At 34.7% G+C, this 72,089-nt stretch overlaps 1 protein-coding gene across 4 annotated transcripts; it reads right to left on the reverse strand.

Annotated features, from left to right (window-relative positions):
• Positions 1–12,262: 12,262 nt before the first annotated feature.
• LOC114302730 (uncharacterized) lies at positions 12,263–35,988 on the reverse strand. 4 transcript variants are annotated; one of them, XM_082899163.1, is made up of 20 exons: positions 35,689–35,988; positions 33,881–34,461; positions 32,908–33,550; positions 31,812–31,896; positions 30,646–30,788; positions 27,439–27,632; positions 27,112–27,242; positions 26,668–26,955; positions 25,683–25,820; positions 22,587–22,841; positions 22,208–22,348; positions 21,823–22,134; positions 21,177–21,350; positions 18,751–19,666; positions 18,321–18,568; positions 17,204–17,308; positions 15,375–16,520; positions 14,050–14,784; positions 13,721–13,946; positions 12,263–13,184 (listed from the first exon to the last, which is right to left on the reverse strand). In XM_082899163.1, the coding sequence occupies exons 2-20, from the start codon at positions 34,422–34,424 to the stop codon at positions 12,508–12,510; spliced, it is 7,101 nt and encodes a 2,366-aa protein (XP_082755289.1). In that variant the 5' UTR covers positions 34,425–34,461; positions 35,689–35,988; the 3' UTR covers positions 12,263–12,507. The 4 variants fall into 4 exon arrangements, with proteins under 4 accessions (XP_082755289.1, XP_028103598.2, XP_028103599.2 ...); XM_028247797.2 differs by having other exon boundaries at positions 18,727–19,666; XM_028247798.2 differs by having other exon boundaries at positions 27,106–27,242.
• Positions 35,989–72,089: the final 36,101 nt, after the last annotated feature.

A 72,089-nucleotide genomic window follows, 5' to 3' on the forward strand; every position in this document is an offset into this window, starting at 1 on the left:
GGTACAGCCAATCATCCAATTTGGCTCGTTTCCTCCAGTATCAGTGAATATGATTTATATACTACCACAAGAATTCCAAGCCGAAGATGAGAACCAAGAAGGTCAAGAAATTGACCCAATTCCAGTTTCCAATGACGACTCACAAGTGAGTATAGTGCAAGATAAATCAGAAGTGGCCATACCAATGGAAACTGGAGATGAGAGTGAGGAAGAGGTGAGTATTAACCTCTCATACCCTTTTGAGTATCCCACAACATCCATAACACAGCATGTCAAACCCTCGTCTATCAAGGCCTTCTTCGATGGGATACAGATGAACCGAGTGTTGGTGGATAATAGGGCAGTAGTAAACCTGCTTCCAAAATCTTCTTTGAAGAAACTAAGAAAGAGGAACCCAAGACTAATCCCAACCAGTACAACCATTGCTGGTTTCGCTGGAGACAAACAGATGGCTCAAGGCATTTGCCCATCAACCTGAATGTGGGAACCAGGGTTGTATGACTACATTCTTCGTTATCGACAGCAATGCTAAATACAATGCTCTACTTGATAGGGATTAGATTCACACCAACAAGTGTGTGCCTTCCTTTCTACATCAGAAAATAATGATGGCCTTGGGCAGTAAAGAGACAGAGGAGATCAATGCAGATCCTCAACCATTCATAGTTTGTGCAGATTTTGCAGAGGCCAAATTATATATTGAAGAAGTGGCACCACTCAGTGTACTGAGAGAACCTGATGGATCAGCCGAAGTGACAGCTGATGAGGAATTAGCACACCTGAAGCACTTAGTCCAAGAAAGTGTTGATGAGGAGTTTGTCATCAAATATGACAATGATGCCTGGTTGTAGGCAAAAAAATGAAACTCAGGAGACTAGATCTTTGGCTTTAATTAAGTTCTCAGTATTGGACATAAAATCAATAGTCCAGAAGATGCAAGAGCAAGAGGAAGAAGCCAGGGCCATTGGCTGTAAGAAGGAGCAGCAACAGGTCAGCATTTTGGCCTTAGGAAAATACTGTGCATTGGACATTGAAACAAAAATCCAGGAAATACAAGAAGAGGATGCCTTGTGGACAGACTTTGTCTATAAGGAGGAGGCCAAAGATGTTGAATCAAAGAAACTAGGAGCAGGACAAAACAAGGAGATTGCTTCGAAGATAAAAGAAATCAAAAAAGAAGCATCAGTGAGTTATCAGATGCAAGACCCTTTGGAAGAAGTGAACTTAGGGGAAGGTTCAATACAGCAGCCCACATATATAAGTGCTTGGTTGAATGCATCTAACCGGGACCAGTTGTTGGTGGTCTTGAAGAGATATAAAGATTGTGTTGCATGGTCTTATAATGAACTACCAGGATTGGATAGGTCATTAGTAGAACATAGGCTCCCTGTGAGGCCTAATTTCAAGCCATACAAGCAAAAACCAAGAAGAATGAGCCCTGAGGTGATTCAGAAGGTCAAGGAGGAAATTCTTAGGCTTCTTAAGGCAGGCTTTATTAGGACAGCCAGGTACGTTGAATGGCTATCCAATATTGTGCCTATAGTTAAGAAGAATGGTAAAATGAGGGTATGTATTGATTTCAGAAACCTAAATTTAGCAATCCCAAAAGATGAGTATCCTATGTTCATAGTAGATTTGTTAGTAGACAGTTCAATAGGGTATCAAATTTTATCAATGATGGATGGGCACTCTAGTTATAACCAAATCTGCATTGCAGAGGAGAATATCTACAAGACAGCATTCAAATGTCCTGGGAATATTGGCACTTTCGAATGGGGTAAAATACCATTTGGCTTGAAGAATGCTGGGGTTACATATCAAAGAGCTATGAACACTATCTTTCATGATCTCATTGGAGGATATTTAAAGTGTTACATTGATGATATTTTAGTAAAGTCCCAATCCATGGAGGAACATTTGTTTCACTTGGAAGCAGCTTTTGAAAGAATGAGAAAGTTCAAGTTGAAACTTAATCCTCTTAAGTGTGCTGTTGGTGTATCAGCTGGAAACCTTTTGGGCTATGTAGTACACAAGAAGGGAACACAGATTGATCAGAATAAAGCCAAAGCTATCATTGAAGCCAGACCTCCATCAAGTAAGAAAGAATTACAAAAATTCCCTAGATAGGTTAATTTCCTTCGAAGATTTATTTCTAACACTGTAGGGAAAACTAAAGTATTTTCTTCCTTATTGAGGCTCAAAGATGAAGAGGAGTTTATGTGGACAACAGAGTATCAAACTGCTTTTGAAGGAATCAAAGCCTACTTGGCCAAACCTCCAGTGTTGATGCCACCAAGGGGTGATAAGCCCTTGAAGTTGTGCATAGCTGCAGCAGAAGATTCACTGGGAGTTTTCTTAGTTCAGGACAATGAAGAAGGCAAAGAGCAAGCAGTTTATTACCTTAATAGGTTTCTAAATTCTTGTAAATGTAAATACTCAACTATAGAAAAGTTGTGCCTTGCATTGTATTTTGCTGCAATGAAATTAAGATATTATCTTTTGCCTACAACTGTCTTAGTAATTGCAACCACAGATTTGGTTAAATATATGTTATCTAGACTTATGTTGAGGGGGAAGAATTGACAAATGGATACTAGCTTTATCAGAATTTTATCTAGAATATGCCCCCCAAAAGGTAGTAAATGGATAAATTTTAGTTAATTTTTTGGCAGACCATCCATGTCAAACAGAAAGCCAAGAGATAATGGAACTTGGTGTGACTAGTGTTGAACCATGGCAAATGTGGTTCGATGGATCAAAAGTCAATGGTCTAACTAGAATTAGTGTAGTAATTAAGTCACCAAAAGGAGTAGAAACCACATATGGTTTCAGAGTGGATGAAATTACTTGTTCCAATAATCAAGCTGAATATGAAGCCTTAATAATGGGACTGGAAATATTTATTGGATTACAAGCTCATGTAGTTGACATATTTAGAGATTCTCAATTGGTAGTTAACCAGGTGAAAGGGATTTTCAAATGTCAAAGTGTAAGTATGTTTCCATACTATGTTGTTGCATTACATCTGCTTTCTCAATTTCAGATAGCAAATGTAACTTATGTCCCAAGATTCTTGAATAACAAAGCTAATGATATGGCTCAGAAAGTTTCGAATTTCAAGAGAATGGATAATACTCAAAGGGACATAAGCCAAACAACATATCAGAAAGTAATACCACTCTTAAATAAAAGGAATGTGGTCCTGGAAGTCAATCATAATGACTTACAAGAACAAGATTGGAGGCATCCAATAATGTAGTCTTTGGCTGGCCCATCTTCGAAAGCCAGCAGAAAAATTAAATTACAATCTATGCAATACATAATGTATGGTAATGCTCTCTACAAAAGGAGGGGGGATGGGTTGTTGTTGGAATGTTTAGGTCCAAAGGAAGCATTGATAGCTATGGCTGAGGTTCATGAAGGCATTAGTGGTGCTCATCAGCCTGGTGTGAAGATGAGATGGCTACTTCGAAGACATTCCTACTATTAGCCAACTATCCTTAAAGACTACATAGAATATGCTAGAGGTTGCCAAGCATGCCAAAAGCATGGCACAATAAGGCACGTGCCCATAACTGACCTGCATGCCATTGTGAAGCCTTGGCCATTTAGAGGATGGGCTATGGATATGATGGGAAAAATACATCCACCCTCTTCGAAGCATCATTGTTTCATCTTGGTGGCTACAGATTACTTCTCTAAGTGGGTCGAAGCTAAGCCATATAAGGCTGTAGACCATATCGAAGTGATTGGATTCATTAAAGAACTAATCCACAGATTTGGCATCCCACAGACTATGATTACTGATAATGGGATTGTATTTGATGGGAAACTGATAAAGTCTTTTGTGGTAAAGTTTGGAATTAGCCTTGTTAATTCTACCCCCTATTATGTACAAGCCAATGGTCAAGCTGAATCATCTAATAAGTCTTTGAAAAAAGGAATACAGAAAGTTGTGGAAGACAATCCTAGGGATTGACATAACTTGTTGTTGGATGTATTGTGGGCTTATAGGACTTCTCTAAGGTCAAGTACAGGAATCACTCCTTATGCCTTAGTATATGGGCATGATGCGGTGTTACCTATGGAAATTAATGTTAAGTCCTTGAGGGTGAGATGCCAGGATCAGTTTGATTTTGAGCAATACCATCAGAGTATGTGCTTAGAATTAGAAAGTATAGATGAAACTAGAATTCTGGCATTAAATAACATTCTTTTCCAAAAGAAGAAAGCAGCCAAAACTATAATAAGAAAGTCAAACACATTAGCTTTGATGAAGGTGATTTGGTATGGAAGACAATACTCCCAATAGGGATTAAAAGCCACAAGTTTGGCAAATGGTCACCTATCTAGGAAAGACCATATCAAGTTCATAGAATCTTGTCTTTAGGAGCATATCATTTGAAGAATTTGAATGGGTATGTACTTCCCAAAAAGATTAATGGCAGATATTTGAAGCCTTATTATTTAACCGTGTGGGAAACACAAGAAATAAAATAAGTGCTAAATGAGAAGAACATGAGGACACTCAAATGATAAATAAGAACTTTATTTCATAAAGAGTTGAGTACATGTAGCCATAGATTGGCCCAAAAGTCAGTACAGTGTTTCAATTGTTCTTTTACAATAGATGCTCTATTCTTGAGAGATGAGAACAACTAAATGGCTGTGGTCATCTCCTGCTTTCGATCAGCTAGCTCTTGATTGGTAATTTGCAGCTTGGTGGCAGTTCGATCTAAAGCTTGGTTGACTGCTGATAACTCTTCCTCAAGTTGAGCTTTCTTCTCCAATAGTTGAGCTCGAAATTGGGAAACAGAGGAATGTTGTTCTTTCAGCTCTGACACTTCAGTATGTACTTTGAAAACAAAGCTCTGGTCCCTCAGTAATTTTTCCTCTGCAGCTTTGGCAACATGACAGATGTTGATATAAAAATCAATTGTGGCTGCCGCCTGGGATAAATGACTTGAGACAGTCATGCCAGATTGCTCAACAATCTTGCAACACTGGAGGATGCCATTTTTTATTATAGGCCTTTGTAAGGCTTCGAAAGGAATTCTTGAGAAGGATGTCAGTAGCTCCAGACAGTTGTCTAAGTCTATTGAAGGCAAGAAAGTCTTACTACTGGAGGAAGAGCTCTAAAAAATTTCTAGCAGAGAATCAACTAGAACTAATGGCTCGGTCTCATTGCTAGTCATTGGAGAGGTGGAAGGTATGTCAAAGAGACTAACTGACCTAGCTTCGAAGATGTCCACCTCATCCATGGACATGGAAGGTGCAGAAAGAGCTCTAGTAGAAGGAAGAAATGATTGCATAAGAATAGGAGAAGAAGGTGGAGTATCCTCAGCAGTCTCTATAGTTTTGGCTACCAGTAGGTTGAGGGAAGAGGGACTGGAGCTAGGCAAAGTTAATGGACAATGAGTTGGAGAGTTACCAGTACCTTCTCTATAGGAATCAGCTATCATTAAAGGTGAAGTAACAGCTGGAATGTCCTTAAGAGGGGAAGGAGAAGCAAGGCTTGAAGGGAAATCAAATTGAGTAGAATTGAAAGACAAATATGGAGTTAAGCCAAAAGAAAGAGATGCAGGGATACTTAGCCTCAAGAAGGGTATAGAAAATATGGGACCAAAATGTGGAAGTATTGCTTGAATTGGCTTTACAACTTGAGGTCTTTCAACTTCAACTGAGATTGAAAAAGTCCTTGTTGAAGAAGGCAGAATAGTTGTTGCTGCAAAAGAAGAAATACAAAGTAATGTCAAGTCTCAGTACCAAGAATTTGAGAAAAGAAAATAGAGGCACAAAGGGAATTACTAATTTCAGAAGTGATGGCTATGATTGGGGCATTGCGAAGAGTATAATGTCCAACAACTTGTTGCTTTCTTGCAACTTCTCTTTGGAATGCATCAACGGCAGCAGCTTCATCTCTAAACATTTGTTGTTGCCTCATCTTCTCAGCTCTTTGAAATACAATAAGCTCTTTGGAATGCTCTGCTTGCACTGCTTTAGCAGATGCTTCATGGATGGGATCTCCAGTGAAATCAATAAGAGAGACAGTCATCTTCTTCTTTTTTTTTTAAGGGTGTCTCTTGCTCTTGTTCTGTCTCTTCTTTTTCTGCTTCTTCTTCTTCTGCTGCGTGAACCCCAGGTGCCTCCTCTTCAAGATCAAGTAAAAGCTTTCTTTTCTTTTGTTGTTGTTATTTGCTCCTGAGAAGGTTTAAAGCTTGGACCTTTTGGAGAGAATCTCCCTGTGAGGCACCCGCACCACCTACACCAAAGAAAGAACTAAAAGTAAGGCTAAGAGCATTATAAAGGAGAAGAAAAGAAAATAAACAAGGGTAAATACCTTTCTTCAAGGCAGCTCCAGTAACTCTAGGAGGAGTTGAGGCAGCAAGAATAGGCTTTGTGATGACAAGTGCAAGAACTGTAGTAGCAGGAGCAGTGCAAGAACTGTAGTAGCAGGAGCAGTGAAAGAAGTAATAATTCTAGCCCCTTTTGATTTAGGTTGAGGTACGTCCAGTACCATTAATAGGTCTTGGGGAGGAATGGCCAAGTGTACCTCCATATTGGTCACCCACCAGTTCTGGCACCTTTTCAATATGTTACTTTGAGGAATGAAAGGGAAATACTCAAAGTCAATAAAGTCCTGGATGAATTTAGAAGTTACTTCTTCTAATCTGGATCTTCGAACCTTTAAGTCCCTGCTGGTAAGACTTAAATTGGTCTGGTTGCAGAGAGGTATTGGGACCCCTTGTGAGAAGCCAAAGTACCTAGCAAATTAGGCAGGATAATAGGGCCCAACAATGCATTTGTAAGCTCTGGGGTTCTTAGTCCCAATGAATAACTCTCTAGGGATCAGAATAGAGGCCTATATGTTCTTGTGTTGGGGTGAAGAGCAGAACCTATCACTCAAAAAGGTCCTCAACCAGGATGGGCCAATGTTGGTAGGTTCGAAGGGACGGAAGCTATGGGAAGAAAAGGAAGCTGGGAGTTAGTGGAAGAAGGAAAAGTAAATGGCGAAGGTGGAAGGATAGAGTGAAACATTGGCTAACCTCATGCCATGAGTAGTAGGGTTTGGCTCCAAAAACTTTACGCATTTAGATTGTAGCTCAGTAAAATATGCAAAAAGCCAAAGTTAAAGCATCCAAAATACACCTCCTTGATTGGCATCCAAGGGTTTCTCACAAAAAAAGGGGAACAAGCTCTATATACATGACCTAAGACATATGGAGCTAAGGCCACTTTTCTTTATAAGACAAGGGCTTTGGCAAAATGGGCGAATTCAGGCATGATCCTCTGAGAAGAGGTGCAGAAAAGGAACTTGCAAAGCCAATATAACATAAAAGAAAAGAATTCCCTGTCAGTCATAGGGCCCTCTCTTTTATTCTCGGCCTTGACAAAGTCGCTATAGGATGAGTTAAGAGAGGGGAGGGAAAAAGGGATTTTGAGGTCAGGATAATCTGGACCAATAGGGGTTCTAGTAGGAGACAATCCTAATAGATGACAGATATCAAGAACAGTAGGGGTCATCATCCCACGTCTGAATTGAAAGAAATTAAAAGCAGAATTCCAAAAGTAAAGGGCAACAGGTATTAAGAAAGGGTCCTCCGAAATGGTGAACCTGGATAATTGGAGGGCGTTGAAAAGGCAGAGCTCTTGAAGATCCAGAGTCTTATCAGGGACAACCCAATCATACCATTCTTGCCACTCTGGTCTCATCGTGGGCCAGCAGCTATGGGGGCGGTTCATCCTCCAGCTTCCCCAGTTAAGACCACTTTCATAAAGGAGACAATGGTCCTCTAGATATAGATATAGAGCTGGAAGCTCAGTAGGAATCTCCCTGAAGATGGGCCCAAACACGTACTCTTACTGCTCATGACGACGAGGAATGAAGATGCGTCCGTCAATGACGCTTTTCTTACCGGCCTTGTACTTTTCACACTCTGCGTCAATAATCCTTTTCAAGGTCACAGACGGACTGGCACGCTTCACGACGGTATTTTCAAAGAAGAAAAAGCTATTGATAGAGAGTTTTCTCAGAAGACGAAGTCGGGAAAAAGAGTAGAGAAAAAGGAAGGTCAGTAAAGATGAAGGGTTTATATGATAGGCAAATAGGTGAATTCAAAGCACGAAATAAAAGGGTTTTAAAAAAATTTTGTCTAAAAAATATACCCAGTCATGTTGCACGGACGGAATGCACAAAGAAGTACTAAAGTTATGGATGCAAAAAGTTTCTTTCTATATTGATAATTATGGAGGGAAACACATCTCAAATACTGATGTCAGTTTCGAAATAAAATATTTGGCTTCAAAGCCAAATTTTGGCACCAAAATGAAATGACAAACGGCTTCGAAAGAAGGAAGCCGACTTCGAAGCACATTCCACGCCTCACGGTGAAAGAGTGCTTGGGTATTTATTTACTTCAAAAGGATTAAGGACATGTTTGTAGGTTTCTAAATGAGAGTAAAATCCTTCGAAGCAAAACTTAAAATACTTTTCGGTTAGAAATTGTTGTTCTAAGTTTCAAATCAATAGTTGGTTTGATAGTATACAGAAGAAATCACTTTTTTCAAATAAAACAGTGTAAGAGAGGATTCCATATTTAGTCTGTTTGTTTGAAAGAAAATTAGTTGATTCGAAATTATTTGATTGTATTAACCATATGTTGGGAAATTGAATATGATCGAATCAAGTTTCGAAGGGTAAAGTTGGTTAATTCGAAGTTGATGGATGAAGAATTATGTTAGCCCTATGGTCGGTATGAAAGGCAAAAATTGCTTTCTCAAAAGAAAAGACTTCACACTTTAGAAGAGTTTGAGTCGAGATGGAGTTAAAGCACATCAACCATACAGTTCATAATTTGAGTGCTAAATCAAAATTTAACAAATGAAATTCGGAAAGCCCAGTTTTATTGATAAATGCTGTTGATACTAGAGTTCATTTGATTACATTCACGATTTCATAGAAATACGGAATGGACAGAGTTACAAGGTCATGAAATTTACTCCAACAAAATTCAATAAACGAAAATTCTTTTCCTACTCTATCTTCTATCTTGTCCAAGTTTGGCTTGTCTAATTGGTAAGCCCTTAATTGAGAAGTGAGTTATTGGGCTTTCACTTCGAATTCTATTTGTTTTAAGGCTTTATCTGTGGCGTCCATTTCCTCTTCTTCATGCACTCCACTCATTGTAACATCCTCGCCATGCTCAGAATCCTGGCTCTTGAAGGCCTCATAGTCATCAAGAAGGTTTTCTGCCTCATATTGAACCTGAATTCGAGCAAAGAGGGCTTCATCCAGAACTTCACTGGTAATGGAAACTTGGAAATGCCAGTTAAGTAGGAGAGGAAGTTGGTCTAAAAAAGTATAAAGTTCGATTTGGGCCATAGGGTTGAGAACATGACTTCAAGACATAATGTCACAAGCCCATAGAAAGTTTTTGTGGGGAATGTCATCTCGAAGGACTTCAAAGGATACATGAGAGAAAGCAGTAAGTAAGGTCTGAGCCCTAAACTGTTGATAAGGAGTTAGAGGCACTGGGGTCTGGTAGGGGGTGAAGTGTTGGCCCTCAGAGATAGTGAGTTTTAACTCATCAATCCAATTTGGATTGAAAGGCAGAAGAAGAGCAGTTAGAGTTTCCCTGATCGAATCTAGGAATTCAAGACGTTGGACACTTCGAACTATCCGAGATGGCAAGGTAGAAGTATACCATGATGAAAGCAGATTGTCCTCAAGAATGCGTATACGGTCAATAGGAACATATGGGTATACTACAGGACTGCGTTTAGAGGGAGGGATTTCAAGAGGGTCATCGAATTCTGGGAATCGGCGATGAATGCGTTCTCTCATCTGAGGTTGAGTAGGGGTAAGCCAAGTTCCCCAGCCAGAAGTCGTAGAAGAAGAAGAAGCAGCAGCTTCATCCCATGCGAAAAGCTTTGTTGCAGAAGAAAAGCTTCCGATATCCATGATTGCAAATTTGTGTTCTAAAGAGTCGTAAGCAGTAGGTTCTTGGTTCGAAGGTCGATGATTTGCGAAAGCTTCCATAACTTATATAAATAGAGGTGGATAAAGGTGACTAATCAATGCATGAAGGTTCTTTCGAGGACGAACAGCGTCATCAAATAACTCTTCGTATGCTTTATCAATGTAAGAAAAGATTGGCTTGGCATAAAAGATGTATCAGTCTTTTCAAATACTGAGATAGTGAGAGTGTTTAACGGTTAGAAGAGAATTTAATGCAAATGATGAATGACAGTTGCATTTTTGGGAAATGCAAAAGCTTATGCACATTCTAAGACGTGGGTAAAATACCTTGTTCCACTAATATCACCAAGTATTGGGTATATTAGTGTGGGAGGTAATGTTGGCTACATATTTTGTACAAGTCAATCACAGTTCAGCACGTGGCAGAATGAGGGCAGTATGGGAAGACAATTCAAATCTTCAATCATAATCACACACGTGGCAGTCAACATTGGTTTATTATAGATCTGCGTAGCACTGAATCAGTAAAGAGATGCAAGATGACGTGGCCTTAACGGTTACTCATATATTTAAATTCAAAAATCAGGAGGGATGCCTAACTGCATGTGGCATAGTGGAGCTAACGCAAGAAAGCATGATCAGTGATCATGGATGGATGGTTCGACGATTCGAAGTCTCTTTTGACCTTTGTCATTAAGAAGTATAAATAGCAGAGAAGGCCTCAGAAAACGCCCTAGACTCAGATCCAAAAAATCAGTTTTATCTACTTTATTTTTCCTTTCAGTTTTTACATTTCTTATTCTTTACATTTCTGACTTCAAATTCCTACACTGCATTTCGTTCATAAAAGTAGTTTTCAAGTAGTTTGTTGATGTAAACCTCTACGAGGCTGATTTAAATCTTTGTAAGTCTTTCATTTTGCTTAATAAAATACTACAATTGTTCTTCATTTAATCATTGTTTACTTGATTCTCCTAAACAAAACCACCAGTAAAAGTCCTCTTCATTGAGACTGCAAGAACTAAAATACAATCATCTGATAATTGGTTGACAATTAATATTCTGTAAGAACCGATTGATTCTTACTGACATGCTCACAATTATAAAAATAACTTTCGAAAACTAAAAAGTTAACAATATCCCTTAATTTATTTGTTTTAGAAATTGTCATTAAATTTTTTCTTTCCATTTGTTGTCCTTTTATTGATTACTACGTAATGAGATTTTGACATTTCAATATTAATATTTATTGTCCGTCACTCTCCAACATTGCCCGATATATGCTCAAATACTGACACCTGTAATGAGATTTTGACATTTCAATATTAATATTTATTGTCCGTCACTCTCAAATATTGCCCCATATATGCTCAAATTACTGACACCCATATCTATGCCGATACAGTTATTTAAAAGAGAAAGGTTAGGGATTATGAAAATTTTTTCATGAAAATGATCATGAAAAATTTGTGACCCTTAGATTATCTTGATTACTGTGTGGTGTTTTATTGTAAGTGTAATCCAAAGGTCACAAATCTTTCATGATCATTTTCATGAAAGACTTTTCATGATACCTACCATTGCTGCAAGTAAAACTGCACAAACACAACGGCACAAGCACCTTCAGCTTTGCACAAACCCAACAGCACAAGCACCTTAAGCTTGGCACGGTGGTACTGTAACCACACCTTAGAATGTGCGAGAGAAAGATCAAAGATTCAAGCTAATAGAATAACAACCCCTTTAGCTGTAATATAATTTTACTAACAAATTAATATCTTGATCCAAAAAAAAAAAAACAAAAACACACCTAAAATAATAAAAATAAAAATAAAAATAAAAATGGACAATTTATTTTACCCCTTTCTAACTATATTTGAACCATAAAGGGATAAAATGCTCCAATCTCAAACCATGAGGAACTAAAACATAATTTGCCCATGAAAAAAACAAAAAACCCTCACAAACTCATTTCTGCCAAGGAGATTAGGTTGCAGGGCATGAAGGGAGGAGTGTGATAATCTGAATATATTCCAGGGGGATTAAACTTTAACAATTTTCTTCTCAATAACTTTCCCTATAGCACACAATCCAAGTGCAATCCAAATATTCAATATAGACCTTTCACTTTAAACACTCGTAAATAGATAATTTTCCAGTATAAAAAATATCTACTTCAATCCACCTCCAAGACCCTGCAAAGAGTCTAATGCACTGAAACCGGCCGTCATTTATTTTGTATGTGCAAGTGTGTAAATGAAAAACCACCTGTAAGACTCCAAATATCCACAATGAGGCAAAGTAATTTATTTAAAAAAGACGATAAAGGGAGAAAAAAAAATAAATTTGTACAACATATGTTAGAACAAAAAAAGAAGCATTGACCATATACAGCAGCAATTTTTTTAGGGCAAAGTTTGGCACACTTGGCCTCTTCCCAGATATCCACTTCAAAAGCCCTTTCTCCTGAGCAAACCCCCACAACCTGAGCCAGGCTATATTGGAAACTTTACAACATTCCTAACAAGTTAGTCATCATCATCCGATACACAAACAACGTCAGTCACTACACCTGAAGTGGCAGCCAAGTTAACCCTCTCACTAACTCCTTCGCTACCTGGTGCTCCGAATTGTGATAGGTCAAGCAAACCAAATTTCAAACCCAAATTTGGTAGAGGCGGCAAAACGTTTGGTGGATGTTCACAAGGTTGGCTATCAATGTCAACAACCATCCCTGCCACAGGTGGAGATGAGTTCTGAAGACTTGGCAACCTTCCGCTGATTTCATGCTGGGGTGGTGGTGGTGGTGGTGGTGGTCGAGGTAAAACTGGGAGAACTAAGGGGGAAATTGTAGGAAGATTTCTTTGCGCATGTTGACTTGGCAACCCCCGTGGGAGTGAGGGAATACTTGTTGCGGACATGGACGACGAAGGTCTAAATGGTAGAAGGTGTGGAGCTGGGGCACGTATTTCACCGACAACTTGGGAGTTTCCAGTAGGAGGGGTAATGGGGACAATATGAGGGGGCCTAGTTGGCATGCTCGAGAAAAGTGCCGATGAATGATGGACAACCTGTGGCAGTGGTGCTGTAGTCTGCTGGCTGGCGGCAGCTGGTACAGTAGAAGCCGAACCAGTAACAGGGGAAGGTCTTGGTGCAGTCTGTGATGCTAGAAGTTGGAGATGCTGCAAGAAACTGGAAGGCACAACTGCAAGGGCATGAAAGTTTAGGTGCTCAATAACAAGAAATGCAGAGTCACTATGGAAAACAATAAATCAATATACGTGTGTTTGCACGCTTACATATGCATGCACAAATAAATAGATATTAGAAAAGAGAAGGTAGTGGATACTGGTTCAGCTATTACAGACTAATAAACTGAATGTTCCCATAGAAATTTTCTTGTGTACCAATCTAGGTGATGTTCGATAACATTACTATTCATGAAGCTAGCATAGCGTGACTTTGTGCCTTGATGAGTATAAGCAATCAGCATGACTTTTCATAAAGCTGATTGGGGAAGACTGATCCATGTAGCCAACCACAAACAATAGGGATCAAAGCTAAATGGGTTCAGTGGTTGAATGAGTACATCTCTCACGTAACCAATGGCATAAACAAATCAATCTTGGGCATAAAAATTAAGCCTCATGGCCTATTTTGAGAGAGAGAGAGAGAGACTTATTAACAAAATTTCTACATTCAGAAGAGATGACCCAACTAAGACCTCAAGAAATTACGTACCTTGCTGTATTCCCAAGGCCCCAGAAGGCCTAAGATCTAGGCACTTGGACCGGAAAGCCTCAGCCAATATCTTATTCATGAGAACTTTTCCGTGATTTGCATCAAGTTCCTTCTTTTTCAGCAAAAACGATGCCTCAGCATCCTGAAGTTTAGCCTCAAACTTCCTACGAATTTCAGCTACAATTTCCTCTATCTCCTTGTCGCAATCAGATTTCAGCCGCAACTTCTGCTCAGAGAAAGACAGTAGTCAGTGATAAAGCCAAAATCTAAACCCTACTTCAAAAAAAAAAAAAATAAAGTGACCAAGAATAAGCAAACCAGACACTAACCGTATCTTCATGGGCCTTGATTGCTTGATCCGTTTCTTTTCGTAACCTTTCCAATTCATTTTGAAGTGGATCAGCATGTAAAGGCTGATTTTGTATCCGAGAGGCCATTTGGTGAGCATTACGTAATGGCAGATGTGTTCCAAATCCTCCGAGAGGAGTGTCAATTGGAGGGTGCATTCCCAACTGTGTACCAGGAATAACTTGATTTGGAACCCCTGCTGTATCCTCAAGCAGTTGTGATGAAGCCCCCGCATTTTGGAAAGAGGTACACCATTCACTGCTTGGTTGATAATCATTTCCAACAGCTAAATGCAAATCAGGCTGATTCTGGTGTGGAGGTACATCTATAGCATGCAGCGGAAGAAGTGGTGCCAGATTTGCCCCAGGTTGCATAACTGCTCGATTTGAAGGTACTGCTGGGCCTTCAAATTGTTGTGCAGCCTCCACACTTTGGGAAGTGTTGTGGCCTTCTACAGGTAGTTGAACTCCAGAAGCTGTATGTGATTCAGGTTGATTGTGATCAACAGGTGAATCAGTTGATGCAGACAGCTGCAGTTGCTCGGCCTGCTCAATCACAAGTGTTCTGTGATTAGTTTGATCAGTCGTTCTGTCATCAGTGGGATGCAATGTTGAAACTTCGACTTGCTGCAGAACACTCCGACTGCCGGTAGCCGGTGCATCTCCATCATGCATTCCAGTAGATGTTGACGAGTGAGAACATTCATCCTGGATAGCCTGACAACATAAGATAAAAACACTGAGAATCAAGCTGCAGAATCATATCTGTTTAGCATTCCATTAGCCAAAATGGTTGAGGGAAATTGGAATTAACATCTGAATAAGGATTTCTTAACAACATGAAGGAATATTAGACAATAAATAAGACAGGATCCATTGCATAGGGAGTTTCCTTTGGATTCTTGAAAATCAATTTGAACTCCAAAACAAATGTCGCATCAACCACACTTTTTTATACTACAGGTACTACCAGAGTAATATGTTCAGTGAGGAGTCCAGGAGTTAGTCAACATTTGTATAGAACACTAAGAAGATCATGATAAAAATTGTCAAAGAGAATAGTCAAAACAAAAGAACTAATATACCACATTTTGTGGTGACGCGCCAGCTTGAGCTGGAGTAACAACTGGCTTCACTAAAGGTGATTTTACCAAATACAGCTCCACAGAAAGTGAGCCACCATTGATGGGGCTACGAACTGCATCATTTTGGTTTGCCATAGGAGCCATGACTGATACATCTGAGTTATCTCATTGACTATGCTCTACATCAGGACTTAGAATTTCTACAAAATGAGCACCACTCACCAATTTGTTCCTAGCACTTTCACAGACTTCCTGTACACTTGATGGTGCTCCAGCAGGGATCTGTTCTGCAGAAGGTGGGTTCACGACAACATTGTTCTCAGGACTGCGCAAGATGGAGAGCTGCTTAAATCCTGAAGCCGATCTATGTGAGGCCATAGGATCAATTGCATCAGTTTCATGATTTAGATGCAATTCAATGGTCGGAGTTTCATTGGTGACACCACACCCCACAGCTTCACTGGCAGCAGTCCTAGGCATATCAGATGGAGCCACTTCAGTATCTTGCAATTCGTTAGGATTTTGTTCTTCTATAAGGCATCCAGACACAGTGGCAACGTTCTCAGCGGTACTGTGAACTTGCTCACTGGTGCCCCCGTATTCAGATCTATACAAAGGCATTTCACCTGATGATTCAGCTTGTAACCGGGACTTCATTTTTTCCAACAAACAAACTGCCTTTTGCCTCTCCTCATTCCTTTCAGCCAACTGCTTGGCCTCAAGTTCTTTATGGCGTATATCTTTCTCGCGCTTGCGTTCTTCCATTTTCTTCATAAATTCATCATCTAATCTCTTCAGCTTATCTAATCTAACTGCAATATTACTGTGTATTGAGCGAACAAGAGCTGTCTCCAACTTGTGCTCTTTCTGTAGTTGTATATTCTCCTCCTCGAAAATTCTATAGAACTCCTGAATTTCCTCGTGTTGCTTTTGATTGAGCTTTATCATCCGCTTATCACACTTTTTCTGCATGCGCTTCATACTTTTTGATAATTCTTTCTTCTCTAATTTATGTTTTGCTCCATGTTTTTTCTGTGAGAGGAGCCTGTCCTCGGCAAGTTCACAGTTCTCCGATCGTTCTTCAGTCTCAACTTTTACATGTTGCTGACTGGGTGCTACAGATTGTGACATTCTTGCATCTGGCAGCTCTTTCATAATATCCTCAGTTGCTGATATGGAATCTTTTGGAGACTCTAATTCCTTGAAATTATCCACATGGCGTAAGAACATTTTCTTCAGCAACCGCAACTTTGAATGCACATTGTTTGCCTCTTCATCTGTGCAGCCAAAATTCAAGTGTTGCCTTGCTAATGCAAGTGATTCCTTCTTATCAACTTTGTGTTTCAGCAATGACGCAGCAATCCAACACTGAAATACCACAGTGCAACAACGCAATGAAACTCATCATACTTCTGAAATAGATTAAATATAGGGGAAAACACATACATCCTCTGAACTTCGGACTAAAGTGAAAAGTTCTTTTCTTTTTTTTTTTGGGTCGAAAACTACAGAATGTGACTCCTGCCTTGAAATAACTGCTTGGAATTGGAGTTGCACATTCTGTTATTTTGGACAGAAAAATTACCATTTTACTTTAGTCCCGAGTTCAGGAGATGTAAGTGTGTGTGTTCGGGGCAAGTACAAGTGAATTTTTCCCTTAAATATAAAAACAAAACAGATAGCATGTGTGTATGTGTTATCTCGGGAACTTGAGAAAAGGCCCTTCATAAAGTTCACAAAACTCTCCAACAACTGAAGTTTTCATTATCTCAAGCGAATTTATCCCCCATCTAATTCTATTTTATTTTAGTTTTCCATTCCAGTATCAAAGTAGGACATTGGTAATAACAACTTTTGTACACAAAGGAGATCCATAATAACTTTTTTCAATTGATTTTGATTTGTACATCATGATCAATATGGAATGTAGAAAAAGAGGCCCAACATGCCATTACAAATTTGGATATAAGCAAAGGAAAATGACTAAGTCTTTGTAAACACAAAAACACTTTCACATAGTACGATAGTTCTAGTAGTGGTTAGATACTAACCAGAGATATCTGGAAAGCCTGCAATATGGTTGCTGGTTCCCTATTGACATGATGATTACTAACAACATATTCAAGAAACTTTCCAACCATATCCTTGACATCTTCCTGCGCTTACAGCCCAAAACATAAAATTAGAGTAAATAATTTTGCAATGTATAAATGCAACACATCATCACCATTACCCCGGTTGTCCCTTACATGTGCTCCTGTGTGTGGAGATCAATAATATTAGTTTAATTAAGTAATGGTCCTCAAATCCCAATATGTTGGTCCAAATATTAGTATATTCTGAAAAGTAAAAGCAAAATATATTGACATTTTTCTAAATTACCCATTTTACTTGAACATGGAATGCATTTATTAGTGGGTGAATTCCTAAAATGCACTAAGTTGACTAACAATAAGAGAGTAAGGGAGTAATACAAATTCCCTAGATGTGTAATAATAGATAAAGATAAAACCATCATTGCTATTTGCCTAGGACCTGTTGGCATTCAATCTCATAACGCGAGAAATCTAGGCACCTTAGAAAATCATGTGAAAAGAGTATAATGACACAATTGTGCATAACAATTGTAACCAAACAAATGTCCATGACGCATGCCATTGATTCCGACATGCTGTTGTAGAACATATATGAGAAAATTACATAGGTAGACAAGAAATTTTGAAATTTTGGGTGTAAAGAGTTTTTTAGAGAGCTAATGCAGTTTTGTATAAAACAATAGTTACTCTATCAAACCCATTAAAAATATACAGCCAATCAGACTTCAATCTCCCTAGGCAAGAACTCACAATTAAGATGCAACGAAATGTACAAGGAGGATGATAAACTAAAAACAGAGCATGCTTAATCAAACAACCTATCACCAACTTGAAATCATGAAAGTATGCCGAGGCTCTTAATAGTCATCTTTGTTTTGTTCACTCTTCCAGCATGCATTAGAAGGGCGAGGCAAGTCAACAGTAGCAGTTTCCCCTTTCAGAAATACCTTATGTATGACTTCACTAATTCAGTTTCTTTCAAGATATAGAAAAAATACAATAACAATTTTGGGGCGGGGGATGGGTGGAGGCAAAGAGACAGCCATAAGAAGTAAAAATACAAGATACATACTGAAAGTTGTAGAATTTCACAGAGTTTGGAAATCTCGAGTTTCAGAAGAACATTAAGTTTTTGCTGTACGTCATGCAATCTTATTCCTTCCTCAGACTCAACCATTTGAACTTTAGATAACGATGAGACAACATTAGAGGGAAATGGAGAGGTGGAAGCATGGTTGTTTGTACACACTGTGCGCGTTACACAAGCAGTTGACCTAGGCAGAAATTGAGAACCATTATCAGCTGCAACTTCAGAACCTCCTGTAGAATTAAGAGAAGCCATCAGCAAGCTTAAAACATGGAAATCAGAATAGCTATACAGTTTCCTGCAAAAAGTTAAGCTTCATTCAAGAAAAAAAAATGAACGAAAGCCGAAAGATGATATCAATTTGGAAAAATAAACAATTTCTTTCGTTTACCTCCCTTATTCCTTAGAAGTTCACCTTCTTTTAATCTGGGGCTTAGAGACGCTGGATCAGCACTATTGTTCACCACCTTCTTGCGTTTCTTTCCAAGTTCATCAGTTTTGACCTCCGGTTTCTTTGGAGAGTCATTGAAATAGTGGACTCTTTTCCTGTTCCTCTGTGATTGCCCAGATGAATATCTCCACTGAGGACACCTTCCCTCCAACAGCTTTGCCCAAAAGACATGGGGCTCTCCACCTGTCAACTGAGTTTTTAGCTCCCCAAGCAATGACTCACCAAGCAATGAACCATTTTTACTGTATGCTGTCCCACCGTATCGAACTTTTATTATACGAGAGTTGTTTGTATATGTACTTTCACAATGCTGACAAACTAAAGCCAAGAACTCCTTTGCAACGTCTTTGACAAGTGATTCGGAAGACGCATTTGCTCCTGTAGTTGAGGTATTACTATCCTGGAACTCTTCCAATTTGTTGAATAAATATGAAGCCCCCCACATGAGCAGCATGTGACTAGTACTCCGGCTTATGCTTTGCAGATTGCTATCAAGAGTAACATCATGTGTTGCAAGATCTAGAAGTTTTTCTTCCACGGTACAACATGAGTATAAACGGAATATTTTAATCGGTTCAGAAGATGAAACAATTGATATTTTGTGTAGTGCTCTTAAATCATTTGTTGGGTTCACATCACTATCAAATATGACTATGGCATCCACAGATGACAACTTGATGCTTGGAAGGCAAGCACGATTTTCTAATAAAAACACAAATCTCTCACTACCCTTGTCATTGAACTTGTTCATGGCAGCATGCTTCTTAGACAGGAGAACACCTCCGTGGTCAACACGTTCATAAGAGTCTTTACCAAATCTCTGTCTTATAAAATCTTCCAATATATCTCCAATAGAATCCCTTCCAGAACCACTAATCAACTGTCAAAAATGTACAATATGAGAACCAAAGAACACACAAATTATTGTCCAGTGCAGACACAGATCATGGGTGCGCGCACAAATGATTGTGTGTATATAGAGAGACAGATGAAGAAAACTGAGAGAAACATGCAAAGGAAATCTTGAGAAGTTAAAACTTAAACAAAAAACATGACCGCTTAGTGGCATGGAGTGTATTCAAACATTAATAACTAGATCAAGTTAAAATTTCAACAGAAAGCATTGATCAAGGTAAAACTACGCACAAAAGAAATGATTTTGAGTAAACAAAAATCCTGAAAGTTGGGAATTAGATGTTGTGGGAATAGATTAACAAATAATGCACTCAAAGCAGGATTTATCTTTTTCAATCTACTGTTTGATTTGGCCCTAGTTCGTTTGTTGTTAATCTTTTCTCTGTATCGATATGTGGGGCTTGTATCCCTCTGTTTTCAATTGATCTCTCGGGGGGTACTTTTTCAATCTAAGGCTGAATATAGGGGTGGATCTAGTGGTGGGACTGGCTTAACCTTAGGATGCAATACATTTGAAGTTGAGGCCTTCCCCAGGACTTGTTGGACTGGATAAAGGGCTGGATGGGGATATGGTGCCAGACCATTATGGAAGGGTGGGTGTTGAAGGGGCTGAGATGGAGGAGAAGAGAATAGGGAACACGAGTATTGATAAAGACACAGAGAGAGAGAAGATTATGTCGGCTGGGTGGGGTCCTCATGGAGGGGGTGGTTGTTGGAGGGATTAGTGGCTAAAATGAGGGAGAAGAGAAGAGGGAAAAAAAGGAATAGTAGATAGATAGATAGATAGATAGATAGATAGATAGAAAAGGTTGTGTCACAGGGGGTTACATTACATTGCAAAAGCAACCTGAGATTGAAGATAAAGAGAGAAAAGCAGTCGGGGGGATATGTTGAGGCAATAGAGATAAGGGCATATCATTTGTTCCGTAAGGTAATAGAGCCCGAGCCCAAGAAAAAAATATAAAAGTGGAGACAGATTCAACAAAGCCCATGGATTCTTTTTTCATGTATAGGCCCCAACAGTCATAAGGGTCTAGCACATCAGTGGGTCATATTAGACATAAGGGCATATCCTCTTCTTTAATTTTTGAGCTTAACTCCAACAACGCAAAGGCAGAGAGAAGTTTGTCGGTCACCAAGGGGGAGAGAACTCCCCCCCCCCCCCCCCTCTCTCTCTCTCTCTCTCTGGGTGTGAGTCTTAAGTAGATGTTATTTTCTTCCTCTTTTTTGATTTTGTAACAAAGGGGGTGCTCCTTGGCACTTTCTTTAATGTAATTTTATTTACTCGTCAAAAACTGTTTTGCCAAAAATGACATATCAGATTATCTGAATAAGAGGACAGTGATAAAAAAATAAAAAATACAAAAAATACAAAAGACTAAAAAAATAGCACAGCATAATTCAACAGAGTACAGTTTCACAAGAAATATATATGCCCCCTTGCAAATTAAAATTAAAGTGATCAGATCATGTACCTGAAAAAGGATTACTACTCTTACTCCTCGATTTTTAATCTCTGAGAGTATTGTATCAAGAAGTCGTAACTTGCCACTTGCTTTTATTCCCACATCCATAAACTCGACCTCAGAAAGACCTTTAGCTAAGACGCCTCGCAATAATGGATCAGCAATGTAGGGGTGATCACAGCACTATCAACAAAAACCAGAAAAGAAATTTCCCAAAAAGCTGATTATGAATAACCATTCAACATAAAACAATTTAAATTCTTTAACCATTCTAAATATAAAGGAAAATTCAAACAAGTTAACTGCGAATGGCAGTATATCCTGATGGAGAGATTTAATTATTTAAGCAGTAATGAATAGATCAGTAACCATATTATTGCAAATGAATAGATGCGATATATGAATGCATATGTTTTTTCTTGTGTATGAGGAAAGAGGGAGAAAGTATGGGGATGGAAGAGAAAGGGACCTAGTTACACTACTGCAAGGCTTCTGCCACTATATTATCTTGCAGAATTTGATTAATGGCATGATATACATGTATAAGGGAAAAAAAGTGCATAGATGTACATTCAAGCATACACATACAGAAGGAAGATGCTTGAAACAGCTTATAGATCACATGCAATGATGCTAAAAGTACATCAAATCAAACCTTCCGTGTAGAAATAAGAATATCACGAAGGGCCCCAACAGGATCATTCTTCAAACATGAGCGAAGAGACGAAGAATTTGAGAACAGAGTAGCACAATACTGCTCAAGTTGCTCATTGGATAGCAGAACGGGAACCCAATACTCAATAAATTTAGGAGACTCTGGGTTGCACCTATATGCAACAAACCGTTTCAACCTCTCCCTTAATTTATCAAGATTATCATTCAAATCAGTTTGGAGGCCATTGTTTGAATCCGAATCACTGGGAGAATCAAGCAACGACAGTAGATTAAGGTGCTCAGCTATACCATCCTGCCAATTCCAGTATGATCATTAAGCATAACCTGCATTAAATAGTATAAACAAAGTGAATGAACTATCGTACCTTTACTCGACCATTGTAAAGGAGAACCCTAATTTCTGTAGTTAACATTTTAATTTGTCCAAAATGTTTAGAAATCCCAGTGTGCTGGCATTCATCAACTATAATTCCTTCCCATCTAAAGCAATTTATCACTTCTAAATCCTGCAGAATGATAAGTGAAAAGGTTAAGTAGATGCTTTGGCAAGTGAACATGTACAGCCTCTAACTGTAGCAATAAAAAGAATTTTTCCACTGATGAAATTCAAAGCAAATGCAATAAACTAGTGACAATAAATGTCGAGAACAAGTTCTTTAAAATTCAGTTAACTGGCAATTTATGTCAAACCCTAAGGTCATTCAAAAACCTCTAAAGCAATAGAATCCCTCAGTCCAAATATACCTCGACAATAGCTTCCACAGTCGATAAAAGTACTTGGAACATTATGCAACCCCCTTCCTCATAAAACTCAAAAGTCCTGATAATTCTTCTACTATCTTTGTTTCCACTGTAAACTACAACGTTGGTAGATGATGACAAACGCGAGAACTCAGCTTCCCATAAAGAAAGAGCACATGAATTTGTGATGATGAGGAAAGGCTGACTAACATCAGACACCAATGATAGAATAAATAAGATCACCTCTATTACTCGCTCCTGCAAATAAAAGGCCTATTAGATTCACTATATAAATTACTGGTGCATGTGAAATATAAGCAACAACACCTTGACACAATCAACTAACTCAAATGCCAAACAGGTTATCAACTTCCAAAACTATCACTAATCAAAGAGCACACCTAGGCACAAGGGTTGGGGTATTCATCTTAGGATGTTGTAACAGTAAATTCTCCCCAGCATTACACAAAACAAAGGTAGTGTTTGGTTTAGTTTTTAAATTAACATTTGAATCAAAAAATCAAAAAACATGTTTGGTTAACAAATTTTCAAAATTGTTTTTTCTCTCTCCTCTCTTCTCTTTTTTATTAATAAATCAATCAATCACTTTTTTTTTCTCTTCTCTCCTCTCTCACATTCTATACATCAATCAAGCAAATTTTCTCTTACACCCATTTATTCAACTATAAACGACGACAACAACAACAACAAAAAAAACTGTAAAACATCCCAAAATTATTTTCAAAACTCATAACCAAACAAATTTTCAATTTTCAAAACTTTTTTTCAACAACTTATCTTTCAAAATACAAATCAAAACTCAAAACTCTTTTCAAAATCTAAACCAAACAAAGCCAAAAGTCTTCCAAAATAAAACACAATTGCATGAGTGACAGATCAAAAACACTACCAGTATTGTGATATATATATATATATATATATAACCTAAAAATAAGCTGACAAAAAAATAAATGAACAAATAAATGACTCACACAATTGATTAATTAAAAAATGAAAAAAGATAGTAAATTTTAGGGTGATTCAGATATTTTGCAGAACAAAATAAGATTAAGAAATCACAAATAAGCCAATTAAAAATATCCCGTCTTTCCAAACATAATTGAACAAAAGTAGCACGCCATCCAATCAACACATTGTTAGAGAGAGGTATGTGTGAAGCGAATTCTGCTAAAGAGAGAGGTATGTGTAAAGCGAAGTCCCACATCACCTGAATACTAAAGTAATATTAAGCATATAAGCATGAGGGCACCCTCACCTTGATAGCTAGCTTTTGGGGTGAGTTCTACCCAAGACCGTATAACATGATATAAGAACCGAAGTACTTAGGGATGGGTAGGACACGTGTCCCTCGCTTGCAAGCCACAAGTGTTGCCAAGTGAGCACGTTGGGCTTGAGGGAAGGTGTGAAGCAAAGTCCCACATCGCCCAAGTACAAAAATAATATTAAGCATATAAGCGTGAAGGCACCCTCACCTCTTGAGCTAGATTTTTGGTTAAGTTCTACCCAAGACCAAATAACAGTATGATGTAAAATTCAACTATGCCAAAACTCAAAAAAATTCATTACATTCAGGTTCAGCCTATATACACAAGTTAACAAGTTCAAATAAAAAATAATACTCAAAAATAAAAAATAATACTCAAAATAAAGTTCTAAACAAATCTACAACTCCTAAATATATTAAACTTTAGGTTTCCTAAACATGTCAGAATATTCCCATCAGATATGCACAGGCATCCTGAAAGAATTATGAATTGATACATGTCATGAAAAGAGAAACTGATACAACATCTTAGCTCTCAAGTGACTTGCGCAATTATCAGTTAAATTAGCTCTCAGGTGACCTGCGCAATCACATATTCTCAACTGTGATGGGAGCATGTCCCTATCTAAAAGGACAACTATCTTAAACCACCGGGTTGGAAATCCATAGGACACAGTCCTGGGGCCAAAAAAAAGGACTTCTAGGGGGCAATGACCAGTAACCTGGAACAACAATTGTGACAAATAGGAGGGGGGGGGGGAAAATTTAGAGAGATAAACCCTCAAAATCCCACCTAGACTTCCCTAATAAGTCACATATAAGGTTGCACAAAGTATCACAAAAAGTATCAAAAGCTTCACACAATTCTGTAAATAACTCAACTCCAATGAATAGAAAGATTGCATACATACTTACAGGCACTTTTCTTATTCCTATGAGGACTTACGACTCCTAAATTAGGAAACTGAAATTTTTTAACTAGCTAGAATATCCTAGACCAGACAAACACTCCATACAAGACCCAACAACAAGGCTACAGCACACACACTTGTTATGACCCAAACTTGTTTTGGCAATGAATCAAAGTGGTGTTTGTCATGAATTGAAGTGTAGGCGGGGTTAGCCTATGTCAAATCAAAGTGAGGCCCGTCTTGTTTATGACTCGTAGTGGTGTTCAGTTATAAGGCAAAAGGTGTTGGTTATAACATAAATTTTTCTTATGACCCAAAGTGGTGTTGGTTATGGGGCAAAGCGGTGTTTTGGTTCTGACCCAAAAGGTCTTGATTATGAGAGTAATACCGCTTTGGGTCATAACGGGACATATGGTACCTGCCTTTTTGGGAATGCATACCATAAAATTGGCCCAAGACCCAATGACATAATTTGACTCAGAATATAACCCATGGACAACCCCGACAACCCTATTGAGCAATTTACAAAATTATTAAACACCCTGACACCAAAAACCCAAATAAAATCTATAAATTTTGTCCTGAAGCTTCCAAGAGAAGATATATCACTAAGCCTAGTTACATTATGCAGTCCCATATCATATCAGAGTAGGTTTTATTTTGTATTGGCCTAATGGGTTGGCTATATTTATTTGAAACTAACCCTTCAGGAGACATCATCCACATGTATTACATTCTTGCTAAATTTTCAACTCTTCATTTAAAAATAATAATTATAATAATAATAAATTCCTAAATGCTTTATTTGATATTGTGAGCTCTATTCCTTCCAAGAATCAGTAAAATTAACAAACTTATCAAAAAAATAGAGTAATGATGTCATATCTGATCAGATTGCATCACCTGGTCATCGATAACGACAGCATTCTGGCCATTGAGCCAATACTCATGTAGCTTGCTAACAGCACTTAGGCGATTACAATTTCCATTTGGGACTCCAGCCGGCAGCTTCGATAGTTTGGAAAGGGATCTTTTCTTCGTCTGCAGTATTTCACATATGCTATATTATTGACCAGTACAAGTATAATGTCACCATTAATTAGCATCACCATGAAAAACATTAACAGTATAAAGAAGAAAATTAAATTAATGCATTTGATATGATCAACAACAATTTAATCAGCATTGGAGTGCATCAAACTAGCTCCAAAGTTAGGTGTGATTCCTAAATGCAGTGAGTGACCCCTGAATGAATATCAGACAACACACTCTCTCACGACATACTGATTCTGCTCCAAGAAAACCCAAGATCATCTAATTGCGTTATGGGTGTTTAAGCCATATCCTTGTCAAGTGACGAAAATGAAACACCTCCAATAGTACTGGGAACATGTTGGATAAACCCACACAGATATCTAACAGAGAGAAAGCATGCAGCAAAAGAACCTTTCCATATTTACAAAGCTAGGAGATTTGACTTCCAGTGGAACATCAATTTTTACAAAAATTAGGGGAAGCTCCAGAGGGGCCCAACCAAGTTTAGGCCATAGTTAGCAAGCGAAGTAAGAAAAATAAGAGTTCAAAGGAAAGAAAAGAGACCAAGCTAGATCATCCATTTAACATGAATTAATAGACATCCAAAACAGCCACATACTGCTTTACAGTTCTAAATGCACTGATTTTCAAAATCCACAGTAATAATAAAAATTCGCAAACCAAAAGAAATTATATCCTTTTGAAAATCTCTAATTTTGAAGGTTCACTTGAAAAATCTGTTGCGAAGGATTCATGTCACCAAATGCACATAAATGATGCAATGAAAGAAATTCAAACAAGACAATGAACTAAGAAGATATGATGATTTTGCATATTCTGTCACCAAAGGCACCTTGTCTAATATAGCGAAAGAAGCAGCTTCCTTTGCCCTCTGATGACGATTTTCATACTCTCTAATTAGGTTCTGGGCTTGAGGCGAATGTAGAAAAGAAGCATTCTCCAACTCCCATGTAGCATGTTCATAATCGAGGCCACACCATTTAACAAGCCATTCATTATGACAATTGGAAGAATCACCAGCATGCTCACTGTGATGGTCATCTTGCTGCTTGGGAGATGTTAGCAACCTTTTCTTCAGAAAACGATGTGGCACTCTCCACTCTTCCCTCCAATTCATGACCTAAAGAGAAAAAGACTTGTTACAACAACAGCAAGGTTCCTGGATTTATGGTACAAAGGGTCAACTGCATAACTTGCTTTGACAAATAAGACTACAGGAAGGAGTCAACTAAGAATAGGGGTTATCATCCATAACAAAAATTAAAAGTACCTTGACCTGATTCTTTCGATTAAATTTTGAAACAAGCAATGGTGCTTCAAGAAGCAATTGAGTTTCTGGTACCCAATGGTTGTGGAAATGAGCAAGACCTTTATATTTAACAAAATACTGCTTCTGTTTTTGCAATCCTATAGCCAAGCACCAAATTAGCAAGAGAAAATCACAAAAAGAGAAAACCATCTGTATGTTACACATAGATATGGAGTGCACAATTTAAAGCACAGAATTCATATAACTATTAGAAGTATAGGAGTACGTTTTTTTATGATATGCAGAAATATACTAATTTGTTCTTTTTTCAAGCAAGAGATAATTTGTCCATACCTTCAATATCTTGCACCTCTACTTCTCTAGCATCCCAAATTGACTCTACTCCTTCAGACACAGAATAGACACCCGATTCTATCTTCTTCTTTACACATGAGGAGCAGTGCCAATCTCCAGGTGGGACGTCATCCAGAGGTGGATCTAAACACTGCAGATGATAGCTTCTACTGCAACCCTTTCCATCACAGCACCTGAAATTATATGTAAGGGTACAATTAGACACCAAATTTGACAAAGCACTGAAAAGGTAAAGTACAGTTATAAACTGAACTATGTAGCAATGACTTCTGTGCAATAACCACACAGAAACTAGAGAAGCAATATCAACTGAAATAAACATGCTGACCACTGTCTTTATGGCATACTGGTGGTCACCATCCCAAATTGTCCTGGAATCAAGTTTCAGCACTCTTTGTTCTTTTTTTCGATAAGTATCAAGTTTCAGCACTCATAAGCAGCATGAATGAAGTACCTAAGCTAGCTAATGGCAAAATGTATGGTAGGCTATTTACCATAGAGACATGCAATGCTGGAGCTCAAAAAAATGTATCATACTCATACACGAGGCAACATGTCTGAGACAGCAAGAAGTTTTCACAGTCCTTGACATTCAAGTATCAAACATAGAATAGATGTTTTGTTGGTTGGGAAACCACCAAGCTAAGAGAGTATACTGAAATAACATAATATATTCCAACTACCTATCTTAACTTGTGACTGTCTGAAGCTAGTCTGCTTATACAGACAAGAACAATCATCTATCACTTTTGATATCAACACCGAAGTACGGTGTATGTATTGGTCAGTTAGACAACAATAGATTTAAGGTATCAAGCAAAGCCATCAACTTTTGAAGTCAGCTAAGGAGAATTTGGTAATGCAACTCAACTCAATAATGCTTCAAGTTTACCAATTTTGGTCCACTACGTGTCAACTTATCGTAAAAATAACAATGATGACAATAAATAATTTCTACTTTTACTATACAGAAAAGCGAAATGATAATCTAGATCATCTTTTGTGGTTCATATTACTGTTGATCCTGCAGAAGATCTCAGTAAACTTCAGCCAGACAGACAACTTGAATAGATATATCATTTTCCTCTAGAAAGGTTTAGACTAGAGATGGATTAGATTCCAAATACAACACTGAAAAATAAAATAAAGTAAAATACCAATTTGAATGTAAACTGTGCAACAATGATAGGGAAAAGTTCAGTTTAACCCTTATGGTTTGACATCGGAGCACTTCACCCCTTTGTGGTTTAAAAATAGCTAAAGAGGCACCATGTGATTTTCATCATTTTGCATTAAACCTCCCTACCATTATAAATTCTGTCCAAAAAAAATTAACAGAATTTGTGTAACACACCTTGGCCTAATGACCTTGAGGTTATGGGTTCAAGTCACGGAGCAACCACTTTGTGCACTATGCCAAAAGTTAGGTGTGTACCCAATCTTTCCCCTCCCAAACACACATTAATGTGTACTAATTAGGCGTTGTTTTTTTTACTGTCTTCGAGAAATGTGAAAGAACAAAAAAATGCGAAGTCAAATTTTATTGTAATAGGACACATTTACCCTTCCCTCATCTTCTTCTCATTTCAAAACCCTAACCCTAATACACCCACCACCTCCCAGCACGTCCACCCTCCTCCCCCTACACCACCAACCACCTCCTCCACACTAGCCCCTACAACTTCCCCCACCACCTTCCCCCGCCACCTTCGCCACTACTCCCTCCTTCCTCCCCCGCGATCTATTCATGTCCACTTTTCTTCACTGTAAGAAAAGTCAATCTCATGTCCACTTTGGTTGCAGCATTTTTGTACATGGATTCCACAGGAAGTCCTGTTCAGCACTAATAAACAGGAACCCGTGATTTTTGGCATACCATTTGATAGCTTTCTCTGCCTTCACCATCTATCAGGTGGGTTTGAAAACCACCGTTGATCCCGTGCGTGTAGCCGATGATAACTTGCTGTCTTTTGAGTTGTAATTCAGTTCAGGCACTAAGCTATACCAATGTATGTATATAGATTTGTATCTAGTTTAGTTCAGGCACTAATCTATATACACGTGTGTGTGTGTGTGTGTGTGTGTGTGTGGACAATTAAAAATGAAATTAAATTAAGAATTATTTTTAAAAGACATAATTTTAGGGATATTTGAGTTAGTATGTAATTTAATTGATTAATATGTGATTCAGTAAAAAAAATTATAAGCATAATAGAAGGGAAAGAAAGAGAAGATAGCAAAGGGGTATTGATGTTGTTTTTCACATGAAGACAACGGAGTTAAAGTTGCATCTTAGTCCAAAACCACATAAGGTCTCTTTCGGTATTTTTAACAACAGGGGGATGAAGTACTTTGGGACCAAACCACGAGGGGATACAGTGAATTTTGCCCAAAAAGATATGAATCAATTCTTTCAAAAGTCTAACCAAACACCACTACACATCTAAAATCTTAGAAGTAATCAAATGGACTGTTAGTTATAACTTATTATTACATTTTTAACAACAAAATTCATGATTAGACATAATTTCATCCAAAAGAATAGATCCCCGGTCCCTATGATTTCCACCACTTTGTTATCATCAAATTATGTACAAACAATTAATACAATGAAGTAAGTTAGGGTAAAAAAAATTTGTAATTGAGGTCCTTCAAGCCCTAAAGAGGACAACATTGCTTATTACAATCGATTTCTAAAAACTCATGAACCAATAACTTGAATATGAAATGTTGATGCCACGAAGGAATTAAGAACAACGCTAGATGAGGACTATCAAAAAAGGTTAAGATATATCAATATTTTATAGTATTTTTCTGGATCCTCAGGGAAGGAGCTATAAATAATTTGTCTTGAATATGAATGGCAGAAAAAAAAAATATATATATATATATATATTCAATTTCCTCCCTTCAAATTGCACGTTTGTTCTTTATTAGTTCCATTCAAACTAAATTCCACCAAAAACAAAAACAACAACAAAAAATAAAATAAAAAAATCAAACAATCCATTAGTGAAAAGCAATAAAAATAACTGTGTACAAATAATTACATAAAGGAAAAGTTCACAGGTATTTAAAAATACAATATAAACATTATCCCCAGCAAAAAAATAAATAACATTACTTCATTATGTACATACAAGAAGCATTTGAAACAATAAATGCACATTAAAGTGGGTTACCCACAGGAGCTTTCCACCAAGCTTGCAAATGACACATATATTCTTGTGACCATCAATTTGAGCATCTAAAAGAGACTTCTTCCGATGTGCAGTGCCATCATTTTTGTCAATCGATCCACGAACAAAGGCTTCAGGTTCCCCCCTATCCTAATCCAAGGCATTACAAAATGACAATATTATTATAGGGTTGATAAATTATTAGGATACATGTAGAAGGTTTTAAATGTTATTATAAAATGATATTTCCAACACAGAAATGGCACACGGCGATTTCCAAAAAATGCAAGACACACACAATACACATTAAAATTATATATTTTTATAAATTTATTATATCTCAAACATTAAACTACACACTAATTAAAATTAAAAAGCCATATATTCAGTAACTATCAAGATATCATTCATGTAAAAATTGCATTCTAAAAGGACAACATAGCACTAGCTTATGTTGAACATTGAAATACACATGTATTCATCTTTATAAATATTTCAAAACATATTTAGAGTGCACAAGTAACATTATGAAGAAGGCAAAACATAGTTACTACGAAGAAATTCATCATATAGGTCGCGTTCAGGGGGTTCAAGAAGTGTCACTAAAACTTCTATAAAGTTTTTGTAAGAAATAATGTATAGAGAAAGAGAGAGAATAAATTGTATGTATTATTATTGATTGATATATTGATTATCTTATTGAATGTATACAATCACTCTCCTATATATAGAAGAGAAAAACATACTCACCTACCACACTCAACTCTCACCTAACACACTTACATCTACCTACCACACTCAACTCTCACCTAACACACTCAACTCTACCTACCACACTTACAGTTTTTGTTATTATGAATTTAAAATTTTAATTAAGACATTGATGAAGTGAAATTTTTAGTTAAGACATGTTGAAGAAGGATCAAACACACTTTTAGAAGTGTCTACAGAGTATTGGTATCCGAGACAGTTGTCCAACACGATACACTTCCTTCTTTGGCCATAAACAATGGAGTGGGGTTAAACCAGATCTTTCTATCAAATCTTACCAAACCTCCCCACACCACACCACACCAAACCCCACCCTAAAAAAAATAAAAATAAAAATAATAACTTCAAGCAGCCAGCATGTCAAAAAGATGAGGATAAAGTGCAACAAAAAAGTAAACCAACCTTAGCAATAGAAGTGCCACATAGATCCTTGTTTATTGCTTGGTTGCAAAAGCAAAGCTCTTGCATTGACGAATCATAATCCACCCTGAAAGATATGAATGACAGCTTACCATAAATTTCCTCATTGAAAATAAAGGAACTCTAGTATTCCACAACTGAAAAACACAGTATCAACCCTTATTAGCATAAAAATGACATGATTTTTCTTAAAGAAGCTGAGAGTGGAAGAAAGAAAGAGGTTCTGCTTAAATTAGGTGTTCAGAGTGCACTGTAATGTGAATAAAGCACATAGTAGCATCAACACAAATAAGGCTTTAATCAAGTGCTCAGCAGAGGACCAGTTACCGTTTATATCAAGAGCATCAACATTTTTTTAGCATAACCAATGCTGGAAAAAAAATTAAAAATAAAAAATACAAGGAGAGAAAGAAGAACTGAAACAAAAACTAGTGAGGAAAAAAGATTTCCACTCTGATACCAAGTTAGATTTAAAGAGAAGATATATGAATAAAGTAGATGTGTTGTTGAGAGAGGTTGAGAGAATGGTGTGAGGCAAAAGTGAAGAGTAACATAAAGTTCTCACACTCATTCCATCATATTTATTTTAGTAGAGCTCAAAATTCAAATATACAGAGTCGGATGGTTGCACATATGCGTTTAATGTGATGCATTTGGCGTTTACCATTGAGGATGAACAGATGTTGATTTCTACGTTAAAGACGACTTTAATTTGTTCCTAGAAATTTTGTGAATCTGATTTTAGTTTCCTTAATTATGAGAGCTGAGCTTTGTGGGTAAGTATAGTTGTTCTCTTTATAACCCACCTGTCAACAGATGTTGCACCTTTACGCATATTTTCAATAAAATTATATCAAAATAGATGACGGCTATGGAGCAACTCACATATAAATAGATGTGTGATCATCATTATGCAATCTAACATCAGCAGGACTTACAAATATGAAGTAACTCCAGCCTCCAATCTTAACATTTAGTTTAAAAAAATAGCTGGCTTGTATGCTTGACTCTGCAACGTGTACAGTGAACTAGGGCAGAAAGAAAGACAACAGAAATAGGTCATTCATAATACAGATACCTTAGCCTTTTGGAACATGTGACACATGTTCCATCAAAATCGTCACTTTTGCACTCAGATGATGGCAGAGAAACAGCATCGGCATTAGATTTGCAATTAGCTTTATTTGCAGATGTTGAAGCTTTACAATCCATCTCCACTGTATGCCTCTTTCTTTTAGATGCCACTCTGTCACCAGTTTGCTCATCAATAACACCATCAAGTGATCTTCCCATACCAGCCAAACCTGCCAACTCCGGAGTTCGCAACTTCTCCACAGCAGAGCAATACACCTGCACCATTTTGGCATCATCAAGAGTTTCTTCGACTCCTGCACCATTCTTGGAAGCATACAAATCGTTTCCTTCTGAAGGCTCACGAGGTTCCTCCATAGAACTATGCTTCTGGCTTGAGCATGACAATGCTACTTCACCATGGTTTCCTAATGCTTCTGCATCAACAATATTTAACCTCGGATGAGACCCTTCCGCACCTCCTTCACAAGCTTCCTCAATGCCGCCTTCTCTCAATAGCTTTCCCATGCTCTCACTGCACTCATCACCCCCATCCTCTTTGTCGTCCACTTGCTTGGAAACACTGCCTTCGCAATCACTGCTGTCAACTTGAGACAATTTGTCTTGCTTTTCCATCTCCACATCGAAATCTGTGACATAAACAGAGGGGATGAAAAGGGCAAGATTAACAAAACTGGGACAGCAGAGATTAATAAAACTGAAATTGCAATCGTACAACTATTTGATTATAAGAGGTAGCCACCATATATAACAAACTTGGATTATATGGGCAACTAGTGGTGTTTCATTTTTGCCTTCATCTCTTGTATTTGAAACAGATTAATTGAAAGTGAAAACTTTCACTCCCATGAGAAAATAATAACAGAGCATGAATAACGAACAAAACAAAAACAAAAAAATTGAGAAAAAAGGGAGGAGAAAGGATGCGCACACACACAGACAAACAAAAAAAAGGCAACCTGGTGCAATATCTCTTCTTCGTCGGTGCTTAAACAAAGACTTATAAGTACGAGCATCCATTCTCTTCTTATTCACACCAACAGGCTTTGGATCTCGTTTCTCTCTTCTGCTCATTTCCCTCGCTCCTAGTGTCAACTGTTTCACACTCTTCTCTCTTTTTAACTTTTTCCTTTTAACATCTGATGAAGCAGACCCCTTCTCAGACTTCTTGGAACCCGAAGAACTCCATGACAGGTGTTTCTTACCCCTATCAGACCTCCTCAAAGGACTAGGCATCCTCTTTTTCTCAACTATTTCAAGTTTCCTCTTAAGTGGAGTTGCTGTTGGCGTCCTTTTCTCAATACGCTCAGACTTCCTTGTAGTTGACGGGCTTGAGCTTATTTGTTTCCGTGATGGTGTCTCCCTAGTTGACCTTCTTAAACCAGAGGTATCCACCACTGCAGAGCCCGGAGTAGAGGATCTTTTGCCAATAACAGGCTTCTTTTTTGAACTATTACTCTCATCGTCCTTACTTTTGCAAGTAGATTGTGTGTCATTTGCCATCCTTCAAGATTAAAGTAAGCAATCAGAGCTCTCCTCCCTGATATCAACAGGAAAAAAAGAAAGAAAGAATAAACCGAATATTCCATTACTAAAAAATTTACATTGAAACTATAAGAAATATATTGCTGGAAAGTATATGTATACAAGCCCTAGTTTACAGCTAGAAGTAATAAGCATCCATTCAGCTATATGTGTTGAACTTTTATCTAAATTGTACTAACAAAATGTCATTTTATAACCTCCAACACAACAACCCACATGCAAAGCGAAAAAGAAAAACAAAATCACAACCACCCACGTGATAAAAACTGAAAGGAAGATAATAAACCTATTCATAGCATTGTCATTATCATCCGTATAAAGCAAAAATAAAAAATCACACCAACCCACATGATAAAAACTAAAGGAATACAATATACCTATTTCATAGCATTGTCACCATTGCCCGTTCAAAGCCTCTCAACAAACACAAAGAATTCATCAATTCAAACACACAAAAAGGGCTTAATCAATAGTGCTAAAGAAAGCATACTGATTTGAGGCAATGCAGGTGTGCAATCATGATGAACTCAGTTTCCAATACCAAGACCATCAAGTCCCAAGCTAATTAAGCACAAAACTATGTGCGATACAAAAGCAAAAACCCTAGATGTCTCACAAACAACAATGTCAGACCAATGAACCACAACTGCTTCAGTACCGCTCCTTTAAACCCTAATTTGCATGCAATTGGCTTTGACTTTGCCAAAGAACACAAATGCAAAGTTTTGATGATTTTTCCGCTTCTCACAGTTGCTCTTTCTACACCTCCGGATATCCAAATCATCGCCCATTCCGAATAAAGTTGGCTATCTCTGTGGCACCGATTGTACACTAATAGTAATTTCACACAATCTCTCAACAAATACAAAAAAAATTCATCAATGCATACATACCAAAAGGGCTTAATCAATAGTGATAAAGAAAGCATAATTATTTGAGGCAATGCAGGTGATAAATCACGATGAACTCATTTTCCAACACCAAGACCATCACGTCCCAAGCTAATTAAACACAAAAACTATGTACAATTACAAAACCAAAAAACCCTAGAGGTCTCAGAAATAACAATGTCAGAGCCACGAACCACAACAACTGCTTCAAAACCGCACCTTGAAACCCTAATTTACATGCAATTGGATTCTACTTCGCCAAAGAACACGAATGCAAAGACTAATTGCAATTTCACAAGCAAAAAACAGAGATTGATTGAATGAAAACTCACCGGGAGATTGCTCTGTCGACGCCGATCAACGAGGACGACGATGAGATTCTTGAGACTCTGATGAGCTTTCATAGAAAGGAGGGAGAGCGAGGGAGAGACTTCTGTGTGATGAGTCACGACCCGTTTGAGGGGACCGGGTCATCTACCGTGCCTAAAACCTGCAATATTGTGCGGTGTGCAGTTGAGATTAAGCCACGTAAGTTCTACGCAATCTAACGGTGTAGAAGAGCCCACTTGAAACTTATTTGCGTACTCGTTCTCGGAGAGTTCGCAGTTTTGTTTCACAATAGTGTACACATACGGTACACATCTACCTTTTTGCGTTGTTTTGCTTTGCTTTGCATGAGTAAAACCGCCCTAGGCTACACGTGTATAATAGTAAATTAAGGTTTATTTTGATAAGTAGTTAAAATAGTTTAGAAGTTTAAAAAATTACTATTAAAATTAATTTTCTATCCGTGTTATTCACGAAGTTTGTTTAAAATTCATTTTTAAATATTTATTAGTAATTAGATCATTAATTTAAATAAATAAATAATCATAATATTATATTGACAATAATTTCTTGTTTTTTTTTTTACAATATTATATAATTTATTTTGATAAGTAGTTAAAATAGTTTAGAAGTTTAAAAAATTACTATTAAAATTAATTTTCTATCCGTGTTATTCACCAAGTTTGTTTAAAATTCATTTTTAAATATTTATTAGTAATTAGATCATTAATTTAAATAAATAAATAATCATAATATTATATTGATAATAATTTCTTGTTTTTTTTTTTTTACAATATAATTAAGAGAAAATTATTTGAAAATTTCACTTTAGAAATCTATATACAATGAAATCTCTTCTTCTTTTTTTTATGAAAATGATTAGTAACTCAAATTTGAGTTTACTCGAATGTCTGAATTTGTGCATGCTGGTTGACTATCCAGACGATTGTCCGAACGACCTGTGAAATACTTTTCTACTGTGGTTATCAACAATATCAATCTTATCAACTGTCACCTTATTACTAGATAACCAACCGGACAACCAGCAAGTCAAAATTCAAGGAATTTGAGCAAGTTAAAATTCGGGCGACATAGCATTGCTTTTTTTTATAGACCAATAAGTCATGTTCATTTGGAAATAATTTTATGAGATTCTATTTAATATATTATTGTGTCATGTTATGATGTTTTTGCTTTTATTAATTGTTGGGCTTATTTTTATTTTTGGAATGTGTTACATTTTTCAAACGTGGCTAATAAAGCATTAATGTATTTTCTAAACGTGGCTAATACAGCACAAATAAAAAGGCCCTTTGTACTTTTTCCAAACGTGACTAATATATTTTCCAAAGTGGGCCTTCCAAACGTGGCTGTTATATTCTCCAAATGTGACTAATACAAAACAAATAAAAAAACCCCGTAGTATATTTTTTTTCAAACATGAAATGTGGTTAGTGTATTTTCCAAACGTGCCTAATACAGAACAAATAAAAAATGTCTTAGTACGCTTTTTTTAAACGTGACTAGTACTTTTTTTAAATGTGAAACGTGACTAGTGTATTTTCCAAACATGAGCTTAGTGTATTTTTCAAACATGGCTAATACAGAACAAATAAAAAATGTCTTAGTATGCTTTTTTTAAACATGACTAGTATATTTTCCAAACGTAACTAATACAGTAAATCACATGGGCAAATGTGTCAATTCGCATTTAATGAGACTTTCATGTTCATTACAATAAAATTGGGACTAACTGATTCACAATTTTACCTTTCGAGATTTATGGGTCAATCACCCAAAAACTAAAAGTGATTGGGATAAATTTACTTAATTTAAATTTGATTTTTTTTCATTGTTTACAGTTAATAAGATCTCTTATAATAAAGAGAATCCTTCAAATCCCATAATAAAATTCATATATTTAAAATTACCAACTCATTGCCATGAAAGTATGAAAAGAAATATAGCCATTGACAAACAATTTATTTTTCTTGATGAGTCCTTATTTTTACAACATCAAATAGATATGGCCAAAAAAATAGATAACATTATTCAAAAAGAAAAAGGTAACAATATATAGAAATTAAATATATAGCAGCAAGATGATTGCAATATAAAAAATGTTACGACTTTTGTTAGAATTTTTTTCCAATTTTTTTAGAAACAAAACAAAGTTTTTTTTGTTATTTAAATTTCAAAAATGATGATCTTAATCGAAAACATATAAAAAATTTTGAGAGAAGAAAAAAAATAAAGAAAAAGAAATAATAGAAGAAAACAAAAGATAATACATGACTTTAAGTACTTTTATAATATATATAAAAGTGGTAAGTAAATATAAAAAATAAAAGACATAAATAAGAAAGACAATTCACATATGACACTTGTCAAATAGTTAGACGAACACGTGTAGAATTTTTAGAGTCTACTAATGAAAGTCTACACTTAGATTTGGTGAAAAAGTTACTTTTTGGAACTCCAATTGTTTCACCAAATTGGTATCAAAATGAGAATGGAACAAAAAATTTATCAAAGTGAGAACAGGCTTCAGATTTCACCATTTCACTGTGTGTTACCGTTGAGGTGAGCCAACCGGTCAACCAACCGATTGTCCGGCCGGTTGACTAACCGGTCGACCGGTTCCCTTTCAAATAGGTAGGTTCAAACCGGTCAAAAATATTCTAACAGGTAAAAAAAAAAAAAAAAAAAAAAAATTTGCCTTACCGGTTGACCACTTCCCTTTTGATGCACGGTTAGAGCAAATGGTATCAGATTGAGAAAATTGGCTTTTTTTTATTCAAATTTAGTAAAAATTTTGGTTCACCGTTGGAGATGCTCTTATATAAGATATCTTTTCTAATAAAGAGAACGGAAACACTGTGCCTGTTTGGTAAAACTTTTTTTTAGCTTAAATCAGTTTTTGGTTTATATTAAGCTATATTGATGTGCTTGGTACAACTTATAAGTCACAGATTACAGCTTAATTTAAGCCATTTTCAGCTTAAATTTGAAAGTTGCTCCAAGGGTGCCTATAATTTCGACTTAAGCGTGCAGCTGGTGTGAGGGGCGTACAATTACTTAAATGCCCTTGTCAATACCCAAATATTACCAAAAACCCAACTATATAAATCCTATTTCACAAAACACTGTTCATTGCTCACTTGAAAGAGAGAGACAGGGGCGATTTCCGGCAAAGATTTTCCGGCGAGGGTGATTTCAGGCGAAGGCAAACCACAATTCTCTCTCTTTGCTATCTTTTCTCTCTCTTTTTGCGATCTCTCTTCTCTCTCTCTCACTCACGATCTGAAACTCTCACTCACGATCTAAAACTCTCATCGCCATTGCAATTTGAAACCCTAACCGGAGCATCACGATCTGGTCGGAGAACTAGAGCTCTCAACGAACCAGAGCTCTCTCTCTCTCTCTCTCTCTATCTATCTATCTATCTTCGTAATCTGAAACCTTAACTGGAGCATCACGATCTGGTTGGAGAACCAGAGCTCTCTCTCTCTATCTTCGCGATCTGAAACCCTAACTAGAGCATCGCGATCTGATCGGAGAACCAGATCTCTCAACGAACCAAAGCACACTCTCTCTTAATCTGCGTTGTTTGTCACTGTCGCCGTCGCGATCGTGATCGCGGTTTACATTGAAACCCTAGCCACCGGCAGATCTTTGCCGGGGGCGTTGAAATCCTAAAACAAATCAATATTAATTAAAAAATCAATATTAATTGGTATTAATTATTAATAAATTAATATTGTATATTTTTATATTAATTAAAAAAGAAAAAATTATATATTTCTAAAGAAAAAGAAAAAAAAATCAATATTAATTGGTATTAATTATTAATAAATTAATATTGTATGCTTTTGTAATGAATTAATTATTAATTAATACTAATAAAAATTAATTATCAATATTAATTTATACTAATTAATAATTTTAGTATTAATTGAGACTAATTAAGCCATTAATTGATTTACTATTAATAATTTTAGTATTAATCGATGCTAATTAAGCCATTAATTGACACTAATTAATTTATAATGAAAAAAATGAAATAATTTTATACTAATTGAAACTATTAATAATTTTAGTATTAATTGATGCTTATTAAGCCATTAATTGCCACTAATTAATTTATAATGAAAAAAATGAAATAATTTTATACTAATTGAAACTATTAATAATTTTAGTATTAATTGATGCTTATTAAGCCATTAATTGCTACTAATTAATTTATAATGAAAAAATGATATAATTTTATACTGATTGATACTATTAATGAAATGATAATTTTTGTAATACTAATTATATTAACGTTTATTAATGAAATAAGTTTTTTAAAATTAAAACTGAAAAAAATGACAAAATAATCATTTTTATATCATATAAGGGCAAAAAAGACAATTACATAATAAAAAGTTATTTTATAGCTTATTAACCAAACACTACTCTGTTGCTTAAATTCATAATCTCACAGCTGCACCAAACAGGTTAACAGTTTATGTTCACAGTTATAAGCTATAATCTGTTAAGTTATAAACTATAATCACTTTTTCTAAACTCTACCAAACAGGGCCACTATGATGCACGTTTGTTAAAGGGTATGCCCAGTATGTATTTTATAATTAAAAAATAGATAAATTATAAATAGATTTCTTAAGGTTTGATTAAAATATGAATCATCATTTGTAATTTTAGAAATTGTATTTTACCTCATGAGGTTTCTAATTTCATAATAAATTACTTATTTTATTAATAAATTATCAAATTAATTAACAATTTTTAAAAATGTTAAAAATATATTTCAATTAATAATTTGGATAATTTTATTATTCTATAAGAGAATAATTATGAATTTTCTTTTTTTAATTAATTTTGTTAAATAAAAATTTTTAACAAGGGAATATTTATAACTTTTCAATCCATACAGAACAATTTATACTTAAGTAAACCTCAGGGGGTTGTAATTTATCCTTACAAAAAATAGCATAATTTCATGTTTTTTGAATCATAATTTAAAAAAAAAAATCATAACTAAATAACACATGAGTCATAACTAAAGATAATAAAATCATAACTAAAAAAAAATTCATCATAACAAAAAAAAGAAAATATCATAATTTAAGAGGGCATACAAGGAGTATATTATAGAATTTCTCTAAAGATAATGCTTCAAATCCCATAATAAAATTCATATATTTAAAATGACCAACTCATTGGCATGGAAGTATCAAGAGAAATAAGATATTGACAAACAATTTATTTTTCTTCATTGGCCCTTATTTTTACAACATCAAATAGATATGGCTAAAAAAAAAATATAACATTATTCAAAAAGAAAAAAGATAACAGTATATCTAGGAAGATATATGTGTAGGTCTTGATAGGTGGACTTATTGTTCAATAGGTCCTATAATAATTATGACGTTTTCATCGAACACTATTAAAAAAATTCACTAATTGTTAATTTTCAGCGACAATTTAAAAATTTTGTCACAAAAAATGTTTAATTATTAGTTTTAGTGACAATTTTAAAAAATCGTCACAAAAAAATCACTAATTTTCAACTTTCAGTGACAGTTTAAAAAATTTGTCACAGAAAAACGTCACCTATTGTAAATTTTAGTGACAATTTATAAAAATTATGACAAAAAAAGTCACTAATTGTCAATTTTTAGTGACATATTCAAAAAATATTACAAAAAATTATTTTTAGCGACGATTTTACTAGAACTTATTTTCAATAGGATTTGACGGGAATTAAGTCCAACTACTACGACCTATTAGTAGTTTATACATATATTTATCTATACTATTATGATGTGTTAGTTTGAACGGACTGGATAAGGGGGGGATTGGAATCTACCGGACTGTTAGTCCTACGATACATTGTCCCCGGACTATTTGGTTGGACTGGATTTGTATTTTATGTTTGTTTAATCATGGGATTAGATGTCAGGAAAAGACTATTATGGAGAAAGATAAATGTTCAAATGACTATTAGTACCCCATTAATTGTTTTGGACCCCTCATTTTTTAGTTTCTTTTTTATTACAATAATAACCTCAAATAAAATTACTAAAAAGGATATCAATAATTTTGGAACACCCTATCTTAGAGCCCGCACATCCACTACATCATGAGTTAGAGTTTATGAGAGCACCCACTTCCATCACCACCTATCCATCTTTCCCAAATCCCACGTTCAAAACCTAGTCACCCTCAAAACTTTGAAAACTCTTTGGCAGCAATATTCTGTCGGTAATGATGGCAACCATTTGATTACCCACACTTCTCCGGCAATGATAATGAGTGGAAGTTTTTTTAACAACCACAACTCTATGAGATGAGAGGAGTACAATAATAAAAACTCAGAGGAGGTTCATAACTTTCATGGTGTTCTTAGCTTAGTGAATATTGGCCTTATAAATGTAAGTTTCTTGAAAAAAAAAATGGCAAAAATAATAAAAATTGTTCGTCATTTTTTCAATATTGAACTCCCAAATACATGACCGAAATTCGAGAACACATGCCTGAACATTGTTCATTTGTTCGGGAACATGTAATCAAACATTTCACAAATAACCAAACTCGAGTAGATCGCAGAGCCCACAAAAGGTAAATTTTAAATCAACAATAAAAAAAACCCTACATTTATTTTCCCAGGTCATGAACAAGTGTGTGAAGATGAAATTATAATCACCTTCGTGGGTTTTGTTAAGGTTTTTGGAAGAGAAGCTTTTTGGGGTGTGGGGGTCTGCATTCAATTGAATGGGTGAAATGTTTTCACAAGGATAATTTTGATATTATTTGGGGAAAGAAAATAAATTTTAAGGGTTTTAGAATTTATAAGTGGGGGTAAAAAGAAAATGGAGGGTCCAAAATAATTGATGATGTACTAATAGCAGTACTCATATTATTATTAAGTAAATGCCTCAATTGGTGGCAGTATTTTAGGACCTATTGCTCTCCTCATGCCACGTATTTTTTATTTAAAAAAAAAAATACACAAAAAGGTGGGTAAGGCTTGAACTTACGACCATGGACCATAGGTTTAAAGTATGAAGACTTAAACCACTTAAGCTAAGTACACATTATATTATTATTTTCATTTATTTTTACTTATTTGAATTGCACACGCATCACGTGTACCGCCCGCTAGTATAGAAATTAAATATATAGCAATAAGATGATTATAATATAAAAACTGTTACGACCTTTGTTATAATTTTTTTTCCCATTTTTTGAAAAATAAAACAAAGTTTTTTTTGTTATTTAAATTTCAAAAATGGTGATCTTACTCTAAAACAAATATAAAAAATTGAGAGAAGAAAAAAAATAAAGAAAAAGAAATAATAGAAGAAACAAAAAGATAATACATGACTTTAAGTACTTTTGTAATATATATAAATTGATATTAAAGTGGTAAGTACATATAAAAAATAAAAGACATATATATATTATTATAATTGTAAAACGTTGTCATCTTATTAAGGTTGAAAATTTCAATTCTTTTTTCTTATTTTTTTGAATTTTGTTTATTTTTTTGTTAATATGTGTCACAATATGATTAGTTTATAAATTAATTTTATATTCTCAAAATAAAATTTTAAATTTAGATTCTTCCTTATATTATGTTACCATAATTAAAATAAGATCAATATTCATTCATTAATTTATACATCATCTATTAAACTATAAAATAAAATTTAAAATTTAAAATCTTCTTCAAATTATGCTATTGCAATGACAATGAGATCAATATTCACATTTGTCATAATGATGTGTCATAATATTATTGGTTTAAACATAATATGTTATTAAATACATGTATTCAAATTATTAATCTCTATTAAAAATTTATATTTATGTATTTTTGTCATTTTTTGTTTTAAATTTTATAATTTTTTTTTTATATCATTTTACACTACAAGGACTTGAACAATAAATTATGTTAATTTTTTTTTAATCTCAATCGTCAATTAAACACATTAAAATATAAAAATAATTTTTTTTGCTTAAATAGTTCAAAAATGACTTTTGCTAAAATCAAATAGAAATAAATATTATTTTTCTATTAAAAGTGATGGTTGGTGAAACTTATATATATATATATATATATATATATATATATATAAAAATAAAAAAATGGGAGTTATACGTGATAATTTATTATTCTAGCAATTCTAAATATTCATATTTTCACTCATAATGATATGGTAAAGGAGATGGGCTCCATGTTATTGAGTGAATAGCAAATTAAGAGTTGTCACATATGATACCACATTATTTTGGGTACAATTGTGGATATTTTTTTATGGGTCTCAAACATTTTTCTTATTGTTCATGTAGACTTTTTTGCACTTGCAAAACATGGTGAATCTTGTTAATTTTTTTAATCTCAATTGTCAATTAAACAAACTAAAATAAAAAATGAATTTTTTTACTCAAATTGTTAAAAAGTGACTTTTGCTAAAACAAATAGAAATAAACGTTATTTTTCTATTAAAAGTGATAGTTCGTGAAATATTTTTTTTATTAAAAAAAATTAAGGTTATAGGTGATAATTTAGAAAAAATTGTAAAAAAATCCAATATAATGAGAGTATAAGGCATTAAGTCATTTAGGTAGTTTTTTTGGTGAGAAATCCACTATTTGTAAAATATTGTGGTGAAAAGTATATTTATTATATTTTGTTTATAATTTTATCCCTTAATCTATCTGTTCACTTTTTTCTTATCTGTATAATTTTTGTGACTACCTATTCAAATATTTTTTTATCTATTTAATTTTTTTGATTTTCTGTTCAATTTTTTTATCTATTTAATTTTTTAACCTATTTTTTCTTGTATTTTGAATTTTTTAACCTATCTGTTAAAATATTTTCTTATTTGTTCTGATCTGAGCCATTTTTTAACAAATCTGCATCACAGGAGGTCTATTTGTCATACATACACAGATATACATAGATAGATGAGAGAGAGAAGTCCATCTGTACAAATAAACAAGAACAAACAACACAATTCTAAACACTTAGTATTGCTCTTATCAAACAAAATTTTCAAATCAAGTAGTTTTAACTTATTTCTCAATCTAATTTTACTTTCTAAAGTCATGTCTTCAATTAACAACTAGCAACAAAGAAAAAAGTTTTAGAAAATTTTATTTTTACCCCTATACTTTGCCTCAATTTTTGATTACACCCCCAGACTATGAATAATTTTAATTTTACCCTCAAAATTTTTGAAATCGTATCAATTTTGGTCCCACCATCACATTTGAAACAAAAAAAGTTAAAAAAATTACATTTTAGCCTCAAATTTCAAAAGAAAGATGCAAACCCATCATCTCTTACCAGCAAAACCCACTACCAACCCACTACTTCAAGCACTTCTATCTCTTTCGTCATGACTCCATTTTGTCTCATTTTTGTGTTGTTGGATTCACTTCACGGCTTACTTTTTGTATCACCTCTCACATGTCTCGGTCTTTCTCTTTTTGTATGCTGTCGGAGTTTTAAAAGTTGATAATAATAATAAAAAAAAAGACTTTTCTTCTCGTTTTTGACTTTTTTTCATGCCACCTTTTGGATTTCATATTTTTGTCGATTCTTGATGGTTCTACTTTATTCTTTTGCCATTCTCTTCACCTCACTTCCTACTTCGTCCAACACTACCTCGCTTTCTCACTTTTTCACTTTTTCACTTTTTCGGCGTTTTCAGTATGCCGAAAGTTGTCCGAAAACTAACTACAAAAATTATGAAACATTCATCTTTTGTTTCTTTCTGCTCAATCTTCCTCATTTTTCTTCTTCATTTATAACATGATGTAGAGCATGGTTTTAGATGGTAACAAAGTTCGTGATGGTCTGGCGATGGCAGTAGATTTCACGATGATGGTGGTTGTAGAGCTTAATGGTAGTGGTAATGGAACTTGGTTGTGAAGGAGGTGGGTTTGGTGTCATAAGGTAGTGGTGATGGTGATGCTCATGGTGGTCGTAGAGCTGATGGTAGTGGTAATGGAACTTGGTTGTGAAGGAGGTGGGTTTGATGTCGTAAGGTAGTGGTGATGGTGATGCTCATGGTGGCAGTAACGGAGTTCGGTGGCGGTGAAGTTGGTGGTTTGGGTGGTGATGTCGCCCAGATTCTAAAACAGATTTTCTATAGTAAATTGCAAGGAAGTGGATGTCCGAAGGGACAACCGACCGATCGTCCGGTGCTCTTGTATACCTGTAAAGCTAACGGTTATTTGCAGTAATTTGATGAAAGGCTCTAAGCATCCTCAATTTGATGAAAAATTTAAGACATCCTCAATTTGAGACGGATTTGATGTTAACGTTAGAGCACCAAAACTGGACTTTTTTTTATCAAATTTAAATTAGATTAAAAAAAAAAGGGTAAGCATTGGAAACACTCTAAAGTAGACTAAATTTAGTTACCATATAAATAAATGAAATTAAGACGTTTTGCCGTAATTAACATTACTCTTTTTTTCTTTTTCTAAATCTTTCCTTTTCAAGTTCTCCCATTCAAATTTTAAACCAAAAACTTGGAAATTTAAAAAATAATTATATCTATATCTATATCTATATCTCTCTCTATATATATATATTAAGGATAAAAAGGTTTCTAACAATAAACATTGTGGGAGCTCCAAGTTCTCAACATGAATTTTCAAAATTTTTGAATTATTGTAAAAGCAAAAAAAGACATGTCTAATGATTGGTTGATTAAATATTTTTTAGAATGTTGCTATTAGCACCCCATCAATTATTTTGGACCTCCCGTTTTTTGGTTTTCTTTTATTACAATAATAATCTCAAATGAAATTACTAAAAAGGACATCAATAATTTTGGGACACCCTCTCTCACAATTGAACCCATACATCCACTACATCATGAGATAGTGTTTATGAGAGCACCCACCTCTATCCCCATCCATCCCTCTTTCCCAAATCCCACATTCAAAACTTACCTTCCTTCAAAACCTTGAAAACCTTTTGGCGGCAATATTTCAGCCGCAACGGTGATAACCATTTGATTATATACATTTCTCCGGCAATGATAATGAGTGGAAGTTTTTCCAGAAATCACAACTCCATGAGACAAGAGGAGTATAGCAATATAAGCTTAGAAGAGATTCATAACTTTGATGGTGTTGTTAGCCTAGAGAAGATTGGCATTGTAAGGATAAGTTTCTTAAAAAACATGACAAAAATTATAAAACTATTCGTCATTTTTTCAGTATTGAACTCCCAAACATATGATCGATATTCGGGAACACAGGCCCGGACATTGTTTATTTGTTCGGGAATAGGTAACCAAACATTGCTTATTTGTTCAGAAATAGAAAATCGAACATTATTTTCTCATTGTAAGGTCATGAACACTTATGTGGAGATGAAGTAATAACCATCTAATAGAAGTATATAACTTTAAATTGACAATGTGATGTAGGACAAGATTTTAAGAATTTTTATATTTTTAGATTTAATATTTTTGATATATTATTTCTTAATTTTATTATTTTGGAATTAGATTTTGACTAGGATTTTAAATAATTTAGAATTTTAGTTTTCTATTCTTTTAGGTTTCCTAATTTGTATTGATTTAAGTTTCCTAATTTATTTTAGAATTACTTTTCCTACAAGTATTAGGTTTAGCTTATTATAAATAGCTATGTAAGCCTCATGACAAAGACAATTTTTATTAATTCAATCAATAATATTAAGATATTTTCTCTTCCTTATGGATTCAACTCGTGGATTCGAGAGCCCCTTTCATCTACTAGAATGATATCTAGTCCCCGGGCATTCCGCTGCGTCAAGTGGTATCAGAACTTTACAATTAAATTTGTAATCTACTTGCCGATTTGGGACTAATCGTCAACTAGAGGCAACCAATAGTTGACAACAATTGCGCCGAAGGATTCACCCGAGGCCAACCTGCTAGCTTACGCTATTTTGCAAAAATTTCATATTTTAATAGTTCAAGTAAGTTTCAAAAAGAAGATTTTCTTGATTGGTTGCTTGATCTTGAAAATTTCTTTGAATTCATGAAGATTCCTCATGAAAAAAATGTTATATTTGCATACTACAAACTTGATAAAATTGCATTGAAGTGGTGGAATGGATTGCAAGATTATCGAGTTTGCAAAGGTAAAAACAAAATTCATTCATGGTTAATAATGAAAAGGTTTTTAGCATCAAAATTTTACTTTCATGATCATGAAGATTTATTGTCATATACAAATCAAGAGACTTCCATGGAGTTGGTAAAAATTTGCAATGAAATTGTAGTTGCGAAAGAAAATAATTCGCATCCAAATATTATTTGTGGTGAGACCGTTTGTAAAACTAATGAAGAAGATGCAAAGTCTTGTTCGAATGTTGATAATGCATCAACACATGGCAATTTGAATGTTGGGGAGAAAGTTTTACAAACAAATCATAAAACTATTTAGCAAGAAGGAGATCTGATTAAGCCCAGTAACAAAGAGAAAATAGAAGAAGAGATAATACAACCGCTGCATGTAACAAAGAAATTGGTTGATGCTACACTTGATATTCCAAGGTTGATAATTGAAGGATCAATTGAATCTGTTATGGTGCAACATCAAGAGAGCATGCAAGTTCTACATAAAGTAAATTTGGTTGATTTTCTTGGTGTGGAGCAATTTAATTTGATTTTCAATGTTTGTCTAATTAATCTTGCCAACCAGTTGAAGCATATAGAGAAGAACTTTCAGAAAGAAAAGTTTTCTATATATAACTCTTGGAAGAGGGGCAAGCAACTGAAATATTCAAAATATCTCTTTATTTGGCATGGAAGATAGCAGATCTCTGATATGATCTCGAGGACGAGTTCTTTCAAAGAAGTGGAGCCTGATGTAGGACAAGATTTTAAGAATTTTTATATTTTTAGTTTTAATATTTTTGATATATTATTTCTTAATTTTATTATTTTGGAATTAGATTTTGACTAAGATTTTAAATAGTTTAGAATTTTAGTTTCCTATTTTCTTAGGTTTCCTAATTTGTATTGATTTAAGTTTCCTAGTTTATTTTAGAATTACTTTTCCTACAAGTATGGCAAAGACAACTTTTATTAATTCAATCAATAATATTAAGATATTTTTTCTTCCTTGTATATTCAAGGTTTTATTGTTCTCGTGGATTCGAGAGTCCCTTTCATCTATTAGAACGATATCTAGTCTCTGTGCATTCTGCTGCATCACAATGTTAGAAAAGCCCCCAAGGAGAAAAACAGTGCTTACAAGTACAATGAGACCATGGATGAGTGACAGAAAACCAACCAAAGAAGTGTGAAAGTGGATTGTGCTATGTGTGTGAAAAGAGGTAATAAAAAATAAAAAATAAAAAATTCAAGGAGATTGACAAAACTGGTGACCAAGCAGAGAAAAAACTTCTTAATCACCGTGACAAGTGGTCACAAGTGGTGAACAAATTTTTTTTCCACCAGTTTTGGAAGGTTCCACCGCCGTGGGTTTTGTGTTAAGGGTTTTGTAAGGGTTTTGGGAGATAGGTTTTTTTGGGATATCAGGGTGTGCATTTGAATGGGTGTAATATTTTCACAAAGATAATTTTGGTATTATTTGAGGGAGGAAAGAAATTTTTAGGGTTTTAGATTTTATAAGTGGGGACCCAAAAAAATAAGTGGTCCAAAATAATCAATCGGGTGCTAATAATAACACTCATTTTTTAATATCATTAATATCACCAATTTTTGTTCCTAAATTAACTCCTTCAAATGTTCAAATAATTAGCCTTATTGTATAATTATATTATTGATACCATATATAGATACTCTAACTTTTTAATTTATATTCCTAAATTAACTCCTAAATATTTTTAAATAGTAACGAATTTATATTATAAAATCGTATTAATATTTTTAGCGTTTCATAGACTTCTTAGTATTGGGAATTGTTAACACCCATATTTAATTTCTTTGTACACTTAGATGTATTAATATTTATGCCTAAATTTTAAAATTTATAATGCATGTGGTGGGTGTGAAAAAAAAGTGTAAGTGTGTGTAATTAGAAACTCCTGTGATATTAGTCTCATTCCTTAATAACTCTATATCTTAACTCCTAAATATTTTCAAATGATAGAGAATTTATACTACAAAATCATATTAATGTTTTAGTATATTTAATTTTTTAAAATTTTAATTAGAAGCTTTCAAAATGTTTGGTCTTTAAATTTTGAGCCTTTAATTGATTATTACCAACTTTACTAATTGAACAATCAAATATTTAGGTTGGGTTCAAGGTAGGACAAGGCACATTTTTTAAGTCGACCCAGCATTGGATAGTTTTTCATGCCAAGACAATTTTCTAAAATTTAGATCATTTTCATAAAAATTGATCCAAATTCAACTTCTAAATTACTTTTGTATTTAATCCAAGGGAAAATTATTTATAAGTCTTATTAGGGAAACTTATGCTACATATGGTCTTACTAAAAAACTTATGTTCCCATAAGTCCTGTGGGAAGTTTGTTGACATATTTACCCTCAATATTAGTTGTTAATATCATAAATAATAGTAAAACCATATATAGGAAATTGAATGTTACCATAGATCATATCTATATAAACGTAACGTAACATGACACCTACATAAACGTAACGCGACACCTATATCTAACGTGACACCTACATAAACGTAACGTGACGCCTATGATCTATGGTAACATGCAATTTCCTATATAGGAAATTGCATGTTACCATAGATCATATCTACATAAACGTAACGTAACGTGACACCTACATAAACGTAACGTGACACCTATGATCTATGGTAACATTTAATTTCCTATATAGGAAATTGAATGTTACCATAGATCATATTTATATGAAACGTAACGTAACACAAACATAAACCAGCAACATTTTCACATTCAATTTAAAAAAATAAAAACTCATTAAGTTTGCGAAATGTAGCATGACATGTTATGTTACGTTTATATAGGTGTCACGTTATGTTACGTTTATATAGGTGTCACGTTACGTTACGCTTATGTAGGTGTCACGTTACGTTACGTTTATGTAAGTGTCACGTCACATTACGTTTATGTAGGATCTTGTGGAATACATTCCTATCTAAATAGGATTTGAGACTCTATAAGAAATTACACAGGACTTAACCTATCATAAGTGTCTGAAAAAGGACTTATAAATAAGTCTCCCTTAATCCAATACTAACACTCTCAAATTAACTCATACCCGGCATAGCCTCAAAAATTAAGATATAAGTTAAAACATAAAATTTAAATTGATAATTATCAATTGTTTTTACTAATTAGGGCTAGAATGAGGCCTATATTTTAAGGCGACCTAGTATTAGATAGTTTTAATTGATAATAATTTTAAATATAAATATACAATTTTTTACCCAAGTTTAAATTTTTTTTAAAAAAATAAATATGCATATTGATTCCCTCAATTATAAAAATTATACAAATACATCTGTGGAAGGACATAATTTTCTCCACAGGGAAAGCGAGATAAGCCGCTCCTCATTGATCACTTCTGACTAGATTTGGTCGGGAGGATCCTCCGACAATCAAGTTAGAATAGTGTTTAGGCATATTATATTGAAAAGCAAGACTAGTTATACTGTTTTTTAGTTGCCTCCTTTTGTTATTCCTAGTCCTTCCTTTTATAGTGTCAATACCTTGTATTTGGGCCGTTGGATGACTGTCTTGATCCAACGGTACTTTATGCCCCTAGTATTTGGTCGGGCAAGTGGTCAAGCTATCTCGATTCGTCACCATTGGATTTGTTTCATTTTGGATGGCTTGGATTAGTTCGGATATTTATTCCCATCTTCAACTGTCGAATCTTGCTCATCGGATGATCATGTTGTCAGGATATACTGATCATACATCCCTATCTCTATCAATCCTGATCTCCATCGTAGGTTACAAATGGATCCAAGGGCTCTCCTTTGTACTACGAATTTCCTTCCAGAAGGCGATCTTATTCAGACATTTGGTCACGTGACTTGTCTCTTCTTTGGATAAACTTAACAAGGGTTTGGGCCTAGCCCTTACTTTGGAGCTTCTTTGGCTGGGCTAAATTTTCTGGGCCATACATTTATTTCTTTGGGCTCTAGGTCAATATTTTTACCCTCCATAACATCTCTTTTGGAGTTGGCCTGGTGGGGATAAAAGTGTTATATTGTTATAGTTACAGAGATCAATATGTACAAATTCATTGATGAAGGAAGATAAAGTAATATTTGTTAGTAGTTGATGGGGTCTTGGTGTGATTAACCCCTTTTATTATAGAAACCAAATACTAACATATGTGTATTCGTCAATTTAATAACTAAATAAATAAATGGATTAAGTGGTTAATGAGTTAGGCATAAACTAAGGTGGTGTTTGATAAAGTTGAAAATTAAAAATTAAAAATTAAGGATTGAAAAGTGAATGTTGATTTTTTTAAGTTGAAAAAATATTTGATAAAAATTTAAATGCTAAACTAAAAATAAGTTATTTGATATGTATAAGATCAAATTTAAAATTTATTATTTTTAAATTGTATATTTCAATTTTTATAGTGGTGGTGGTGGTGGTGGTTGTGACAACCCTCACCACTGATTACTGCTAAACTGTGACTGAATATGATAAGTAACTGATTAGACTGAAATTCTGAACGGATTGCCTGAGTGTATTGGTTTAAATGCATCTCTATCTGTTTGCCATGAATTGATCTGTTTATATTTTAAGTTTTGAACTGCAAATTGAAGGCCTTAGTGGCGGCCAAATCTGAAATTGACTGGTGTTTTATGTTAATTAGAATTTATGTGATTTTATGGTAGATTTAATTTGAAATTGATTTGGAATGATTAAATTAGATTAAATAATGTTAAATTACATTAGTTGGCTTATTTAGCAAAATGCCATTAAGTGGACTTTGCTAGACCAATTGTTTAGTCTTGATTTACATGTGTTGGCATCACTCTTCACCACTCTTTTGAGGCCATAGCCGTGGGAGAGAGAGAGGGAGAGTAGGAGAAAACTTAGCTCATCAAGAATTTAGCTTGGAGACTTAGAAGATTTGAAGAATTCATTGCACATTTGAGCTTCTACCTTTGAAATTGAGGACCTAAGGTAGAGAATTCATCTTCTCCATTGTGAATTTGAGTTACTCCTTGCATGGTTCTTGGTGAATTAAAGTTTAGAGTCAAGTTTTGGTTCAAAATGTTGAATTGAGTAGTAATCCATGCATGCATGTGCACATTGTTGAGTTTTGAGGTTGATTTCATGGAAATCCTCACATGCATGTCTATATTCTAGCTATGGTCCATGAATTCATCATGTTTTGAGTGGATTGACTCATTTGATCAAGTATTTGAAGATTTGATTTCAATTGAACACTTGCATGTTACATATACATTATGTTCATGAAGTTTTGTTTGGATTTGTGTTTAATTGAACTACCTTTGGGCTTTGATTTTGCAAATTGATCTTTGAAACATGTCATATTATGAGTTTTAAAGTGATTTTCAGAAAATGGGCCCAAAAAGATCGAATTTGAAACTTTAAAGTTTGAGTTTTGTGCTTGGAGACAAATCTGGAAATTCCAGATTTTGGATCCACGCTCGACCGGGGAACTCCACGCACGAGTGTACACTCTGAGTTCATGCAGTCCGCTCGAGCGGGGAAAGTAACGCTTGAGCGTGAAATGCGTGTATCCAGTACTTTTCATATGTTTACAGTCCGCTCGAGTGAAAGAATGCACGCTCGAGCGAGGACTTGTGTCTCACGCTCGAGCGGAGGTCGAGCGAGCATCGAGCGTGAATTGCATGCATCTAGTACTTTTGCTTGAATTTGCAGTCCCCTCGAGCGGGGGAAGTCACGCTTGAGCGGAGATCCTTTGTCTGCATGTCCGCTCGAGCGTAGAAATCCATGCTCGAGTGAGAACCCTGTTTTCTGAAAATTCTGAAAAGTATTTTAAAGTACATCTTTGCATCCTCATTTCATTCTAGGCATTCCTAGGCCTAGTTTAAGGCATCATAATGAGGTTATTGATGTAGAACCACACCGAGTCAAGATAGGGACTAAGTCATTGATTCCCAAGTGTGTAACTTAGTGTGTGTTCGTTCTGTAATTGTGTAGGGATGGCATCCAAGGACGCTCACTAGCCTATCTATAGCCCAGTCCTCTGTGAGTAACAATGTTGTAAAGATATGTTCAATCATGAATATTTTCTGAACGAACAACTGTACTGCTTTCTGAACGATATTGTTTACCGAATGAATGTTTGTCCTATTTTATGAACTATACTCGTGGCATCCATAACAACTTACTGTTACTATTACTGTTACTGCTACTGTACTGGTACTGGTACTGGTACTGTTACTGTTACTGTTACTGTTATTGCTACTGTACTGTTACTGCTGCTGTACTGTTACTGTTACTGTTACTGCTACTGTACTGTTATTGTTACTGTTACTGTTACTGTTACTGCTACTGTACTGTTACTGTTATTGCTACTGCTACTGCTACTGCTACTGTACTGTTATTGTTACTGTTACTACTACTATTACAGAAATCTCTGTTAGTTCCAATGTTCGGAATCAATACTGTTTACTGTTTCGATGGCCATTATCCGATTGTTCAGTCTATTAAGACCTACTGTACTGTTCTGCTATTGGATATACTACACATGACTGCCGTGGTTTCTAAATGTCTGACATGACGTGAAATATGAGACACTGATTGAATAACTGATCCACTGATGCAATCGACTGTTTTAATTACTGAAAGAACATTCATTCTTAACCCCTTTACATATCTGTTATTCACTGGGCTTTAGCTCACTGTTTATATTTATATGTAGGTATCCAGACACCGGATCGGAGCTAGAAGCGTCGAGTTAAGCTCATGTTTTGTCCAGCCAACCGTTGTGCCTCACTTCGAGGTTCCGAGTCTTCTCGAGCCAAGGCTGTTTTTAGAGTGTTTTAGATTCACCTTTTTTGTCTCTGTTATGTATCGACCGATTAAGACTTGACTGTATAGTTATGGTAAAGGGACTAGGTCCCTAACTCGTATGCTATGTGTATATGTATATGGTTGGATGTGGTTATGTCCACGAAAGTCTTTTGCCATTTTGTATATGGTTGGATGTGGTTATGTCCACAAAAGTCTTTTGCCATTTTGATTTTCACAGCTCATTGGACATTTTTTATTACTGTTTGGTTTCTGCCAGCCCCTTACTCTGTACTATTGTCATTACTGTTAAGCGGACCTTTAGTAATCACGGATTACTGGCCGGTTACGATGCTAAACCCATAGGGGCGGGTTTGGGTCATGACAGTGGTGGTGGTAGTGATAGTGGTAGTGGTGATGGTGGCATGATAGTCGTGGTGATGGTAGCGGTAACATTGATGGTAGTGGTAATGGTGGCGGTGGTTGTCGTGGCGATAGCGATGGTAATAGTAGTAAAATGATAGTGGTGCTTATGACAACAATAACAATGGTGATGAAAGTGATGATAGTGGTGGTGGCGGCGGCGGCAGCAGCAGTAGCAGCAGCAGTAGCGTTATGGTGATGATGGTTGTAGTGGTGGCGGTGGTGGTGGTGGTGGAAGTGGTGACGGTGGCATGATAGTGGTAAATGTGAGGGTGGTAGTGAGTTTATAATAGTATATATCGATTCTCATATTTAGTATTTATAAATTCAATCAAAATTAAATAAGTTTCATATAACTTAATTTTTTTTTTAAAAAAAAGTTTTAGTATACATTTTAAAAGATACTTATATTTTAAATGATATTAATTGTGGTTATCAAATGGACTTAATTAGCTATCACTTAATTAATTTAGTTCTAAGTACTGAATTATGTAATCAAACACCCTATAAAGTAATGTTTTAATGATTAAGTTAGAGCGAAATTAGTGTAAATGTCAATTTGATTAGATTCTATGTCATGTCTAACTCAACTCTAAATCTAACTATTGTCCATTCTTAAGTGAAAATTATAAGGAAAACTATACTTAATATATAATTGGGCGAACTTTGACATGGGATAAACTAACAATTGAAAAACTTATAGAACATAATCTATTTTTATTTTATCATAAATGTAATTTTTGTAATTTACTCTCCTGTTTTTTCACTTCAATCAATTAAATTATGACATTTATTTCTTATTAAAAACCTAGAACATATAATTAATACCATAAATAAATAATAATAATAAAAACTCCAATAAAAATTGTTAAAATTTAATTGATTCTAAACTATTTTTTGGGTAAATTACACTTTGCACCCCTGCATTTTGTACCAAATCTCATTTTGGCCCTTACACATGAAATTATGGCAGTCAACCCCTGCACGTTTGGTCAAATCTCACTTTGGTCCCTACATATGAAATCATGACAGTCAACCCCCTATATTTTTATTCAAATCCTACTTTCGTCCCTACACAAGTGTCAATATCCCTATTCTGTTATTTTATTTTTAAATCTTTAACAAAATTTAGTTATGTGACAAAACGTGACTATAAATTGAGGATAAAAGAGGAAAATCATCTATGTTTCTCACCAATACATTTTGTCCTACGTGATAAGCATATGAGAGTTATATAATACAATATATATGTTGGAAATTATGGGTTTTAAAGGCTTATTTTTTGGCCAACTTTGAGCCTAAACTTAAGTGAGGGCCCACACATCTTTTGAGGTGGGTTTGAAGAGATGACGTGTTCTTTGCCGCATGGCAAGTTACACGGTGAAGATAGCTCGTCAAAACCATTTATGAGTGAATGAGAAGTTGACATTGGTTTCGGGTTCGTGTAATGGAAAGTTGAAGAGTCAAATGTGAGTTTCCTTAAATTGGTTGTCCCACATTGAAACTTTAAGAGAGCTTGTGTGAGTATATAAGCTCTAAGTGGACATACTTAGGTTGGATCCCTAGGGGCACCCCAAGTTTTGTAAGAAGGGGAGTTATAGACAAAGTGGGCTTTGGCCCAAACCACCGCATGCGTCGCCATCCAGCCGGGCGTGGGTGGGTGGTGTAGGTTAGGTCATAACTTTACGTTTTTGGACAAAATTCATTTGAATTATTTTCAAAATTTCTGACCGAAATTTTTTTAACTTCAAAATTGAAAATTCAAACTCTAACCAGTGTGACCTTTCACACCAATCCGAAATTTTCTTCTTTTCCCAGCAGATTCAAACTAAATTCAGAAGATTTAATCTTGCATCTGTTTAGTTCAAATTTAGACCTGTTTAGACCTTCCGAAACGTCACCACCGTGCATATAAATATAGGCCTTTCTAGCAATCCAAAATAAATTCAATCAAATTAATTTGCTTACGTTTTTCTTCTCTCCTACATATATATTCTTCATAATAGTTTATAGAATTTTCAAAAAGTTACAAGACAAAGGTTTGGTTTGCAAGACAGTTTGTTTGTAGTGCTACTACAATCTGTGAAAGTAATCATTGTATTCTGGAAGATAGACGTTGATAACTCGAAAGCACCTATGCAGTGACGAATCTATCTTAAGGACAGAATGTCACACACTCGACTCGGTGAAAAAGTTTATATTCTAATTTTCTAGTACAAGAATATTATAGTAAGTATTTTTTTCTATTATTTCAATTTCATTTCTCTACACAAGGAAACCTCGAATCATCAAGGACTTTACGCTTATAAAGAGCAATTTGGTAGGTAAAATATTATGAGCATAGCACCAAATAAAATGCTGAAGTTTCCGTTTAATTGGTAGTCTCCATGTTGAGTTCTAGATTCGACTAAAAATAATGGAGGTACTCGATTCACCCACCAAGCGAGCAGGGTTGTGTTTTGCCAAACAAATTTGAGAAGCAAGATCATATGCGAAGCGAACTGTAAACTCGCCATTAAATGAAGGGTGCCAAACCTGTTTATCTTCTATACCCGTAAGACTAATAGAAATGTCGAAGATCATTTTTACCATAGATGCAGGAAATAATTGAGACAAAAGCGGTTAATTAAATTATTAATTGAAATATAATTTTAATATCATTAAAATTATTAATTGACTTGATGATTGATTAATAAAATGGGCCATTTATTATGAAATTAGAACTTTCAAGTAACAGAATGTAATTTTTCAAACCACATGAAACAATTTATATTTTAAACAAACCTTAAGATGTATTTATAATTATCTCTTTTTTTTTTCAACTAATAAAAACCCAGTCAAATTTTTAGTAAATGTGAGTTTTTCTTTTCAAATATAAAATGAGATAGTTTTAATTCAAATAAACTTCTTTTAATAATGAATCAACCAACGCGGTTTTGACCTCACATGACGATGTTGTGACAACACCATCCCTGATATAACACCTCTCTATGTATTTATGTAAGAATTTAAAGACAACAAAAATTTGTTTGCTAATTATAGTTCTTAAGATTTCAAATCTTAGAATGATAAGGACAAAATTTAACATAAATAGTCAAAACTAACCTTATAATCCTAGAAATCTGAACTCTCACTTTTACCGTTTCTCTCTCTCTCTCTCTGGCTTATATTGTATTTACCAGAGAAGCCTCAATGACATCTACCATCACTACCTCAATTGTATTTGCTGCTACCGCTGCCATTACTTATGTTATTTTCACTTGAAATTGTCTCCATTGCCACCGATCTCTTAGTCTCCGCCATATTCCAGTGTTAGATATGCTTTATTCACTCGAAACAATCGTTATAATTATCGATCTGTCAAGTACCTGTTCTATTTCTTTCTCTGAAGCACACCACTAGTTCAAATATGGACATTACTCACTTTCAATGTCCTTTCTGATTCTCTATTTTTTTATTTATTTTTATTCATCTATTTGTTGATTTGTATGATATAAGTTGATAGAAATTTGATTGTTCATTTTGTATATTTTTTTCCTTAGTCTACTCTATCTCTCTACCATTTGTCGTACTTAGTGAAATTTCTCTGAGTAAAATCAATGAAATATAGTCAGTAAGATTTTACTAATTTAAACTAAAAGTCAAGAAAATTTCTCTGACCAAAATAATGTGAAATTTCTATGATTTGGAATTTTTGCATTTGATTCTCAACTTTATAATTTCTAGAGCTTAAATAGAAACTTCACAAATATTGGGCAGTGAAGTTTCACTGTGTTTTATTTCAATGTTCAAAAAGAAAAAAAGAGCCATTTTAGAGTCCCAAACTGAATTTACTAATACTAAATTTGGAATTAGGAACCTAATTTTTTGAATTGGCCCCTAAATTAGTGTGCAAAAATTGAAATTTCTTTATTGAAATTTCACTATGACGTAACAATGAACACAATAAAATTTCATGATGTTTTTTAGAATTTCATATTGTTCATAGATCTTGTTTGATAAATCTTAATGAAAAGATTTCAAAAATACAAATTTTATAAACAAACGAATATGCTAATCAGAAGTTAATAAAATTTGAAAATTGTAAATAATTTTAAATGTAAAAAGTGAACATAACAGTGAGGATATTTTTGTCCAAAACTTACTTTCATGCTGGAGGACGGGAGCTTTTATTTACACACACAACATCCACTCTCTACACATCTCTCCTCACTACACTTCCTACACACCTCCTTCATTAAGTGTGTGTATTAAGGGTGTTTGGTGTGTGTATATAGAAGCTCCCCTGGAGGACCTGCACTAGTACTACAACATTGTTTGTTATTAATCTAATACAAAATATTTTCCAGGAGGTGAATAAAAAATCCCCTTGAAACTAACAATTAATTTATATATAAATATGTTGTGGTGGTGCTACATGCACTAATTAGCATATTAATTAGTGTACCAACACTAATTATGACAATATTATTGACCTCACTCATTAATAATATTACAAATATAAAAAATCTTTTAAATTATGCTACATCATCCATTAATATACTAATTAATATACTAATTATTGTTTATAGCATTATTCATTATGTTGACAAACCCATTCTAGCCAAACTAGTTGAGTTTGGCTTAATAACTAAACGGACTTAAATATATGGTTCCACCTAATTAATTTAATAAATGAGTTAAATTCAATAAATTTAACCGAATTGAGCTGATAACGGTTGGTTCCTTCCTTTGTAGCGCTATAACCATGTCCTCTTCCGCCGCCTCCTCTGTGTCCTCCGCGGCCACCAACGCCATGTCCACCACCACCCCCAGTTGTGGTGCCATTCCCTCCTCCTCCTCCGGCACAACAAACGTGCCCAATCAACACTCTCAAACTAGGCGTGTGTGTGGACGTGTTAAGTGGCCTAATTCATATTGGAATCGGAAGCAGCGCTAAGGACACTTGTTGTCCAGTGTTGCAAGGATTAGTGGACTTAGATGCAGCTGTATGTCTTTGCACAACCATTAAGGCAAAGCTTCTGAATATTAACATTATTATACCAATTGCTCTTCAAGTCCTTGTAGACTGTGGGAAGACACCTCCTTCTGGTTTACAGTGTTCTGCTTAAGCTTGTTAAGGCACAGCTGCAAAACTTCCACACCCAATAAAATCCAGCACTCTGAACCCAGTTATGTATTTACTAGTCTTCTTATTTATTTAATTTTTTTTTTGTTTTTTTTTTTTTTTGTTTCTGTGTTTGTAAGCTGTTGATCCTATACAATGTCAAATGGATTTTGTATGGGAACTGTTTGTCGGATGAAAAAATATATCTGCTGTGCAGAGGATTGCTTGCAATAATAATAACAATAAAAAAAAACCTTTTTATTGATGAGAATTTAAGCGAAAAGAACAAAAATTACATCAATAAAAATGAGGGCAAATGGAAGGGACTGTCAAATTGCATCATGGCTAAACATCCATGGTCACGCTTTCGAGTTTGGTAATAATTCATTCAAAACCACTATTATTATGGCATTAATCCTCCATACAATGAAACAAAATAAGGGTAAATTATATTTTGTCCATTTTATGTTTGTTTTTTTTTTCACTTTAGCCCAAATTTTTTTTTTCTTTTCACTTTGGTCCCTTAATGTTTCAAGTTTTTTTTTTTCTTCAATTTACTCATAAAACTAATTTCTATTAAAAACTAGACAAAAAATGATACATTGACAGTCAAGTAGTATAAAAATATTTTATTATATGTAGTTCACAAGTCTGACATAAACTCAAACATCAATACAATAATAAACTTTTTATATAAACTCAAACATCAACATAATAATAAATTTTTTTTTTTATATTATGTGACAATTATTGTGCCATTTTTCTGTCTAATTTTGAATAAAAATTAATTTTATAAGTAAACTAGAAAAAAATTAAAATATAGAAGGTTAAAGTGAAAAAAAATTGTAAAGGTAAAAGTGAAAATGCAACCAACGGGATAAAATGTTATTTATCCAAAAAATAATAATGGCAAATTGTAGCAACCCGCCCCAAATCCTAGCAGAAATGATTATGCCCTGTTTGGCAAGTTGAGTTTTAGCTTCTTGTTTTTTAGATTAAAATTTACAAAAAGATAAAATAGGTTAAAATAGTTAATAAGATAAAATATCATATCAAACCCATAATCATTTCACTTTTTCTCTCACAAATATTACATCAAACTATAAAAAGGTCTAACCATCTTCCCAAATACAAAAATTTTAGCTTACTAAAGCTAAAAATTAAAATAACCTACTAAAATAGCCAACTTCTAGAATGAGGCCTATAAGTAAAGGAGGAGGCTTCTCTCTAGTCCACACAGTGGATTGGAGTGTCTTGTTGGACTCATGGACCTCGTTATAGGTTCCCGTTTTGATAATCTGAACTGTTCAATGTGTAAAGCTCGTCGATTACTTCATGCTTGCAAAACATCACTTTGATCGGACATCGGTAGCCCCTTGATCGAAACACATCTTTGTCAATGGTAAATATGTTTTTAAAACTATTAACAAAAATGTGTTTCGATCAAGAGGTTATCGATATTCGATCAACGCGATTTTTTTTAGACATGAAGTACTCGACGAGTTCTACACATTCAATGATTCGGATTATTGAAATGAGATCCGTGATAGGTCTTATGGTTGATTATATTTGGCAAAATTTTTTTAGTTGGCTTTTTAATGTTGGGGCTTTTTAAGCTTTGGATTAAAAAGTCTATTTGGTAAAACTTTTTGTTTTGTTTTGTTTTGTTTTTTTTTTGATTTTGTGAGAAAAAAATTTGAAATAATTATGATTTAAATATGACATTTTATCTTATTAACTTATTTAGACTATTTTATATTTCATGTTTTCTTAATTGGAAAATTAGTCTAAGTTCCCTATCCCATTTTTAGTACTGGATACGGTCCACAATATTATTTTGTGATGTTTAAGGTCCCGAAACCCTGACCCCATATATCACAGAGAAATTTGATTTTCTTCCATGCCGACTTCCAAAACCTCTTTCTCTCTCTCTCTCTCTCTAACTCCTTGGGAGCTCATCGATCCTTGATGATTCGTTCATTGATCTCAGGAATCATTCTTCTTCTTTTTCTTCCCTACAATGCTTACTCCTTCTACTTTCCTGGTGTCACTCTTCAGGACTTTGACAAGGTCACTTCTCTCTCTTTCTCTATCTCTCTCTCTTGTTTTGAATTCACTATGTGTCAATATGGTCTAGGATTTCATATTTTGCACTTTCTCTACTCTCTTGCTGTTTCGAAAATACTTGATTTGCATTTATTTCTCAGATCTCTGTTGGTAGTGATCTCACATTATCAAAAATTGATTATTTTGTCAAAAGGCAACTAGAGGATGGCTGAAGATCAAACACAAGAAGAATAAGGTCTAGCTCGCAGTCTTGCAGTTCTACAAGGTTGATGACTTCACAAGGTTCAGAGGCTGAGGAAGGAGTGCCCTAACGTCGAGTATGTGAGGAAATTAGATTGAATTTTTTTTGGACTGTGTAAATTTTCTCTGGATTGTGCAAATTTTCTTTGGATTATGTGAGGAAATCAAACATCAATATAATCTAATTTTGAATAGAAATTAGCTTTACAAGTAAACTGAAAAAAAATTAGAACATAAAGAGTCAGTGGAAAAAAAATAAATTTTAAGGGTAAAAATAAAAATGTGATCAAACATAAATGGAATAAAACGTAATTTATCCAAAAAATAATAATGGCAAATTGTAGCAACCTGCCCCAAAGCCTAGTAGAAAAGATAATACCCCTGTTTGGCAAGTTGAGTTTTAACTGTTTTTTGGGTTAAAATTTAAAAAAAAATCAAAATAGCTAAAATAGCTAATAAGACAAAATATCATATCAAATTCATAATCATTTTACTTTTTTTTTTTTTTTTACAAACATCACATCCAATTGCAAAAAGATCCAATCATCTTTCCAAAAACAAATATTTTAATTTACTAAAATAGTCTACTAAAATAACCAATTTCTCAAACGAGGCCTATAAGTAAAGGGGAGACTTCTCTAATCCACACAGTAGACTGGAGCGTGCTATTGGACTTGTAGATCTCATTATAGGTCCTGTTTCGATAATCCGAACTGTTTAATATGTAAAGCTCGTTAAGTGCTTTATGCCTGCAAAAAAAATTATTTTGATTGGTTATCAGTAGTCTCTTAATTGGAATACATTTTTTTCAATGGTAAATATGATTTTAAAAATAATTTGTTAACAAAATGTGTTCCGATTAAGGGGTTATCGATACCTGATCAACGTGATTTTTTGCAGGCATGAAGTACTCGACGAATTTTACACATTAACGGTTCGAATTATCGAAATGAGACTCGTGGTAGGCCCCACAAGCCCAACAATACACCCCTGTCTACTATCCCGTAACTAAAATATGAAACAACACTTATATTATTAATAAATTTTAATAATTAAATATGTAAATTTGTATAAACATCAATTATAAATAGAGAAATAGAATATAAATTAATAAAATATATTAGATATATCAAATTATTATTTATTTATTATGATTGATTACGTTTGGCACAATTTTTTTAGTTTATTTTTTAGAGTTGAGATTCTTTTTAGATTGGGACTACAAAATTTGTTTGGTAAATTTTTTTTTTATTTTTTTAACTGTTGTAAAAGAAAAAATAAAATAAAATGATCATAATTTAGATGCGATATTTTATCTTATTAATTTATTTAGTCTATTTTATTTTTTATGTTTTTTTAATCCCAACTAGAACCAAACAAAGCCCATGGAAAGCCAGATGGGTTGGGGACGATGCTGTGTCCTGTGAAGCTAAAACGGCGTCGGTTAGTTTATTTTGAAAAAAAATTCACTTGAATTGAAACTGCTTCATTTTATAATTGGGGAAAAACAAAAGATCACACCCATTAAAAAATTAAATGGGTTTGATTAGTTTTTTTTTTTTAAAAGTAAAATTAAAAAAAGGAGAATAAAGGTTTGTATGGAGATTTGAGTTCTACAATGCTTTTATTTATCTCAAAATCACTTCTATATAAAAATAAATTTTAAAAACAAACCAATGTGCAAACAGGATCACTTAAAACGAATTTTTTTAAAAAAATTAAATTTATTTATAAAAATCGCATTTAAAGAGTAAGAATTTTGATATTATTTTTTAAAAAATCACTACGAACAAAGAAGAAAAAAATTGTTACTTTGTTAGCTAGATTCCAAACACCGCATCACTCTCCATACAATTTGTTGGCTTTTTGGCTTTAGAAGGTTAATGATGTAAATTTAAACGTGTCAGCAATGATCAATTAGTCATTATAGAATATTAATTGTCAATCAATTATCAGACGATTGTGTTGTAGTTCTTTCAGCCTCAATGAAGATGACTTTTACTAGTGGCTTGTTTAGGAGAAATTAATAAATTACAACAAGTGAAGAACAATTTCAGAATCTGAATTTCATTAAGTAAATAAAAACTTACAATGATCTGACCCAGCATCGTAGAGGTTCACAACAACAAACTATTTGAAACTACTCCTAGGAAATGAAGTGCAGTATAGGAATTGAAGTGCAAAAATGTAAAGAATTGTAAAACAGGAAAGAAATATGAAGTAAATAAACTGATTTTTTGATTTGAGTCTGGGTCTTCATTCTGGAGCATTCCTTGCTATTTATACTTCTCAGTGTTAACCGTCGAAGTAGGCTTCCAACCGTCGAAAATGCCCCCCCATGATTGCTGAACATGCTCTCTCACAATCAGTCCCACTATGCTACTCTTGCAGTTAGGCTTCCCTTCTAATTTTGAATTTAAACTTTATGAGTAACCGTTAGGTGACATCATCTTATATCTCTCGATTGTTCTAGTGTTATGCAGATCCATTATTACCAATACGAACTTCCACATGTCTGACTTTGGTTGACAACTTGTATTAACTCCTCAAATTGCCCCCTTCGTGCCACGTGTTGAATTGTGCTTGACTTTTACAAATTATACAACCAACAGTACCTCCCGCACTAATATACCCAATACTTGGTGATATTAGTGAACTAGTGCAATCCACCCACACTACAACAAAATTGAATTTTTACGACTTGCAATGCATGCCGTAAAAACTCTCTCACGGCATACACACAAATGCCGTTATATGACATGCAGTGGAAAGTTGAGAGTCTTTTACGACATACAGGTAAAGTTGTAAAAAGTAATAAATTAAACATTAATCACATACTTTGTATGTTGTATATAATTTTTTACGACATTTTTGTCAAGCCATAAATCATTATACTTTCCATGGCATAATTTTGCATGCCGTAGAAGGTTATTTTTAATATATTTATTGCATACTTCATATGCCGTATATAATATTTTATAGTATTTTCTTTCATGTCATAAATCATCACACTTTTCACGACATAATTTTGTATGCCGTAGGTGATTTTTAATATATTTATGACATACTTTGTATGCCGTATATAATCTTTTACGACATTTTCTTGCATGTCATAAATTATTACACTTTTCATGATATAATTTTATATGCTGTAGAAGATTATTTTTAATATATAATATATATACAGGAATATAATTTTGCCTAACAGTATGTAGACAGTAACTTATAAAATGCAACATGTTAACAAACGAAGCAGAAGCATCAACTATGAAGTAAGCAAAAAAATCCAATATCCATACACCTAACAACATGCATACTAACTTTCATCCCCAACTTCTATTATATCAAGCTGATAACAACCTCAAACATACAATTATGCAAAGCTCAATTTACAAAACTAAAACAATTAAAATAAAATATATGCATAAAATAAAATGAAAATGAAAATGAAAATCAACATGATTAAAACGATTTCATAGTAACCATACTTCATACTCAATTACAAAACTACTTGAATCACTCTTAAATTTATCATTTCATCCTCTAATCGTGCATAACCTTTACGACTCATGGTGTGTAAGAGGGTTTGCTTTTTCCTCATTGCCCTAAATATTTTACTCTTTGCCTACATATACAAAAGAAGAATGTCATAATTTGTATGATTAATAATTCATAATTGAATCACTATGAGAAAATTTGGTGGTCTAATTAGTTCATAAAAATTAGAGAGTTTCTATTCGGAAACTTACCTTAAATTCTTTGGAAGTTCATTATTTCACAAATGCTTTCCATTCAACCATTTCTACATTATCAGGTTTGGTGAGGACAATATTGTGTGAGAACAATATTGCAGTTGTAGTGTCTAGGGATGATTGATCAGCTTTCCCTCTCAATCCACACTTGTTAAGCCATATTTTCGCATGTGTAGCAAGCTTCCTTCGAGGAAGAAACAAGTAGGGCCTTCTTAGAACCTTATCCAACGGCAAAATATTCTTTGGTATTCTATACAACTTCTAAAACAGCTTTCCAAATAGTAGAAGTGAAATTTGTTACCTGTTATTGCATGCATTATCAATTTAGCATAATGTGGATCCAAAGCACTGAAGTGAACGTATATATTAACGAATAAATAAATATATGAATAAATGAATTTTTGTGGAAGAAAATAGAAAGCAATCTAACCTTTTCTATTGCAGCTTGTTCAATCAGTGCACAGCTCAGATCAAGCTTATCATTAGTAACAAGTTGCACAACTTGTTCAAGTTCACTTGCAATATTTAAACCTTAAAGCGAATTCCTAAGCTGACTTGATATTGAGCCACATAAGGGTTCCTATCAGTAATCACACAATCATTGTCAAACACCAGGTAACAAAGGTAGACAAACATAAGATTCTAATCAGATAGGAATACTATATTTTCGGATAACAAAACAGGACAATAGAACAACAAAAGAGATCTCCAGTTTGAGATGAAACCTTGTATGTTACATGAGCTAAACTTCCAGCCAAACTGGCAACCATCAAGTGTGCTGCATTACGTATGCATGTCTCATCTAACTCCATGGCATAATCCAACAATTGCGTTGTTATTCTCTAGTAAGAAAGCAACTACTAACAAATTTTCCTATACATGAAATAATAATAATAATACTATCATATAGATGAAATAATAATAATAATAATAATAATAATAATAATAATAATAATAATAATAATAATAAGACTTTTAAAACAAGTTCTTTTGTTGTTTGAGTTGCTATAAAAGCATTGCGCTACACAATGCCAGATACTATCTCTTTGATAGCTCTATCCATAGGTGCACAGAGAGTCAAATATAACTTAGAAATCAATATGAAGCACATGATGGATTGTACATAACAATAATAGACTTAATAGAGAGAGAATTTAGTCCAAAACAAGTTTTTGCTTGTATTTTATAAGAACACCTCATTATTTAAGTTTTAAACACCTAAAGTTGAGGTCCACAGCTAAGAGCATTGACAACATGCAATGTGGTCAAGTCTGAAAAAATTCTACACTCACCTCAAGGTACAGGGGCTTCCAGAGAAGGTCATTGCTAGCTGTAACAGTCATTAGACCAATGCACACAACCAACAAATCATCAACTTCCTTTATAGATGGTATACTCGTATATTCTTCCAAAGAAGCTGGCAGTTCTGCAACTAGCTGTGAGACAATGGGTTTCAACAGGACCTGCAGAAACAAAATTAATTTCAATTATAAGGAAATGGCAGACAAGGGACATGAAGAAAGCCATGTAGAGTTTTCACTTTTAGAGTAAAGGATTTTTTTTGTGAATATGCTTTATTCCTTGTAGACTTCACTAGTGAGTTAAATTTTGGGGTCGAGCCTTCCTGATATTCTTGAGTTTTTATATACAAGTTGCGCCCCATTTGGCACTCTTTCTAATGTATGTTCTGATTAAATATTTAAAAAAAAAAAATTGTTTCATTAGTTCTAGCATCAATTCTAGAATGGCCCTTCATTGAGTTGAACAAAAAGCCTGTGCAGTAGTTTTACATTATAACCAACAAGTGCAATACAACTATGTCAACTTTAGTAAACATTGAAGAGGAAAATAACAAACGTTGGACTCCTTGTAGACCATAGTGTGGGGTAACCAACAAATAGACCAAGGCAAAGTTGACCAAAATAACTGTGAGGCACATGAGCAGAGAAGCAACAAAAACTATGATTTAAGTTATTAAGCAAATTTCCTGACAGAAAATTAGAAAACATCTGAATATTGAAATTAATTAATCAAACTGAAGGCCAAACAAAAGACAATTCCTTGAAAATTGTATGTGCATCAGCTCTAGCTACAGTAATTACTTAATTGATACTTGAGTTGCTGTCAAGTATAGTCCGGGCTGGTATGCTGCCTCTTGGCCCATGCCTCTAATTTCTTAGCCAGCAGCTTCAAATGCCCAATTCGGTACCTGAATCATGTCAACCAACACCTGAAAAAAGGCAGAATATGCTTTATGGTATGGACTTCTAGTACACATTACATTGAAAAAAAGGCATAAAACATTGCATTCGTATTGGTCTTTATGTATGCAGTATGCCAAAATACAAAAGCTAGGCATTTTTTATGAAATGCAAATGTTTCGCTATGATGACTTCCCAAACTTTTGGGACTCTTTGTTTTGGTTAATACTCAAGGAAGACACATAGTGTCCATAAAAGATGTAGCTTCTCTACAACTTCTAATCTAAGCAATTTCACTTCCGACATGAAGTAGCTCGAATATATTAGTTGAAGACTCAAAATGCATATGAGAAGTACAACTTTCCTTTTCTCTGTTGCTCAAAATTTAAAGATCGTCCTTACTACAATACTTGCACGACTCAAAAAGACACTCTTTTCCTTTCAATATTATCCTCTAACTACCTCATTCTTAGTCAATAGCAAACTCAATAATGATATCAATAAAACTTACCCCATATTCTAAAATAGCATTGTGCAAAATCAGGGCAGCAAGCTTTTTGCACATGGAAGTTTTTTTACTTTTTTTCTTAATGAGTCTGCATCAGAAAAATCATTAGACTTAAAATTTTACGTCACCCATATGATCTTCATTTCAAAAATAGTACTAACTTCAAAGGTTGATAAGGAGCCAACCTCAACAAATAAAACCAAAGAAATAAGATATTAGAAAGAGATCACTTTTGCTTACAAAAGCAGAGATATCATATGTAGCTGCAAGTCAATAATCAACCTGAGAAAAACATAAATTAGAACACATTTTTCTTCTTTGAATGATTCTTCCTAGCATAAGTCCAAAACATTTTCAATAGATTTATTCAATACTATTGCTAACGAATCCATGGCAATTCAATTTTACATTAACTAGTTAAAATTTGCATCCAAAACTTATTGTTAGGCAATACTAAACGACAAAATATGAAGTATCACAACAAATTAGAAAAATAGTTAACATCAATTAACCAACCCACAGAATTTAATCAAACATCTCATTGATGTACCTATTGTGGAATAAGCTAACACGATCGAAATATGATAAATTCATCAGAAAACATTTGAGCAAACCAATGCAAAAATCAGTTGAAATCAGACCAAATAGAAATTTATAGTGTTCAATCAAACTAAAATATGGGAAATCAATCGGAAAATTTTCGAACAGAAAGAGGATTCAACTATATGATACTGTAGACACCCCATTTTTGACCGTTCTCAAGACTTGGACGTCATCGTTTGAACACTCGATGATCATCCATGCTTGTGTTCGTTTTGAGTTTCTGAAGGTCTCGACTGCGCGCCTTGCCTCGGAGCCTCTCAACTCATCTGTTTTGTGCTTAGTTGTGGACCAAGAGCTTGTGGTTTTGTTTCTGAGGGAAGGGGGTTGGCTTGTTGGCCTCCCTACAACCCATCGGCCAAGCCTTGTGCTTATCGGCCGTGTCTTCTCTCCATCGGCCATCAGTGGTAGCCGGTCAGCACCCTTTTTGGCCGGTCGGCCATATCTTTTGGCCGAGGCCTTTTTATTTGCTTTTGCAGATATTTTTGTGCCAGCTGTGACAGCTGGTGAGCACAGATTTCATCCTCCATATACGTGTATGGAGGGATTGAATTCAAGCCCCTAGCTTGTCCAACAAGCTTAGGAATTGAATTTCTATAAGAAGGGAGACCCCTCTCCCTTTCCAGAGGTTCTGAAAATCTGAAATACAAAACATATATATCTCTCTCTCTATATTTCTTCTGCTCTCTCTATATTTGCACTTGTTTGTGCTCAAAAGTGTCTTTTCTTCACACTTTTGCACTAAAGCACCTAGTGAAGCACCTTCACTACTGAGCTGAGGTTCTGGGAGGTTGCATTTGAGTGGTCTAAGCTTGGTTTTTGCCTCTGAAGTTGCTATTCTAAAGAGGTTCTTCAAGGGTGAGTTTCTTACCTTTTTAAAGCTTTGTTTTCATAGCTTATTTGGGCCCTATTTGCATGCTTATTTTGGCTTGACTCCCAACTGTAGAAAGCTTCATTTTTAAGTATTTGAAATGTTTATTTGAGGCTCCTTGGGTATTGGGGGTGTTCCACCCCCTTTTGTGCCTTGTTTAGCCTTGTTTTGGGCCATCACTTTAGGCCTTTGTAAGCACCTTTATTCGGCCTTCCTACCATTGAAACTTAGAGGAATTTCAGTGGTGGAGACTTGGTTTTGAGGCCCCAAATAAGAGGGGGTTGTCCCCCCTCCTCTTCTCTTGTTGGCTTGTATTGATGGCCAACCAAAAGAGCATGTATTTCTATCTTCTTGAGGCTTTGTTTGAGCTCATTTTTGTGACTTTCCAGACCTACCATAACTCAGTTTTTGGTTGTTTTGATCACCCCTTGAATGCTTCTTGTACTTGTAGTATAATCCTACTTATAGCTTTACAAAGGAGCATGTCTTTCTAGCATGTTTTGGCTCTATCTTAGCATGTTTAGGGCTTTATTCTAACATGGTATAACTCTGTTTTGGGTTGGTTTGATTGTCTCTTTCATGCTCAATACACTTGTAGTGTAATCCTTGCAAACTAGTCTTGTATGCTTAAGGTTTTGGCTCACCTTTCTAGCATGTGTTGATTTCATTCTAGCATGTTTTTGGTCACTATTTAGCATGTCATAACTCTGATTTTGATTGGTGGAGTCATCTCATGCTTGGTTTTGGTAGGTGTAGTGTAATCCTCCTCATTGGCCTTGTATGCTCCATGCTTCATGCCTCTAATTCTAGCATATGTTGGCTATGTTTGAGCATGTTTCTAGCATTGTTTTGACCTACCTTGGGACTGTTTTGAGTCACCTTGGCCCTTTGGGGCTTGCTTGATATGGCCATGGTGTAAGTCCCTTAGCTAGTTTTAAGCTTCGAGCCTACTAGCATGCTTTATTTGTCATATGTGCATGATTTAGCCTCATTTGGAATGTAATTTCAGAGTTTACTTCATTGCTACACTCTCACATTTGTCGCTTCTTCATCATGTTTGAGAGTTGTGCTCTTATGCCTAGTTGATGAGCCATCACATAAGCATGTGTTCTTAGCCCTTTTGTGCCTAAGTTTTGGTGTGTTGCCCACTGTTTTGGACCCTCTTAGGTCTGTCCATATGCGGTTTAAGTCCATTAAGTGTTGCATTACATAGTCTTTGTGTCTTGTCCTTCACTTGCCATGCTTATATTATTTGCATATTGTTGCATTGCATTATGTTTGCATGTTGTTGCATGCTCATGTTGTTTGCATGTTGCATGTTGCATTATGTTTGCATGTTTGTTGCATTGCATTGTGTTTGGATCGGATGTTGATCCAAACACGAGGAACGAGGGGCGTTTCATACTTGAAGTGATGAAACACACCTCATTCCTTAGGTCACCGACACCTTTGATCATGTATGATAAGGTGGAGGTTCATTGAGTCCTATGTGTTATTTGTGTGCATTCATTGTCATTGATTTATGCAACTCGGCTTATTTGGCCATCATGCATTGAGATGCGTGATTGATGGCTCGAGAGCCGAGCACTACACTCCTTTAAGCTTTAGACATGATAAGGAGTGTGGTTGCACACACATTTTCTTGCAAATATACTGCCATG

Source organism: Camellia sinensis, chromosome 12 (genome assembly GCF_055761805.1).
Source record: "Camellia sinensis isolate YWXY chromosome 12, ASM5576180v1, whole genome shotgun sequence".
NCBI lineage: Eukaryota > Viridiplantae > Streptophyta > Magnoliopsida > Ericales > Theaceae > Camellia > Camellia sinensis.

Bases quoted from the DNA above. Each gene is read 5' to 3' on its own strand.
- LOC114302730 (XM_028247796.2), bottom strand. From the start codon at position 34,424: ATGGCAAATGACACACAATCTACTTGCAAAAGTAAGGACGATGAGAGT. The intron at 27,633-30,645 runs GTGGGTAACCCA...ATATAATTTCAG, and splicing joins AAGCTTGGTGGAAAGCTCCT to GTGCTGTGATGGAAAGGGTT. The intron at 16,521-17,203 runs GTTAGTATCTAA...GTGGTATTTCAG, and splicing joins AGGCTTTCCAGATATCTCTG to TGTTGGATTGCTGCGTCATT.